Here is a 72,089-nt window from a genome sequence, read left to right on the forward strand (position 1 = left end):
AATACTTACAGACATGCATGGCATATAAACTAAGACCAATGCTAGATATAGTCTCTACTTGAAGGCTGCAATACAAGTCTAGGTAAGTTTATCTTTAAAATTATAAAATTATCTTTTTTAAAATGATATTTTTTTTTTATTTAATAAAGGGTCTGCATATACAGTCTTTAAATGAAGACTGTAAATAGAATTTCACATAAACTAATAAATAGAGTTTTGATTTTAGGGCATACGTATGATGTCTTTTAAAAAATCTTAAATTTTATTACTAATTATAAGAGTGAAAGTGAAAATTTCTTGAGAAAGAAGTAGAAGGCGGCGGTTCTAATTCGCATGTAGTACGTAGTAGAACTGTAGCACCAACCGATCGATGAATCAAATTCAAACAAGTCGGTGTTCGAATCATGACATGCAAATTGAAAAAGAAAGACAGAACAAGAAATTTATAAGGTCTGTGTTTGAATATAATTAATTTTCTTTACATGATGATGATCATGTCCTTTGACACATGAAATATTATATATATATATATATATATATATATGTGTGTGTGTGTGTGTGTATAGACGAGGGTTACAGCTCATTAATTACTGTACGTGTTGAAACACCAAACGCTGTGTATATAAAAATAAGATTTCTTATGGTTTCTATCCGAATTTTAAGACTAAAGTGAGAGCGACAAATATATAAAATGGGTATGAAAACATTCATTATTATTATGTGTATGAGATTATTATAATATATTAATATATTAATTTTTTTTGTACTCGATCGACACAATATTGAATAATGGTACTGAGTGTCGTATGAGAAAGTCAAACAAAGATTTTCATGACAACCACCCTAATAAATTTTTGGTGTTAAAAAGATTTGAGTTGTACGTACGTGGAGGGTATTTCGACTGATCAGCCCTAGCAAGCTATCAACTACCCTGACCTCACGTTCTTTTTTAAAGCGTGAAATATTCATGGAAAGTCAAAAAAGAGGATTGTATTAGGTGATTAATTAATTAAGCCGCTCATCTCAACTAATTTTTTAACTTCTCTAATAAAGAAAACAAAAAATATAAGGAGACTCTTTTTCTTTTTCTTTTTTCTTTTTTTTTTTTAAATTTTTGCATTAAAAGTCCCAAAAGAGCATTGAATTGGACAGCTTAATATACATACATATATATATATATATATATATATGCATGCAGCTTAATATTGTTCGGTTGTAACATCTAAAAATTGCATTTCCCAACAACCCCTAGCCTATCTATATATGAGTTTTGGAAGTCAAATTGTATTAGAGAAAACGTACCTTATAAAATCTTTAGGGATAAACACATGATGTCTAACTTTTTTTCTTGAAACACCACCCAATATTTTATTTTAAATTGAAAGATAATTTTTATAAATTTTAAATAGATAAGTTTATACAAATCTTTCTAAAAAAGCAAACCATACCTAAAAAAAAAGTGTAAAAAAAAATTATTTTTTATTAATGTGATCTATTTTTTTTATAAAAAATTTATATAAAATTTATCTATTTAAAATTTGTACTTAACATTTCTCTTATACTACTATCTATGAAGAGTCGAAGACAAGTTGAAAGCATGAACCATAGTAACCATTTGGTACGTAATTTCTACCTACCATAACTCACCAGTCCAACAATTTTTTACAATTTAATCCTAGGGACGAGAATCACACAAGTTTATCTAAGAACTTGTTTAGATATGAAAATCATCTCATATTATCTCATATCATATTATTATTAAAAAAAAATTTAAATTTTTATATAAAATATAATAAATAATTTAATTTTTTTTTTAAATTTTAAAATAATAATAATATTATTAAAAAAATAATATTTTAAAAATATTTTATCTCATCTTATCATCCAAACTAATTCTTGAAAAAAGTGTGGGAGTCTCGCGACACCGCATTGCATGATCAAGTGTCTCGATTGGTTTTTCTATCCCAAGTAGTAGAGAAGATCTTTTTGAACCGCAACATCTCACGACTGTAGTATGAAACCCTAGACATGATGTCTTTTCGAGAACTGCCAAAACTACCTTCATGATGAGTCTTCTCTTGAATTATATAGCAGTCTATTGGCTAGTAGAACATAAAAATCTCCGCTATTTAATTAGTCCTAGCTAGTTTGTCCTCCTTTTATATTTATATATATATATATATATTGTCACATTTCCTTGATGGACCAACACCTCGATCTAATCATATTAGAACAATTGTAGGCACCTAATTTGAATTGTTATAACAATTTATTTTCCTATAAAGATTATACCTACTCCTTTGCAAATAATTTTTAGCTATCCTATTTACAGATTCAGAGATTTAGAGTTGGTTTGGATTATGAAATGAGATAGTTTTAGATGAAAAATTAAATTTAAGTGTAAAAAAAATATTATTTTTTTTAATATTCTTATTATTTTAAGAGAAAAAAATAAATTATTTATTATATTTTATATACAAATTTAAAAAAATTATAAAATAAAATAAAATACTTTTTAAATCTATATAGAACCTCTTATTCTACTTACCAAGTGATGACTTTATGTTTTTATATATGGAAAAAGCAAAATTGATCTGAAAGTACATGACTTTTGGTACTTCAAACTAGTTCTGATTTTTGTAGGAAAATATATGCAAAATGTGGTTGATAAAGGTGGGCTATGGCCTCCTCAGAGTCAGACCCCAAAGCTTGATAGCCACCACCCCCCACTACTGAGTACTGACATATCTTCCTGTTTCATTTTCATGAAAATCAAACTCAAAGTTCCAATTTACATCATGGTTTGATTAATTAAACTCGAAGCAAAAAGAGAGAATCTTGAATATGGTGGTTCTTATGCAATTATGCTCCCTAGAGTCTTCATTATTAGCATCCATTTACAATCATCGCATGCCACATGGCACATATCATTTTCTACTGCTGAATTTACACAACTTGTGGCCCAAACCCGAAAGTGAATGTGAATCCCCCCTTGCCAGGGCATTTATGGATCCTTTCTTTACACCTTTCTGAGCCAGTACTGCAGTTGTACACAAGTTTCAATCTCATTGGTTACCAATTTAGTCTTAGATCAGCTATAACTGACATTTTTGTTTGAAAGGACACTCTTATTGAGACTGAGACTGATATTTAATTAAAGAAAGTGTAACCATAAATGTATTTTTTTATTTTTTTAATTATTTTTTATATAATTTAAATATGCTTAAAAAATAAAAAAATTATCAGTACATTAATCGAAAATATTTTGAATCTCAAATTTGAGACTCAAAATGTGTCACAAATGTAATTTTTTTTATTAAATTATTAAAAAAATATTTTTTAATCATGTTGTGATTTTTTTATTTTTTTAAAAATATTTATGATGATTAAAAAAATATATAAAATAAATAAATAAAAAACCTATTCGAGACACACTTTGGATTCTAAATTCAAGATCCACATCAGTTTCCATACATTAATATTTAATTCTTTAATTATTAAATAAAAAAAATTAAAAACTCAATCCGTCATTTTTATCAATTACTTTATTTAATCCTTTAATTACTAAATTAAAAAATTAAAAATTAAAATCTCAATCCATGATTTTTATCAATTACTTTTATCAGTTGAATTAATATTTTTATTTTTTAAAATAGTAATAGAAGTGACTGATAAAATTGATTGATTATGATTTTTATTTTTAATTCTTTTAGGATTTGATTAATATTAAATTCTTATTTTTTGTATTTTTAAATATATTTAAATCCGTACAATAGAAGACACCATTCTCCATCTCTTTTTTTCATATGATTTATGAAATTCATCCTAATATAAAATTAATAGATTAAGATTAGTTGTAATCCGATTCATTAAATAGATTAATATATTATTTACTCATTTACTATATAAATCTAACTTAACATTATCTAAATTCTATACGTGATGTTTTATCAACAATTAATTCATATGTAACTTAAATTTTGTTACGTTTGAATATATAAATAATTTTAATTTATTTTATCTTATTTCATATCATCATTATAATTTTTTTAAATTTTTTTATAAAATATAATAAATAATTAAAATTTTTAAAATTTTAAAATAATAATAATAATATTATTATTAAAACATAATATTTTAATAATATTTTATTCAATTCTATCCCAAGAAATATTAACATATATAGTTTTCATTTATATAATTTTGGAGTTTGTTAATTTTAATGGTGTAATATCTGCAATAACGAGCCCAAATATCCTTTTACAAAAGAAATATCGAAACGATCGTTGACCAGCGGTCAAATCGAACGATAAGGTTGGGTGGATAAAGTAATTTTTTTCCTTGAACAAATCCAGTTTTAGTGGTACAGGTTATGAATATTTATGCTCACACAAAATTCATTAGAAGAAAAAAATATTAAAGACATTGATGGGACTAAGAGACCAAAAATGTTTGTTGATAAGGAATAATAAATGCATGAACCAGACATGCTTCCGTTCCCCCATTACTCTCCACGGTTTTTTTTCCTTATAAAATGTGGAAACAAAAATTTAATATGTTTATATATATATATATATATATATATATATATACTGTTTTCATCTAGTTTTGTAGATATTTAGGATTGGTTTAATTATATAAAATTATTTTATTTTATATCATAGAGTTATTATAATATTTTTAAATTTTTATAAAATATAATAAATAATTTAATAAATAAAGTGATGTAAAATATTAAATTTATTAATGTATCGGCATGTTAATTTATAAATTTTTTTTTAAATAAATTTTTTATATTTATAGTATTTTTTTAAAATCAATTATTAAAAGTTAAGGGTGAGTTTGGATATTAAAGTGAGTTGAGTTGAGTTGAGTTGATAAAATATTGTTAGAATATTAGTTTTTAATATTATTATTATTTTGATATTTGAAAAAGTTGAATTGTTTATTATATTTTGTGTTGGGATTTGAAAAAATTGTAATGATGAGTTGAGATGAGTTGAGAGTAGTTGATGATCCAAACGAAGCCTAAAGTCTAATTTATTATTTAAAAATAATCACCAGCCAAAGAAAAGGTGAATAAAAACTGGGCCCATTGCTTCCTTGTTGTGTCAGCTCTTATTTAACGAGTAGTGGTCTGATTCTTACAAATACTCCTTGGGATTACCCCAAGAAATTTGACCATATCCAGCTTCCAAAATAAGAAACAAATGCCTGCAGATATATATTAAAGTGAAAAATTATTTGTAGTGACGTATAATTATTTAAAAAAAATAAATAAATATATAATTTATATGAAAAAAATTAATTTAAAACGATTACATAATATTTATACATTTTATAATTATATATAATATTACACTATACTAAATTCAAGCATCCCTCTCTCTTTCACAGGATCACAGTGATCAGAAAATGAATCCTCCCAAGCTATAACCAAAACAAGGGTGGATGTCTAATGCAGTAATGGTTAGAACATGCTACCAGACACTGTACACCAGATCAAGAATAATATCTGAATCTCTCTCTTTCTATCTCTGAAATCGGTCAATTTGATAATTAGACTAACAAGTTGAACAGAAGAGGCCGATTTCGTCAGGGCTGAGGTAGTATTAATACCTTTTTTGGGACATTTGAACCAAACCCATATGGAGGACTGAACTTTCAGTCAAGAAAGATAGCAGAAGAAGCCATCTCATTGTACGTACAATCCCTCCACAGCATGATCTTTTGTTGGCTTTTTGTCCATGTGGAGTGGTTGGAACTTGGAAGTTTAAACTGGAGGAGAAGGCTAAACTTGAGTCTTGGTGTTTGCCAAAATTGAAATAAATAGAACTAGCAAAAAAAATCAATGAATCTTACGTAGGCTTTGACATCTTAAAACAGAAAGCAAAAGAAAAAGGGACCAAAAAAAAGATCCTTTTTTACCTTTCGGCTTTTTAAATGGATATAACACAGCTTGTGCATCCAGCGTGCACGAAAGTAGAATTTATATATATATATATATATATATATATATATATTTCCTTTTACCAAGAAACTAGCCCCACCCACCACCATCATTTTCATGTGCTATGGGTAAAAAATTAAAAATATTGACAAATCGATCTCAAACATATCTTGCACGAAGAAGGCATGCACATGGCTTCTTAGCTTTTGGGAGCGTTTGTTTTTGATAAGATCAAATAAATTGAGATAAAAATTAAAAATTAAAAATTAAAAGAATATTATTAAAATATTTATTTTAATATTATTTTTATTTTGAGATTTAAAAAAATAGAATTATTTATTTTATTTTATTTAAAAATTTAAAAAAATTATAATGATTAGATAAAATAAGATAAAAAATTTTATAAAAATGAACGATGCCTTAGTTTAATGTAAACTTGGCATCGATGTAAACTATATCAATTAGGTAGTGTTTGCCAATTATGACTATTGTTATAGATAGTATCTATTAGCCGTCCTATATAATATATATATATACACACACATACTCATAGTCAAATAGAAGGATATATCCTTTAAAGTATAGATTTTTAATAGTATCTAGTATAGAATAGAAATAGATACAAAATATAATTAACCCTATATCGCATTATGATGAAGATATCCATGTATAGTAAATATGATAGGACTTGCTTGAAGAAGTGTTACGCGACTCGTATAATTGTGTTGGGAAAAAACACTAAAACATGGTGATAAAGTTGGGAAATATCCTTTTGGGATCCAAAATAAAAAAATAAAAAATAAAAAATTAAAGATATTGGTTTTAGTGGTAGCTATTTGGACTTTATGTTGGAGTGTGTATGGTGGTTGCCTTCTCACGTTGCTCATGTCGACAGCTCGTGCATGGGCATGGATTGGGACCTCGTGAAGGGGTTCTTTGTACAGATATGGTAAAAGCAAGCACTATGATAGGCATCTGGCCACATATCACAAACTAGGATCCTCCCAGCCTATACATTAGGATGGTGTCATGGATTGGTAGTTGCCCTTTTTCAAATGTTTTACGGTCACGACAAAATTCTATAAAAATAAATTACATAATATTTTATATGATATGTTAATTTTTTATAATAATAATTCACATCAAACACGTTAATTTCGATAGAATCACAAAAGCATTTTACTTTTTAAGATAAAAAATTTACTTGCAAGGATAGTGTCAACACGCCACATGTTACGAGATCTACTGTATGTATAAAAACAATGTCAGTACTTTTTTAATCGATCTATTTCAATACGTGTTTAAAAATACTGGTTTACTAATAATTTATTTATTTTTCCTTATGGTACATGGTGATCAAAGGCTCAAAATATATTCAGATAAGGCTCTCGTGTCGTCGTCCTGGATCGTTATGATGATGCTAGACAAGCTGGCAATATACCTACGATTCATCATTGCAGTTTCAAACACAATAATGGAGCTTCATGCATGAGATGCCCCACAAGAAACCACTCAATTTAGTACCACTCGAAAAAGAGAAGAAAACAATACCAGAGTAGAAAGAAGCATTTGATCTTCAAAACTCATCTTCCATTGATTTACATGGGGTGGTATATACAAGTTGCAGTGTGATAGAGAAAACCTCTAACATACTCTCTCCCTCAACCTCCGATGAGCTTTTGCTCACTGGGGTTACAACTGATATCCCAAACGTTAACAATTAGTGAAATTTACGCTTCTCAAACAAAGCCAGACTCAGAGACATTAGTGTCGCAAAATTTCCCATCCATTCGGTTCTGAACAGCTTTCACAGCAGCAACTCTAGCAGCAGTGGCTGCTCTATTTGCAGCCATGACTGCCTTGTTCACCTGCTCATCCACTCGGGTAAGGTTAATAGCATTCTCTGCTGTTTTTCTAGCAGCCTGCAATTTCATGAAACAAAAAGAGGTAAAGAAGTTTTGCTTTGTTAAGAATGAACATGAGTGAATTGGGATGTCAATGGCAATAATTAGTAGGTACCTGAACAGCTCGAAGGACCGCATCGGTTAGTTGGGGAAGAGGGTGCTTAAGGGAACCGGCATCCCATTCACCACATCTTGTCTCTGCACTTCGGAAGGTATACATTCCATAGCCTTGTTTACGACCTTCATGCCACGACCCCTCGTAACAGTGACCATTTGCAAAGTGATACACCCCAAATCCATGAATTTTGTCTCCAAAATATTCTCCCGCATATCTATCTCCATTTCTGCAACACAATCACATTCACTGTTAAAAGAAAATCAAAAGGACAGTAGTAGTATTAACAACATCAAAGTTTGGAGAAAAAAAAGGAAAATTGATGGATCGATTTTTTTTTATTTTTGTTGCCGACCAATTCAGCACCAATGCAAAATTACGTATCAATCTCGAGCAACCTTAACGCATGATAAAAAAGAGGAGTAAAACCGAGCTCGCGGTTACCCCAATAGTTCAAAAGATTGAAACTTTCAAAAGCTAAGAAGAAACACCATAAATTTCAAATAAACATCGATTCAAAGTCAATGCCGGGCATATATTTCCATAGTAGTCAGATCTATCAGGTCGTTTCCAAACCCAAGAACCATGAGCCAAATTCAGGGAAAATAACCCATTGGACGTCTTCATATCTTCGAGACAACCATGATTACCAATACAAATCAATTAAAAGATCCGATCTTTCATAAAAACGGACATCGAAGAAACCAATCAGAATTTCACTGTTCTATTAATCATGAAACGCTTCAAATATGGTAACTCCCACGAAGATAACGTCAAAAACTATCAATCACAAAAAACCAAGAATTGAGCAAAAACAAAATCAAATTCAGTAATTTCGCACATATTTAGAAAAACAAAGGACTCCCAGAAACCTGAAATTAGATTTAGGAATTCACCTGAAGTGGTAGCAGCCGAGACCGTGCTTAACCGCAAACTTGAACTCCCCGATATAGCAGCTCCCATCGGAGCAGGTTTGGACTCCGACCCCATGGCTCTGCCCATTGAACCATTCCCCTGCATAAGAGTCCCCAGTATAGAACCTGTAAACCCCGTAGCCATGCCTCAGGCCCTGCCTATACTGCCCCTTGTACCTGCTTCCTCTTGCCCAGCTCTCAATCCCGTACCCATCGTACTTCCCGTCGATCCAGTCCCCCTCGTACCTCCCATTCACGAAGTAATTGTACACCCCACTTCCATTACACCTACCCTTGTGGAACTCCCCCTCGTAGAAGTCGCCATTGCTGTAGAACTCCACGCCTTCCCGTATGATCTTCTTGTTCCTCGTCGCTTTTTGGACGGTCGGGTCGCCGATGAACCACTGGACCGGCTTCGAGTTGGTCCTCGATAGCCCAAGTCTCTTCGCGTTTTCGTCCCACGAGTGTTTGAGGACCAGTATGGTCTGGTGGATCAGACCCTTGTTCTTGGACGCGAAGAAGAGCGTCACCGCGATGAAAATCAGAGCCAAGAGGAGGTTCTCAGAAGTGTATATCTCTTCCTTTCTCAGGTAAAACAAGTAGAGGAAGAACAAAAACGACAAGATTGTGAAGAAAGAGAACGAGGCCATGGCCAGGACTGGGTTGACGAACCGGGTTGACCCGGCTCTGGGGGTAGAACCGGATTTCCTGGGTTTCTTCAACTTCTCCTCCTCCTCGTCTTCTTGGTAGGGTGCGATGGCGTCCTCCTCGGTGACCGAAGAGAGACTTTGAATGGACGATCTGATGGTCGGAGAGGACCGGAGCAGTGAGGACTGTGTTCTCGTGAGCTTCGCCTGGCTCTTCTGGCCGTCCATTCCTCTCCTCAAAGTGGGTCCCGAGAAGATTCGTCCCTTCGATCCCCGCCGTCCGATAGCAATTCTTTTTTCTCTTTCTTATCCCTAGTGGGCCCTCCTATACCTCGAGATTCTAATCACCAAGGTCGTTCCAGATGCCGCCGGCGACATCTCAGGGAAAGCAGCACACGATAATACAGTATCAATCCCGGTGGCGCACGCTAGCAGAGCAACTGAATACGAGCAGTCAGTAACTTTCAGAGAGGGAGGGAGAGAGAGAGAGACACACACAGAGATAGAGAGGTCAGAGTCTCGAGGGAGAGTGAAAATGGAAGTTAGGACCTGGTTTTCCTACCGATATATAGTTGAGTAATGGGCAGAGGGAGGCAGGTTCAACATGGACCGTTGGATGGGGATCTACAGGGTGGGATTTCCGGGAGCGTGTATAGCCGTTGGATTGGATTTGGGATTTCCCGGTCCAAACGACGAAAGATTTGTTGTGGTCGTCGGATCTGGATTCCCCCGCTTTTCGCTTTAGTGTGTGGCAGGCCTGCACGTGCCGCTACAGCTCCTAAATTATCACCTTTTCCACTATGGATTGGACAAAAAGCATTGAATAATAAATATTTATCTTAAGTTAAAGGACAATTGTATATTTCTAACGTCCCGTTTGGTTACGCAAGATGAAGTAAGATATTTTATTAAAAATAAAATAAAATATTATTATAAAATAATTTTTTATTTTTTATTTTAAAATTTAAAAAAATTAAATTATTTATTTATTATATTTTATATAAAAATTAAAAAAATTATAATGATTATATGAGATTGATGAAAAAATTTGAATTTAAAACATGTGAAATTTTTTTATTAAAATATGTAAGATAAAATTTAAATATTTAAAATTTTTATTAACGAATATAAAAAAGGTGAATTATTTATCATCTTCGATAAGAATTTAATTTGAATTTAAATAATTTTCAGAAGATTGTACCAAAAATATTTTATCAGAATTTTAAATATTTTTATTTACGAAGAAGATAAATATGCCTTAAATTAAAAAGTCATGATAATTACAGTATTTTGTTTGTAGTCACATATATTTAATATAAAATAACCATTCTATCTTATAATTTTTTTTTTCTCTTCAACCAGATAAAATAAAGATATCTATATATAGTTTATCTTTTAAATTTTGGTATCATTTTTTTTTTTTTTTGTTGAAAAATTTTGGTATCATTAATGCTCAACACAAGAATGAAATTGTTAATTATCTTAATATAACATGTTCAGTTTTATCATATTTTCCATTTTTAAATTAAACATTATTTTGAATTGGTTTGAATAATTTTGAATGATCTGTTTGTTGAATTAATTAGTTTAGCGAGTAAATCGAAATATGCATTGAAATCGATCTGAATCGAATTTTTTTACAAACCATAAATATGTAAGTTATAAAGAAGTTTATTTAGATTTTCATGGATTAGTCTCTATTAGTCTGCCTTTTATCTGGAAAGGACGTTTTGCTATTAATTCTGGGATAAGATTGTAGAGTGGGAAAAGAAAGAAAACCAAAGTAGGGCCAATAATTGTTGAGTGAAATCATTTGGTGACCCCCCTTGGAAATTTCCTCAAGTCCGTAGTAGTGTTTTATGTATTGATCAGAAGGAAACTGATTTTAAATTGTATTATATTGTTTTAAAGTAAAATACAATTACAAGAGATGAATATTGTTAACGTACGCACGCCTTTGGGCCGGGTTTTAACAATTCAAGTTTTTGGATTTTCACCAACACACTTAAGTAAACATGAATAATGAGGGGTCGTACCTGGGGATCGACTCTTATACTAGGCTTCTGGTGGGGACAGCTCAACCCTGACTTTGAGGGACCCATGTCCTTTCCACTATTCATTTAGTCAAAATCCTTTAATGCAATATGGAGTCCAGGGAGTAGCGTCATTAATGTGGCGTGGCTCCCTGACACACTTTATCCAGAAGTGTTGCCTATTGAACCATCCACTTTCTCTGTGCGTTGATTACCTTAGGGGTGGGTTTTGCTCGTGGGCCAAGTACTCTGCAGAGACCCACTGACTTCTTCAGAGGAGGGTTGTAGGTCTCGATTGGGCTCGGGCAGGCTCTCTGACTTACTTCTACAATAACCCCTCAAGGGCTTGATTTAAGGGCCACTAGAGGAAAAAAACCCCTGTCTGCCAATTCTTATCGGACTAGTCCGATGGGAATTCCTTTTTGCCTTGGTCTTCATGCTATGTACTTTCCCGTTGTCTTTGTCGTTGAGATCATTTTCCCTAGAAATGGGCAGTCATTGCTCTCCCGACTCTTCTACTAGTGAAATTACCCAAGTACCCATGTATTGTATTACCATGTTTTACCAATTCAATCGACAAATTAGTTAGTGATTAATAATGAAATAATTTCATAATCAATCAAATACATAAAGTAGATAAAGTGCGCAACACCAAATTTGGTTACGAAGGGAAACCCTTTGAAGAACTCCTAAAAGGTAAAACGCTACAAGACAACCAAATCCAGAAAAATCGATTTTATTATTTAAAGATTAGTTACGAGTAATTCTCAATTACAAAACTTTTTTTAATTGACTCTCTTACTTGACCCCACAAACGACCCGTTTGTGTCTACTGCAGTAGCAGTCAAAACCTCTAACGATCTTCAAATATTGACTTCTCTACTAGAACTTCAGCGGCTAAACTCGATCAGTCAATTTCCAACATGGAGTAAGCATGCACTTAATGAGAGAATGAGGAATAAGGAACTAGAAAATTTCTCACACTCAAGCACTTGGATCACTCTTCAATCTCTCCAAATTCTGAGAATAATCATAAAAAAGTAATCTTCCATTCAGAGTCTCAATCATAAATATTCTGACCAGTATGTGATCTGCAATAGGACTCTATTGACAGAATGAGTCTGATAGGAATTTGATCTGTAGTAAGATTTTGCTAACGGAAGGACTCTACTGCGAAAATTTTTGATAATGCGTCTGTTGACACCTGGAGCTAAGTTTTCTCAACAAATGTAATTTCCATTCAAATTCTTCACAGGAATCTAGGATCAGGCTTTTAATTGGGGAAAAATCAAGGAAATGGGTTTGACAAAAAATTAGGAAATGGGTTTGGCAAAAATCTAGAAAATGAGTTTGGGAGAAATACGTTAATGATGAAATCTAAGAGATGAGATTTTTTTTTTCTTGATGGAGAAATGCTTCAACGTACGAGGGAATTTTGGTTGTGCTCTGATTTGCTACTCGCCTGAAAAAGAAGAAGAAAATCTCATTTTTCATCTTTTTGCTTTGCTTCTGATTTCTTCTTTCATTTTTTCTTTCTTTGCTTTTTATGTTATCTAAAATATTATCTAATAATTTCTAGATATACTACAACTTTTTATAGATAAAATCAAGGTGTTTTACATTCACCCAACTTTACACAAACATCAAATCATCTTTATCTATCTAGTCACCTAGTCCTAGCCAAAATCTTGCATTTACAATCTTCCACTTTGACAAATTGGTGATAAAAATTAGTTTGATAAATGTAGTATGTATTTGAAACAAAACATCTTAGTATAAAGAAAATGACATAGAACATTGATTTAAATTTGTCTTCACAAAACAAGATGTTAGACACACTTTAACACTAATTTGAATTTCTATTCTAGCATCCATCAACCATCAAGTTCCAACCATTGTTTAGTTACATGCCAAAATAAGTAGAATTATCACTGACAAATATAAAAAACATGTATATTTTTCAAAAAAAAAAAAAAAAGAATTATGTTACTGCTCCGCTGCTGCTGCTCCCCCTTATTGTGCTACTGGTCCACTGCTATTCCCCCTTTTTGTTAGCAATTTGACAAGGAGCTGTTACTCTATATTCAAGTCCATCACACTTTCTAGCACTTGCTGCACATCCAAGGATAGATGGACCAATCTTTCATTTGTTTGTATGCCATTAGAGTGTACTGCAGCGATTTGTTGTTCCAGCTTAGATTGACTCGCTTCCCAGTTGGTATCAAGGTTATCAATTTTTCGTATGTTCTAGCACTTGTGATATGGGAACAGTTGGCTCAGGAGGAGAAGAAGCAGATTCAGTGTTGTGGGATCGTTTCTTAGTCAGAATTGCCTCTGACTTAATCACAGTGAGAGCTGATATCGAACCATCTATCTTCATTGTTGGTTTTCCCTATGGGGAAACTTTGGCTATATAACCAGTTTTGTGATTAAGCCTCCAAAAGGCAAGGTCAGCTCCTTCTCAACATAGGAAAGATGAAAGATATAAATGACATGCCTAGGAAAGTCTATGGAGACTCCAGTGGCCAATGCATACATGAAATGGGAACACTCTAGGGAAAGCTCAGTGTGGCAACTAATAGGCCACAAATTGGTCAGAACAATCTTGGCCAACAAATGATATTAAGGGAGCATAACATGAAGTGAAAATCGATGCACTTTGGGGTTCCACTTTGGACCTCGAGGGCTAGCAAAAAGGTTGCGGATGGCTACCTTAGTTGGTGCTCCCATGCCTTTGTATGGATACACTGGTGCATCCACTTCCGATAAGTCATATAGCTCTCTAAAAATGGCTGGAGAGATTTCAATCCTAGTTCCTCTAACTGTGTAGGTGATGTGATCATTTAGAATAAAGTGAGCAATATTGGAATAAAACTCACGCACCACCTCAACATACGGAGTGGGTGAGGGGTGTGTAAGTTTTTCCCAATGTCGCTCTACAAAGATACGACGGATGATTTCAAAGTCAACTAAAGGAAAATCATTTATACTTACCTCTCTCTCACCTAATACAGGTCTGTGAAAGAAAATATTCCTATAAGTAGCTTCTACTTCAGGTGAAGTAAAGCACTCATATGAGGTGGTGGACCTCAGTGTCTCAGATGGAAGGGCATGAGTATTCTCAGCACATGCAGTTTCCATCGGTGGTTCCACCTCACTTGAGGAATCCTGCGAGCTCATCTTTCTTTTTGCATGTTCCTTCAACCTCATTTGAAAGAATACATCCAGGTAGACATAGAGTAAAGATATAGAGATGCCGTGACACAAACCTTAGACTTGACACTACTACATCTCCTTCTAGACATAGCACAGTCATGCACATTTAAACTTCTAACATATGTGTGTGAGTGTGTGTCAAATAGCTGTCTAACGATTGAGAAAACTGGTTGAGACATGAGGTCAAACACTTGGTGGGCATAAAACAAAGACATAAATACATAATACATAAACCCACCAACCTCCATCCTAAATACATTGACAAATCAAACCCACTTCAGCGACTACACTTCTTCACGTCCCAAACATTAGGCCTCCAAGCCCTAAATCACAATGCAAACCAAATCTTAGAAAAAAATCCCAAATGGGTGTTCATCGAGCCCTAGAAATAGGAAATGGATGAGGATAATCGGAGAGAACATTTACCTTGACCAACAAACTTGTAAAGGACAAGTTCTCCTCGAGTCTAAACTCCTAATCAAATCAAAATTGTGAGAGATGAGTGAACTAGTGTTTGGCTAGGGCATGAGCCTTGCTAGTGCTGTGAGAGTGGGTATCGGAGGTTTGGGTGCCTATCATGGGAACTAAGTGACCCAAGTCACTTAAAGATCTAACATGTCGCGCACGAGCCTCTATCTCAAAATCCCACTGGGACTCAAAAACTAAGGTCACACTCCTATTGAAACCAAAACACACCTCCCAGACCTGTGCACCATAATGAAAAGGAAAAAAAACACGAAAGGAATATGCCAAATAACCCAACGAGCCAAAGATTTTAAAAAATCAAAAAATAAAAACTGATTCTCGAGTCTAAACTCCTAATCAAATCAAAATCGTGAGAGATGAGTGAAGTAGTGTTCGGCTAGGGCATGAGCCTTGCTAGTGCTGTGAGAGTGGGTATCGGAGGTTTGGGTGCCTATCGTGGGAACTAAGTGACCCAAGTCACTTAAAGATCTAACATGTCGCGCACAGCCTCTATCTCAAAATCCCACTGGGACTCAAACACTAAGGCAACACTCCTACTGAAACCAAAACACACCTCTCAGACTTATGCACCAGAATGCAAAGGGAAAAAAAAAAACACAAAAGGAATATGCCAAACAACCCAACGAGCCAAAGATTTTAAAAAATCAAAAAATAAAAACTGATTGACCAGATAATATTTTCGAAAACTCTTTTTCCTTTTTTTGTTTGCTTAAATAATACAAAACAAAAATATAGCATGAGAGAAGTTGAAAATGGAGGATAAAACACTGATTTTCTCGCAGAAAATTTGACATAGTCTTTTAATTAATTTAATCAATGCGCATCCCTCAAGTGAGGCACTTGTCCAAACACTCTATATCACTCACACTGTCCACACACAAAAACTGCATTCTGCCCTTTCTTTTGTGTGTGGATTACCTCGGGGTGAGTTTTGCTCGTAGGCTGAGTACTCTACAGAGACCCATTGACTCTTTCGGAGGATGGTTGTAGGCCTCAATTGAACTCGGCCAAGCTCTCTGATTTATTTCCACAGTGGCCCCCTCATGGACTTGCTTTAAGGGCCAATAGGGGAGAAACACCCCTTACATTTGAGCTCGACACATGAATAAATAATCAAAATACTTAATAACTTCCCTATGTTGCCTATTAAAGTATTTTTTAATATAATCATAGAAGACTCAAATTGATCAATTGCTCTTTAGTTAACAAGCACAAAAATTACATGACTAGATTCTAACAGGTGGTGAATAAGGTTTCGTATTGTTTAATGGAAAAATTTTCCCGAAATTTATTATAATTTGAAAGGATTTCAATCATAATTTTAACTAATTTAAATTCAAATGTGACTTAGATTTCTTTTGGGATGAACCACATCTAAATGGTTCAAAAATTTTAGAGGTGAGAATTATGATACGTACCCTAGATTTAATATAAGTGGGTGGTGAATAAGGAGTCACCTTAATGAAGATATAAGTTGGTGGTGAATATGGTTTCATGGATCAGTTAGATATATTTTATAAAAATCTAACATGTCATATCAAGTCACATCAATTTTTGAGTTTACTTTTATATAATTATTTTTTATCTAAAGTATTTTCCTTTTAGAATTAAGTTTTTGTTTAAAATTGTAAAGATTTATGCAGCATCGACTCATGTATATGAGTCGTGCTAGCATGCCGCCCAGTGTTGACCGCTGGGTGTGCCCGCTAGCACAAAGTTACTTTTTTGTTTTTATATTCTTTTCTTTTTTACATTTTTTAATATTTTTAAAAAATAAAAATATATGTCAATATACTAAAAATCACTTTCTTAATCATTAAGTAAAAAAAATTAAAAAAATAAATAAATATATAAACAATCAAAATAAGAAGACAAACTCAGACGACATACTAATATTTTTCTATTAATATATCCCGCTACTTGCTGTCTGTCAAATGTTGGTCACTCTCACTCAGGCTCAACCTCAACTATAGCGTCTAGTCAATTTTTAGCCAATAGCCCACCACTTAGAGCATTGGCGGTTGGGTGTTCCCCAAATTTTAGCCAACCTCCCTTTTGTTTTGTTAAAATTTGGATGGTAGCTATAAAAACTTCATTTCACGTGGAAGACTTTCATAATACAAACAAAAACAAGGAAAGGAAAACACTTGTAAGACGTTCTTTGATGTCAAAAAGAGTTTTTGACTACCCAACAGCCAACGCTCCAAGTGGTATTGATTATTTTAAAATTTGTTTGAAATTTATTTATTTAAGATTTTCTATCTAATATTTTTTTTATATAAGTAATTTTCTATCTAGTAGTATTAAAGTGAGATCCACTTTAATAATATATCTCACTTTTTTAAAAGGTAGTGTATGAACTTGCAAACATAAAATTGTATCTAGCATTATTTATTGAATAATGTTATTATGTTGTCTCATTTTATCTTTTCATTTTGACCGTTTATCTATTTAATTTTTATTTTTACATTTTTTTTCTTTTATTTATTGATTAAATAAGCAACTATTAGTGTATTGATATTTTTTTTTATATTTTTAAAAGATTTAAAAATACTAAAAGAATATTAATATAAAAAACGAAAAAATGGTACATCTTTCGTCAAGTTGTGGTGTAAAAGTGCCTAAAAACAAAAAACAAAAAAAAAAAAAAAAAGTTGTGGTGTAAAAGTAGCTTTTACAGCCTCCAATCACAAACCACCACCTCGTGATTTTACAAATTCTACAATAAACTAAATCACACAAAATTAAATCGTTTTTTCTTTAAAAATGTTAAAATCTAAACATATGAACCCTAAACTTTTAAAAACCTTAATGCTAATTCTTTTTAAGAGCCTTTTAGGATTTGTTTAGAAATAGATCTTATCTTAAAATTTGTCTCATCTTATCACATCTACTTCTTAAATATAATTTAAATATGAATAATTTTAAACTAATTATTATAATTTTTTTAAACTAATCATTACAATTTTTTTAAATTTTACAATAAAAAATAATTCAATTTTTTTAAATATCTAAACAAAAACAATATTTTAAACAATATTTTAATAATATTTTAATTTTATAATATTTTTTATTAAACCTTTTATCTCTTCTTTTCTAAAACTCAAAAAATACTCAACTCAAACTATTTCATTATTATTCACAAACTATTTTATTACTATTCATAATATTTTCATCTCATCTCACTCCTCAGACTAGCTCTTCACTATTTTAGTAATCACTTAGAGGCGATCGCCACCAGAAGAGGTCGTCGAAGTTGGCCGGAATCTGGCTGCGGATCGACATAATCCAATAGCCGGCAGACACTAGCTACTAATATTTAAATATATATATATATATATATATATATGAGTGGTGTTACTCATAAGTCTCACACAATGTACACTTATCTAAAACTATGTCATTTTATCTTTTTATCCTATTTTACTTATATATATGTCTGGAATCATTTTCATTACGTGGATAAAAAAATAAAATGACATATTTTTAAGTGTGTGTACAGGATGTGAGGCTTATGTCTGAAATTTATATATATATATATATATATATATATATTATAAGCTTTGAGTGTATTCATATGGTCTTATTTTTTGGATATTCAATAAAAAAGTAGTTGATAATTATTCCGTCATATTAAAACAAAGCTCTTAGTTATCATAAGCTTTATCTAAGTCAATTATTTTTGGGCCAAGTGGCACCGACCTCAATATCTCCAGATGGGTTTCGGGATTTGAAATAATCCACAATCTCATTGTCCAGATATTTTAAAAAATATTATATTCTAAATTAGCTTATCGATGATATATAATAAAGTATTACTTTCAGATTGATAACAGAAGATAATTTGATTCCGATGCATCAAAAGATCATGATTGAATTTTAAGATTTAAAATAAGATAGAAATAAATATATAAGATGGATTTATTTCATTCGAAACTCATATAGCATGAAATGCATATCTTATTTAATGTATCTCTTTTGAAAAATACTTTTAAGACCTAGTACTTGTAAATAGTTTTAAAATAGTTTGAGTTAGATGTATTATTGAATTTTAAGAAATGTGAGAGGAAAAGTTAAATAAAAATATTATAAAATTAAAAAATCATTTTTAATATCATTTTTTAATATTATTTTTGTTTTAAAATTTTAAAAAATATATTATTTTTTGTATTTTGTTTGGAAGTTTGGTAAAGGTTTAATTATTAGATGAAAAAAATTAAAAATTAAAATTTTTTTCTGTTTGAGTGATTTTTAGAAAGAAAATATTTTTAAATACCTAAGAAAATCTGAGAATACCTTATACAGAATTGATTTGAAGTGGTGGGGCTGGTATTGAGCCAATAATAGACACCAATGACATTTTGACACATCACATATTTCATATTAAGCCAAAAGAGGTGCATCACACTGGATTATTGATTTGCATGACCACTAAGCCCCAGACCCCTCACGTTCGAAAAGTTGTGAATCACCTATTCTTTTGCTGTCGTCGCCCACCATCTCCGCTGTCGCCCGTCTCCATCTCCGTCACCCTCCCGCCGTCGTTTGCTGGCTTAATTTGTTTTATCAGATAACATTCCAAGAGCTTTTAGATGGGGTTCCTTAGAAGGAATTCTAAGTGGATTTGGTTCTTATTTGCGTGGTTGATTATGAAGATCGGGTTCGTTTCATTGAAGATTACAAAGAGACAGTTGAGAATTTCAAGTTCAGAGGTCTCCACTTCGAAGCAGACTTTGATTTCTTCTTGTTTTCATGGGATTTATCATTTGAGACGCTATTTGTTTGTGTTCAATTTCTGTTTTGCATATATATTTCGGATATATCTCTGGCTTGTCGAATCCCACCCAGTTCGAAGCTTTGTCGAAATCCCATCCACCACTATCCCTTGCTTTCACATGAAACTGCCTCAAATATATATGTGGTGAAAAATAGTAACAATTAGAAGGTAATGTAACTGAGAACTGTAGATAGTGGAGGGTCATAATTCATGACATTGACGAGGGACCTACCCAGCTAGCTACTTCATTTCTAGAACACCCTTGAAATCACTCACAGCTAAAGAGGATCTAAGAAGAGATATGATTCTGTTAAAAAAAAAAATAGAAAAAAGAGGCCAGCCTAGTGAATCACGATAAAGAATGAAGAGCTTCTCTCTCTCTCTCTCTCTCTCTCTCTCTCTCTCTCTGCGACTATCAGATTGCATTTGGGTTATTTTTTCTCTGAAAAAAATTCCGAATTGAAGACTTTTCCTCCATCTATGGCCTTTTGCAGAAATTTCAATGAGGAGGTTTTTGGAGAGGGAGTTTCCATGCTAGAATCAGCAAAGAGGGAGGGGAGAGTGGCAGAAAGGGGGGCCGTTGTCAGTCGTGGCGAAGAGGGGGAGAAGAAAAAATGGTGGAGAGGGAGGGCTTTTTCATCTGAGTTACGTGGAAGAGAATGGAGAGGGTTATTGTGCGTGATCTCATGCAGTGGGGGCACATGATAGATAAAGTGAGGAGTTTACGTGGAACTCACCCATTGGAGGGCTGCTATATGGAAAAAAATAGATGGACCGGTTATACGATTTAACTCTACTTTATAAAAATTTCCAAACGGACCCTAATCACATCTATTTTGTTTCTTTTTCAAAACAAAAAGATTGATGAGTGAGAATTACCTGCCATATTCCTCGCAACTTAATTTAATCACTAATTAACTACAAAACTATTGAATGATGCATGTAATAGTAATACAAAATGAGAAATTTTATATAGAAGTATTACACCACTCACATCCACCTAACCAATATGCGATTTTTCATTTTTTCCATTGTATATTAATGTTTAAATATGTGTGTTTAAATAAAATGACCAAAAATAAAAAATTACATGTTGGTTAGAAGAAGGTATATGGTAATTGTAAAGCTTAATTCCTTATAGCATTTCTTGTAAAAAGGAAAAAGGGAAAAAAGTAGAAAAATATATGAATAGAGATCCTTCAAAGTTTTTTACCAAGCTTTACAACTTAAAATGGGAGAGAGATATAAACATGAAGTGAGTCCTACATGTGTTATCCCTCTCCCACTATAGTTATTCCCTAGAATTCTGTAAACAAATATAGGGAATCCAAAGAGTATAATATATATATATATAAAATATATTGGAGTAATGCTAAAAACCACACTACTATTCCACCTTCATTCTATTTTATAATGTGAGACTTTCCATTACCATTGTATTATTTTTTTATAAAAGAAATTCAAAGGTTGATGGACAGTATCACTTCATCATAATAGAATAAGAATGCGATGATAATGTAATTTAATGCTAAAGAAAAATTCTATTCGTAAGTCGGTGTGTATAACACACCAATTAAAATGCTTATATTACATAATTTGATTTGAAAGATAAATTTTAAAATTTAAATCTTACAAATCAAATCTTACTTATATTTAAGTTACGTGGATGATATGTTTTACGCATCAGCTTGAGAATAGAATAATTCTATTTTTTAGACTAGAAATCTAAAAGTTGATGGATAATATTACCACCTCATTATATTGAGATAAGAGTAAGATAATTGTGTAATATGTAAAACTTTACCGTATATTGAAACTTTAAACTTTCAAAGATTCTGAAATTTACACCCAAAATTATTAATAGAATTGACAGATTATATCTTCAAGCTAGCATTACCAATTTGCATAACTATCACGATAAATGAAATAAAGACACAAAACTTGGTATATGATATTTATAGTAAGATCTTAATAAAGTAGGGTGTAAAGTATAAAATTTATAAATTTTCTAGAGTGTGAGGTACTGTATTTATCCTTGGTTTAGATAACACAAAACATCTCATCTCATTTCATCATTACAATTTTTTTAAATTCTCATACAAAAATATAATAAACAATTCAACTTTTTCAAATTTAAAAATAAAAATAATACTAAAAAATTATATTCTAATAATATTTTACTCAATTTTCAATAAAATATCTCATCTCATCTAAACGGTCTATCCAAACCCACCTTAAATATAACAAAAAGAAACTGTCACGCAAAACATTCTTCATCATCAGATAGAAACTACGAAGTTTATATGGACATGGTTTTCTTAAGGATATAGGGATCAGAGCTGGAAATCAGCTTCAACATGGACAGTTTGATGGAGCTATAAACAGGAAAGATGCATTCTGGTTCTTGGATCGGATTTACATAATTGTATTTATGACTATCTAATAATTGTCTTTGATTTCTCTAAAAATTATATTTATTAATTAATATTTAGTTTAAAATCTAACTTGTCAAGAGCTTGATCGCCTGATGATGTATGATTCAGTTCTTCAAATAAAAAATTTGGATTCAAAACCCGTCATTCTTTATATATATAAAAAAAAACTCACTAGCCAAAAAAAAAATATAAAAATTAAGAAAAAATATGAAGATTAATATTGGCTTGGATCGATCATTGTTGACCTTGGCATCTTGATGGGGTGGCTAAGGCGCGGTTTGGATTCGAAGGTGACTTGAGGAAATTTGAACTCATTTCGTATGAAGAAGTCTTTTTTGTTTTGATGTGTTTTCATATAAGACAAAATGCTTACTGATTGTTGCTTTTTACTTTTCTTCTAAGGACTGTTTCCATTACATGGGTGTAATGAATGCTCCGAAGGCCCTCACCCACCCCTTCACCCAGCCTCTTCACGCACCCCTCATCGAGATGCAGAGCTCAAAGGGCCTTACCCACCCATTCACGCACCCCTCATCTCGTTGCAGAGCTCATCACTGTGGGCTGACCCATCTCCTGCCATCATCGATGCCAGAACTCACGAGTTTAGCCCACTTATGGCATGGGCGAGGGGGCATCTCATCTGCAATCTAGGAAACGCACGAATTGGAAGGCGGCTCGAGGTATTGGAAATATCTCATGACCCACAGCGAAGGCAACCCAGGTTCGTTGATCGCGTGAGAGATACCATCCCCACCAATCGAGCTGGGTTTCATCTACTTCTTGGTAACCGTAGCACATCACGTCCCCCTTCCTTTTACAGAGTTTCCCCTGCCCCCTGACCCAAAGGCTGCGAACACACGTCTACGGTTTTGACAGTAGATTCGCGTTTAACAGTGTAGAAATATTCCCTTTTCATAGCCCCTTACATGACAAATTCACAAATCGCCAACAAAAATGAAACCCACCATTCCAAAAATATGCAAACACCGCACCTCAAGAAGTTGATCCTACCATAAACACCCACTCCGTATTTCTATCACCACCACGGCTCCAATAACACGGTCCTTCCAAGTATGTGAATCTAACTCATTTCAAATCATTTTTAGCTGTTATTTATGCAATGCAAAAATTTCAGTTGGCGTGACTCTAGTTGGGAGATAAATTTCACCTAAAATTTTTATTATAGTGGTTATTGACCGAGATAAACGTGTATCCATGTTATGCAAGCTGTGCTCATGAGCATGACAGTGCTAAGTTTCATGTTATTTTAATTTTCATTTGTAATGGTCAACTGTTTAGAAAATATTTATGTTGTTTATCCATTTCATTTATTTAGATGTTATGGTTTGAAATTGCATAACGATGATGCATAATGAGATTATTTAACAATGCATAATCCTGTGATCTTTATGGTTTGCCGTGCATGTGGTTTTGTTTTTTGGGTTTGCATACTTGAATGTGGTAGTTTGCTTGGGGTCTCAGTTCATTGTTTCAAAAATGAAATTCTTGTTCTGTGTTTTGTTTTTCTTTTTGGTATGCATACTTGAATGTGGTAGTGGGGTGTTTTTATTTATGTTTTTTGTGTAGGCTACTGCCGTGCATGTGGTTTTTGTTTTGGGCTTGCATACTTGAATGTGGTAGTTTGCTTGAGAGTTCATTTCGAGTCACTTAAATAAGATGGCATTGTGGTGTGTTTTGTTTTTTTTTTTTTTGGTATGCATACGTGAATGTGGTAGTGGGGTGTTTTGATTTTTATTTTTTGTTCTGCTACTGCCGTGCATGTGGTTTTATTTTTGGGATTGCATACTTGAATGTGGTAGTTTGCTTGGAGCCTTATTTCATAGCACTTAAAAAAATTATTATTGTTCTGTTTTTGGCATTTGTTTTTGGTATGCATGCTTGAATGTGGTAGTGAGGTGTTTTGAGGTTTGTTTTTTGTTCTGCTACTACCGTGCATGTGGTTTTATTTTTGGTTTGCATACTTGAATGTGGTAGTTTGCTTGGGGCCTCATTTCATAGGACTTAAAAAAAATTATTATTATTCTGTTTTTGGCATTTGTTTTTGGTATGCATACTTGAATGTGGTAGTGGGGTGTTTTGATTTTTTTTTTCTTTTTTTTTTTTCTTTCTGCTACTGCCGTGCATGTGGTTTTATTTTTGGGTTTACATACTTGAATGTGGTAGTTTGTTTGGGGCCTCATTTCATAGGCGAGTTGAAAAAATTATGAGTAATGCTACATACAGTCGTGGAATGTGTTAACGCCGTGCAGTCGCTTTGAAAAAGAGTGGAGTCCACTATTAAAAAATTAATTTCTTTTCATGTGGGTCTCATATTTATTCACTTTTTTCAAAGCGACTGTACGGCTCTTGTACACTCGCGACTGCAAATATAATTTTTCAAAAATTATTATTGTTCTATTTTTGGCATTTGTTTTTGGTATGCATGCTTGAATGTGGTAATGGGCTGTTTTTATTTTTTATTTTTTTTTCTGCTACTGTCGTACATGTGGCTTTATTGGGTTCGCATACTTGAATGTGGTAGTTTGTTTGGGGTCTCATTTCATAGGCGAGTTGAAAAAATTATTATTGTTCTGTTTTTGGCATTTGTTTTTGGTATGCATGCTTGAATGTCGTAGTTGGGTGTTTTGATTTTTGTTTTTTTTTTTGCTACTGCCGTGCATGTGGTTTTCTTTTTGGGTTTGCATACTTAAATGCGAAAGTTTGCTTGGGGCCTCATTTCATAGGCGAGTTGAGAAAATTATTATTGTTTTGTTTTTGACATTTGTTTTTGGTATGCATGCTTGAATGTGGTAGTGGGGTGTTTTGATTTTTGTTTTTGTTTTTTTTTTTCTAGCTAGTACTGTTGTGCATGTGGTTTTATTTTTGGGTTTGCATACTTGAATGTGGTAGTTTGCTTGGGGCCTCATTTCATAGGCGAGTTGAAAAAATTATTATTGTTCTATTTTTGGCATTTTGTTTTTAGTATGCATGCTTGAATGTGGTAGTGGGTTGTTTTGATTTTTGTTTTCGTTTTTTTTTTCTGCTATTGCCGTGCATGTGGTTTTATTTTTGGGTTTGCATACTTGAACGTGGTAGTTTGCTTGGAGCCTCATTTCATAGGACTTAAATTATTATTGTTCTGTTTTTGGCGTTTTGTTTTTGGTTTGTATTCTTGAATGTGGTAGTAGGGTCTTTTGATTTTTGTTTTTTGTTCTTCTACTGTAGTGTATTTATATATAACAAAGTTTCATTTTGTTAATAAACTTCCGTCATCCATGTTCTTCTAGCGATACTCCTTACGCTCATCTGCTAGACATCATCCATGTCAACATGTATGAGTCATATTTTAATTCCAGCTCATTACTCATATTAAGACATATTGCCTGTAACATTGCATATTTGACAAACAATATATTTTTCTGTGTTATATTACCAATTTTAGCTATTCCAAATGGATGATTCAGAAAACACGAGCCGGGATCATGCGATTTGGGGCGATGTCATGGAGGAGATATTCATTGACATGCTCTATCAGGATGCCCTTCACGGTAGATTAAAGGGTGGAAATATCACGTTTAGAGAGCATGGAATTTATGCTCAGCGACTCACCGCTATTGGTGTAAAAGTGTTTGATGCAAACCAGGTTCATGGAAAACTTACGAGGTTGAAAGGTTTACAATGTTTGTTTACCGATTTATTGAGCCAAACCGGAATGGGTTGGGATCCCGACACGAAGACAATAGTCGCCAGCGAAGATTGTTGAGAAAATGCCATCAGGGTAAAAATAAACTTATTAAGCATCTTTATTGCACCAAAAAGCAAGTTTGTTCACTACTCATCTGATTACTAACATGTATGTATACTCTGTAATTGTTAGGTTAAATCGAAATGAGGGAGGTTTCGTACTTTCGGCTGCCCAAAGTACGAGGAGATGTGCACTATATTTGGCACTTCTGTTGCATACCGGACTGTACAACACGCAACAACACAGCTTCCCGCAGATAGCGACGAGGAGCGGCGCCTTGATGAGGAGATGCGAGCTCGGCGCCCTCCTGCATTTGGCAATCGACAGGGATTGCCCATTGACATTGATGACTTTATTGACTTGATGGGGATCGGGTCACCTTCAGTCGATGCAGGGACACAATCATCACGTAGGTCGAAGAAGAAAAAGAGCAAGTTTGAGGTACAACTTTCTAAAGCCGTGGAGGAGGTGAAACACATGCAGATGGTGCGGCGTAAGCGGTATGAGGATCGGGAAGCTGTGGATTCATCAAAGTGCAGCAAAGGCTCACAGCCAAGTGATGCTACCAATGGCGGTTACGATCCGATTAGTTATTGTGCGACATTGCTCAGCAAGCTTTCCCCGAGGCTGGATCCTCAACAACTTGTTTGTGCAATTAAGGAATTACTAAACGCAGATATGCGTTAGTTCTTCTTGTCATTGGATGCCGTCGGGAGGGACGATTGGGTCCGTAATTGTTAAAGTAGCATGCATGAGTTGTATTTTATTTTTTAGGCATTATGACTATTTATTGTCTCATACCTTTCATGAGATGATTTAAATGGTTTGATAAGTTTATGTACCGCTACTTTTTCAACCATCGTTGTCTGGACCATTAATTTAGATGAAGTAGATGAAGGCCTGATTTTAAGGGTTAAGGCCCTGTTTGGATTATGCATGATTATTCACCTTAATGCATAATAGTTATATAGTTATAATAATGCATGATTATTTTGTTAACTTGGGAGATTACTTACAACTGTTGTCAAGATAAAAGTGCGAATTAACCCACTGTGCACAGTGCGAATTGGTTAGTAGGAAGCCCTTCAATGAACGTGAATCTTGATATAGATGACATCTTTCCTGATGGGGGTTTGACTGATAGTCATAGAGAAGAATTTGCAATTGATGATCTTGAGACACTTGCATTTCTTGAGTGGGTTGGTAGACAAGCGCAACAGAATCTTAGACAGCCACAACATAATATCGTCTTGTAGGGACATCATTATATTTTGGAAGTTTTGAATGGGAATCCAAGGAATTCTCGCAAGTTATTCCGAATGGAGGTTGATGCCTTCCGCGCATTATGCAGCTTGTTACGTTCAAATAGATTTTTGAATGATACTAGAAAAGGGGTGACCGTCGAAGAACAATTAGGCATGTTCACATTGGTAGTGGCAACTGGAGACGAACAACGGATTGTGGGGCATCGATTTCAACATTCAACGGAAACTATTAAGTCCCATGTAAGGAAAGTTATGCAGGCCCTGTGTAGGCTTGGGACACATCTTATTTACCCAACCCACACATTCGGGGTGCACCCAACAATTGTAGGCAATTCGAGAAATTATCCTTGGTTTGAGGTAAGTTGTTTATGGTACATAATAAATTATAATTCTGATTATGTTGGGTCATTGTTTAATAAATTACTTGAACGTACGCAACCATAATAAGATGGGTTCTTCGTTTGCAGGGATGCATTGGAGCAATTGATGGGACCATGATCGACGCCATTGTACCTGTAGAGGTGCGTGAGGCATGTCGCAACCGGCATGAGTGAGTTGCCCAAAACGTCTTGTGTGTATGTGACTCGGACATGAAGTTCACATTACTGTACACTGGTTGGGAGGGAAGTTCGCGTGATGCACGAGTATTCATCAATGCATTGAGTAAGGGCCGCAACCAATTTCCAATGCCTCTCGACGATAAATATTTAATATTATTTAATTATTTTTGTCTTCAAATTCTCTCTTTATATGTATTTTGTTACATCTGTGGGAATGGTTGGCAGGGGCCTGATTTTTTTCCTGTTAATGGGTAACAGGTCATTATTATATAGTCGATTCGGCGTACCCATGTACTCGGGGATTTATGCCCCCTATCCTAGAGAGAGATATCATAGAAGTGACCATCAGGGTCAGCGGGGATTTAGGGGGTATAAGGATTATTTTAATCATCGTTATTCATGCATTCGTAACGTAATAGAACGTACATTTGGAGACTTGAAATCACGATTTAGAATTTTAAGACTCATGCCTGCGTATAAAGTTGGGAGGCAAGGTGATCTGATCATTGCATGTTGTACATTACACAATTTTATTAGAATGATGACATCGAATGGCTGGTTGTTCGAGAACTGGAGAAATATGGAGCTCAATCCAAGCGGTCGTGCATGTAGTGATGTCGCAGCTTCAGCACGTCATCCTGACATGACCGTCGAATCAGCCCGGGTTATGGCTGCAATTAGGAATGACATTGCCATTCGTATGTGGGAAGCTAGGGGTGGTCATTGATATGTATATAATAAATATTGGGATTATAAGGGTGTAGTTAGATATTCAAATGTATTTCAAATTTGATTTTGGTGTGGCAATAGATTACTTATTTACATACATGGGGAAGTTTGTAGCAAATTTCTTTGGAAAATATGGTTGCTAATTTTATGAGCTCTATATGTAAATTGAGTTTAATAAATGATTGGTCGATATGTAATTTTTATACTACTAAAATTAGAAAATAAAGTGATTTTATAATTTAATGACGTTATTTTTCTAATTTATTATCATTGACCATAATTGAAACTAACTAGAGCTAGGCAAAATGATCATTTGTACTTGAATATGGAAAAAAATTTTAAGCACAATTGTTTATAAAAAAATATTTTATATATATTAGTATTATTTAACGATTTTGGAAATAATTAAAAAATTATTTTTAAAACAATTTTTATTAATCAATTTTTATTTGATATTTTACAAAAGAAATTTCGTTAGAAAAAAATATTGTAATCTGAAAAATATTATTATTCACTATATTTAAAAAAATAAAAATTAAGTAGGTAATTTATAATTTATTATTATTTATTTATAAATAACATCTATATGATTTCAAAAAAGTTAAAACCATATCAACTCACTCCTAATCCAAACACATAATATTTTTAAAAACTATCTCATTTTAACTCATCTTATTACTCATCTCAACTCATATTCAAATTTAAAGGACACCTAATTGTTGTGAAGATGGATATTTTCATGTGGTTTAGTCTCTAATCCGTCTTTTTAAGGAAAGGTTATGCTATTTATGCCATAATATTCTTGAGTTGACATATAACAGACATGGTGAGACATGAGTACGTAGGTAGTAGGGCCAATAACGTTTTTGAGTGAAATGATTTTTGTCACGCCGTTGGAATTAAATTTCCTCAAATAATTACTACTGTTCTACGTGTACGGTGGGTTATCATCGGAATTTAACTGATTTTATTTGAAATTTTCTATTTTTTGAGTTTTTGTATTTGCATCAATATGAACTATAGAGAAGTGATATAGTCATAAAAAAATCTCATAAAAATAAATTTATAAATTAACATATATTTAACAAATTAAATACTATTTGAAGGTGATTCTTTATCTGTGATAAAGGATATTCGGAAGTAGAGATAAATAATTCATGGTATAGATAGATTATTGAAGATGTTACAACTATTTTTAGAGACAGAACAAACTAGAAATTGCAATACACTCAAAGAGAGAGCAATAATGTAACCCATCAAGTTGCCAACCTTGCATTACAATGGGAAGATGAGGTACTTGTATGGGTAGAATTAGAGGGAACTACTGTTATTGAGAGTTACATACAGTTTGATAAGCATTGTAAAGAGTAATGTTATTGATGAATGAAAGGCAAAGTAGTTATTTCAAAAAAAAAAAAAAAAAACAACAATTGACTTAAAACTCATGAATATAAGTGACCAAAGGGTAATAGCTTGTGAGATAGAAGCATTCTTATTTTATTTTCTTAATTAGCTTGTCATCTTCTTTGGCTCACAATATTTAGATAGAAAACTTCTACTTGTTTTTTTTTTTTTTTTTTTTTTTCAGATGAGATGAGTTGAGATAAAAGTTAAAAGTTGAATAAAATATTATTAAAATATATTTTTTTAATATTATTTTTATTTTTAAACTTAAAAAAATGTAATTATTTATTTTATTTTATATGAAAATTTTAAAAAATTATAATAATAAAATAAAATAAAATGAAATGAATTATGTAATCAAATCAGCCCTTACCCTTTTGGAATTGTAAAGAATTCTACTGCACAGCTTGGGGGCTGTATCCCACCCCTTCTTTGTGAATTGTTTGTCACTTCACTCTTACCCACGCCAATGGAAGATGACAAAGTTACAAGTCAATTTCTTACCTATAGCCCACCACTTGGAGACTTGGGTATTAACCCTCAAACGAAGTTATTGAAAAAGTCAGAAGACTTTCATTACACTCCCAAAAAACGATCCAGCTTGCCTCCTGTTGGAAAAATAACAATACATCTCCTGTTATGAAATCTAATGGTTCCTCTCTTATATATGCATCCAACACATTTCATCAACTATAATTTTTTTAACAAAAAATAAAAAATAAAATCATGTATTGACCTATTAATTTTGTAAGTAATTAAAAAAACCGTCTATTAATCCAATAAACATAGTAATTAGTATCGATATTTTATATATTTTATTTTAATATTTATAATAAATAATATATTTATAAATAATAGTTTTTGTTTTTTTCCAAATTCCTTAATTTTTTCTCTTTTATTTTCCTCCATTGTGGCACTCATTTTGATCAAACCAAACCACAATTCTTTGTCTCAAAGTCCAACCATGTAATTTGTAAAATTATAAACTCCCACCTTAATTTAGAGAGCCCACATGTTGTTTTATTCTTTTGTTAAATTTTGTTAGAAGTTTACTAAAAATAAATTTAAAGAGACCAACAAGAATGTCTTGCAATTGTTATATTATCTACGTATTTATATATAAATATATTATTTATTATAAGTATTAAAAAAAACATATAAATATCTTTGATACTAGTTACTATGTTTATTGGGTGAATAGAGGGTTTTTTTAATTACTAGCATGTTTATGTGTTATTTTGAATAATTCTACATACAATCGTGAAGTGCGTAAATGATGCGCGTAATCGCTTTGAAAAAGAGTGGAGTCCATTATTAAAAAATTAATTTTTCTCACGTGGATCTCATGGTTTATTCATTTTTTTCAAAATAATTACGCGACGGTTGTACAATTCACAGTTGCAAATATCTTTTCTCATTTTCTTATTGAGTAATTCTAACAAGTGAACCAAAATGAAAGGAAAAATCCTTTTCCTTTTTTTTTTTCACCTGTTTTTTTGACATTTTTAGCCCTATATATAGAGTATATATAGACTACTACAAATGATGCCATAATTTCTGTTCATTAAACATAATCCTAATAGAAAAAAAAATGAAACAAATATTAACCCAAGAATAGATTTAATTTTTAAACAAATTTTATTTTGGACATTATTATAGCAATGTGAGGGTTACAAGCTTTCCATTTAAAAAAGTACAACATGATCATACTTTAAAAAAACCAACATTCTTGAGTGCTACGAACATGCTTAACTTTTTCTTATGTACTTTTTGGGGGGATGATATTATATTGTTGTCAGCATCTGCAGGCCCCCACGTTTGAGAATCAAGTTGAACTTAGTAGATTGATTTTTCTCATGTATATAAATCATCACAAAAGTATTTTTTCAATATGTTTATTTTCAAAAATATAAACGAATTATTTATTATTTAAAATGTCTCGTTTATATATCTTAGCAAAATTCTATTTGCCAGTCTTAATGCACAGGCATTGAGTTCACAATGTCTTGACAATAAACATTAGGATCCAACGATATAATATTTAAAAAAAGAGTAATATGAGATACAAGTTTAAAGTGTTCAAATCTCGTATAATCTATTTGTCTATAATGAACCTATCCAATGAGCATCAGTTTTACGAGTCTCTCTCAAATCTTGAATTATTATGAGATTTGGATTGAAGTGAGAGAAAAATGTTGCAAAAATGTGTAGGGGAAAAGAGCTACAAACTAGGACATAAGACTGAGAACTTGCAAACGGATGAAACAACGAGAGGGTAGGGGGGAGAGAGGGCATATCCAAGCCCTTTTTGTACTTTTTCTTTTTTAAATTGGTGAATAGACCCGGTTGGACACGTACTAAACCGGTTTGTGGTGTACTGTTGGTCAGGTCTCGAGGTTGTTAGATCTCGTTTGGCCAGAACCTATTTTACTGTAGCATCTGATACGGATTTGGGGATCGATTACAATCAGTTATCAATGATGCATCTGCACAGATTAATAAATAATGATACAGGTAAACTCTTTTCTCAACTATTTAGGGTATTTCTATAGATGGATATTAGTTTTATAAGCTATTTTATATAAATGTCTCATTATTTAAAATATAATTATATAAATGATTGAGAATAGAATAATTTAATAAAATTATATTGAGTTTGGTTATCATAACTTGAAAACACTCTTGAGAGGTTCGAGGATCGAGCCATAATTATATTCTCGATTAATATTTTATAAAAGAAAAAAAAAACATTTCTTGTGATTCGGTGAAAACCAAAACAACATTAATTTTTCAAAGACAAAACAAAAACTTATTTTTGTCCCTAACAGAAAAAGGAATTACATCGAAAAAAGCAATATTTTTTAAGTGATTTTATATAGAGTAATATTGAAATTTTATGTACTTTTTTTTTTAAAAAATAAAATTTATCATTAAAAAATTAATTTTTTCATGTGTCTTATATTTATTTATTATTTTCAAATTGAGTGTGTCAATCAGTTTGCATAATCTATAGGACCGCAAATATTCAAATGAATTTATCATCCAATACTAAACATTCAATAAATTCAAGCATGCTGTTCTTAATTATGATCAGTTGATCAGCATGCTGTTCTTATGTTAACAACTTAACATATATATTAATAAATCATGCACATATCACACATTCCTAAATTAATCCATGGTAGCTAGAAACAAAAATGAACTAATTAAACAAAAATTGAGTCGAAGTTACAGACAGATCATAAACAGAGGCCGAAAATCAAACCAAACTATTGAAGTATTAGAGATAAGCCAACAAAAAAAAAAAAAAAACTCTACAGTAAGGCAAATTAATTAAGCCGTTTCAACCACTTTCCTGTTGGATTGCTCTTGATCATCTCCTTCATCCTCCCTCGACATTTCCTCCAGAGATTTTCCCTTGGACTCCGGCACCAAAAATGTGAAGAAGAACCCGACCACATTGACCACTGCGAGCACAAGGAGAGAATTTCTCATTCCAATTCCGGCTGGGTATCCCGGATCAGCCTTTGACTGGTCTTGGTTTTGCGACGCATACAAGAACCCAAAAGATCCCACTATTGCACCTGCTTTCCCTGCAGCTGCTGAAATACCATGGCATGTTGATCGAAGCCTCGCCGGGAAAATCTCCGCCGGCACAATGAATGTAGTGCTATTTGGCCCGAAATTGGCGAAGAAGAAGGTGAGGGCATACATGACAGCGAAGCCTATGTGGTTGGATTTTTCTGTCCAGTGGTGGTAAGGAATTGCGAGAGCAAACATGAAAACTGACATGAAGAAAAACCCAATTATCTGAATGGCAAACCTTCCAATGTAGTCGATGAGAAGAACCGTTGCCCAGTACCCAGGAACTGTGCCACACAGAGCAATCAGGGTTTGAGCCCTTGCAATCTTGTAGAGCTCCTCAAGGGCGCTCATGGTTTTTGGCTTAGGGATCCAACCAACTGCACTGAAGATGTCTTTCTGGAAAAGATTCTGGCTATAATAAGCAATGTCTACTAAGAACCACGTTGTTGTCGTCCCCAACAAGTGAAGCCCATGCCGAGAGAGAAATTCTGAAGAGAACAACCCGAAAGAGTTTCTTTTTTCAACCACTTGGACCTCCGCTTTGATCACGGCCTCCTTCCCTGATTCAATATCGACTTTCAAAACCTTGGCCATGTCTTCGCGAGCTTTCTGTTGATTCTTGGCAACTAAGGCAGTGTATCGAGGGGTTTCCGGCATTTTCATGCGCCAATAATAAGTCATTGCAGCAGGAACTGCACCGAACATGAGAATGATCCGCCATACATAGTCCGCCTGAGGGACAGTCGATCCAGTTGGATCCTCGGAGTAAGCCCTGGCAGGGAAGAGAACCTGAAAGATGGAGGAGACAACTATAGCCACAGCGCCGCCACCCAGAATGCCAAACCCTTGCATGGCGAAAACTGCAGCAATAAAAGCCCCCCGAGTTTTCTTGTTAGCATACTCGGCCATGATAGTTGCAGACAGTGGGTAATCTCCGCCAATTCCAAACCCAAGCCAGAACCTGAAAAAACACAGAGTCGCAATAACCGAGTTTGGCGTGCTCCCAAAGGAAAGCCCGGAACCGATGGAGCAGAAAACCATAAGCATGAGCGTGATGCCGTAGACGCGCTTCCGACCTAACTTGTCGCCAAGCCACCCAAAGAAAAGTTGTCCCGTTAGTGTTCCGCAGAAAGCGACTCCATTAACCGCTGCGGCTACGTTAGGCGGCAGACTACCGGGCTTCGACGATCCCTCGACGTGATAATATATGCGACCGAGAAGCTTCGTGACCAGGGAAATAGAGAAAAGATCGTAGGAATCGGTGAAGAACCCCATGCCGGCGATCACCACTGCAGTAAAGTGGTAAAGCTGAGTCTTGGCTTTGTCCAGCACGTCCAGGACCTTAAGCTGGTCTGAGGCCATGGTGGAAATCCTTAGTTAGATTTCGATCTATACCCTAAACTTCTTCTTCTTCTTTGTACGCTCTCCTGCAAAAAGTGAGACCGATGGAGGATATTAGATCTTTGATTTATAGGTAATCCACAGAAACGGCGTCTCTAAGAAGTGTCGAACCCTAGCTGGTGCTCTTCTTTCGGAAGAAGGAATCCTACGTCGAATTTCTGTTGCGGTTTTCTCCGAGATATTTGGGAAAAAGTAAGTGCCGTATAGATATTTTAAAAAATAGTGATTCTACCATTAAATCACACCAAATTAAATCGTTTTAAAAGATAAATGTTAAAATCTAAACATATGTACCCTAGACTCTTAAAAACCTTAATGCTAATTCCTTTTAAAAGCCTAAAGGTTTGTTTAGAAATATACCTCATATTAAAATTTTCATCTTATTTCATCACATTTTCATTTCAAATATAATTTAAATATAAATATTTTCTAACTAATCATTATAACTTTTTCAAATAAAAAATAAGTCAACTTTTATAAATATCTAAACAAAAATAATATTATAAAACTATATTTTAACAATATTTTAATTTTATAATATTTTTATTTAATTTTTTCTCTTTTATTTTTTAAAATTTAAAAAATACTAAATCAAATTATCTTATTACTATTCACAAATTATTTTATTATTATTTATATAGTTTTATTTTTTTAGATATTCATTAAAAAGTAGTTGATAATTATTCCGTCATATTAAAACAAATCTCTTGGTTAACATAAGCTTTATCTAAAGTCAATTATCTTTGGGCCAAGTGGCACCGACCTCAACTATCTACAGATGGGTTTCGGGATTTGAAATAATCCACAATCTCATCGTCCAGATATTTAAAAAAATATTATATTCTAAATTATCTTATCGATGATATATAATAAAGTATTACTTTCAGATTGATAACAGAAAATAATTTGATTCTGATGCATCAAATTAAAGATCATAATTGAATTTTAAGATTTAAAATAGGATAGAAATACATATATAAGATGGATTTATTTCATTCGAAACTCATATAGCACGAAATGTATATATCTTATTTAATGTATTTATATCTTTTTAAAAACACTTTTAAGCTCCGTTTGAATATTTAAAACATCTCATAGTACTTGTAATTTTGAAATAGTTTGAGTTAGATTTATTATTGAATTTTAAGAAATGTGAGAGAAAAAATTAAATAAAAATATTATAAAGTTACAAAATTATTTTCAATCTCATTTTTGTTTTAAAATTTAAAAAATTGTATTATTTTTTATGTTTTGTTTGGAAGTTTGGTAAATGTTTAATTATTAGATGAAAAAAATAAAATATAAAAAAATTCTTTATTTGAGTGATGTTTAGAAAACAAATATTTAAAAATACCTAAGAAAATCTTAGAATACTTTATACAAAACCGATTTGGAGCAGTCGGGTTGGTATTGAACCAATAACAGACACCAATGACATTTTGGCACATCACATATTCCATATTAAACAAAAAGAGGTGCATCAAACTAGATTATTGATCTGCATGACCACTAAGCCCCAGACCCCTCATGTTCGAAAAGTTCTGAATCACCTATGCATATGCCGCCGTCGCCCACCTTATCCATTGTCGCCCATCTTTGCCACCCTCACATCATCGTTTGCTGGGTTAATTTGTTTTATCAGATAACATTTGAGGAGCTTTTGGACGGGGTTCCTTAGAAGGAATTATAAGTGGATTTGGTTCTTATTTACGTGGCTGATTGCGAAGATCGAGTTCGTTTCGTTGAAGATTACAGAGAGATAGTTGAGAATTTCGAGTTCAGAGGTCTCCACTTCAAAGCAGACGTTGATTTCCTCTTTGTTTTCATGGGGTTTATCATCTGAGACGTTATTTGTTTGTGTTCAATTTCTGTTTTGTAGATACATTTCGAATATATCTCTGGCTTGTCGAATCCTACCCTATTCCAAACCTTCTCGAACTCCCATCCGCTTCTATCTCTGGCTTTCACGTGAAACTGCCTCAAATATAATGTGGTGAAAAATAGTAACAATTAGAAGGTAATGTGGAGGGTCATAATTCACGACATTGACAAGGAACCTACCTAGCTGGCTACTTGCATTTGTAGAACACTATTGAAATCGCTCACAACTAAAGAAGATCTAAGAAGAGATATGCATCTGTAAAAGAAAAAGGAAAAAAAAAAGGTTAGCTGAGTGAATCACAATAAAGAATGAGGAGGTTCTCTCTCTCTCTCTCTCTCTCTCTCTCTCTCTCTCTCTCTCTCTCTACGCGCGACTATCGGATTGCATTTGGGTCCTTTTCTCTTTGAAAAAATCCCGAATTGAAGACTTTTCCTCCATCTATGGCCTCTTGCAGAAAATTCAGTGAGGAGGTTTCTGGAGAGGGGGTTTCCATGTAAGAATCAGCAAAGGGGGAGGGGAGAGTGGCAGAAAAGGGGGAAAAGACAAAATGGTGGAGTGGGAGGGGTTTTTCATCTAGGTTTCGTGGGAGAGAATGGAGAGGGTCAGCGTGCATGATCTCATGCAATGAGGGCACATGATGGATAAAGTGAGGAGCCTACGTGGAACTCACTCATTGGAGTGATGCTGTTTGAAAAAAAACAAATGGACCGGTTATAAGATTAATTCTACTTTATAATAATTTCCAAATGGCCCTAATTACATCTATTTTGTTTCTTTTTCAAAACAAAAAGATTGATGAGTGAGAATTATTTGCCATATTCCTCGCAACTTAATCTAATCACTAATTAACTACAAAACTATTGAATGATGCATGCAAAAGTAATAAAAAAGGAGAAATTCTACAAAGAAGTATTACACCACTCACATCCGCCTAATTAATATGCGATTTTTCATTTTTACCATTCTATATTAATGTTTAAATATGTGTGTTTAAATAAAATGACCAAAAATAACAAATTACATGTTAGTTAGAAGAAGGTATATGGTAATTGTAAAGCTTAATTTCTTATAGCATTTCTTGTAAAAAAGAAAAAGAGAAAAAAGTAGAAAAATCTACGAATAGAGATCCTACAAAGTTTTTTACCAAGCTCTACAACTTAAAATGGGAGAGAGACATAAACATGAAGTGAGTCCTACATGTGTTATCCCTCTCCCACTATAGTTATGCCCTAGAATTCTGTAAAAAATATAGGGAATCCAAAGTGTATATATATATATATTGGAGTAATGCTAAAAACCACACTACTAGTCCACCTTCATTCTATTTTATAATGTGACACTTTCCATTACCATTGTATTATTTTTTTATAAAAGAAATTCAAATGTTGATGGATAGTATTAGTTCATCATAGTAGGATAAGAATGAGATGATGCTGTAATTTAATGCTAAAGAAAAATTTTATTCGTAAGTCGGTGTGGATAATACGCCTATTAAAATGCTTAGAAGACATAATTTGATTTAGAAGATAAATTTTAAAATTTAAATCTTACAAATCAAATTTTACTATTTAAGTTAATTGGATGATATGCTTTACGCATCAGCTTGAAAAGAGAATAATTCTATTTTTTAGACTAGAAATCTAAAAGTTGATGGATAATATTACCACCTCATTATATTGAGATAAGAGTAAGATAATTGTGCAATATGTAAAACTTTACCATATATTGAAACTTTAAACTTTCAAAGATTCTGTAATTCACACCCAAAATTATTAGTAGAACTGACATATTACATCTTCAAGCTACCATTACCAATTTGCATAACTTTTACGATAAATGAAATAAAAACACATAACTTAGTATTTGATGTTTATAGTAAGATCTTAATAAAGTAGGGTGTAAAGTATAAAATTTATAAATTTTCTAGAGTGAGGTACTGTATTTATCCTTGGTTTTGATAACATAAAACATCTAATCTCATTTCATCATTATAGTTTTTTCAAATTGTCATACAAAAATATAATAAACAATTTAATTTTTTCAAATACCAAGATAAAAATAATGTTAAAAAATAATATTTTAATAATATTTTATTCAATTTTCAATAAAATCTCTCATCTCATCTGAACGGTCTATCCCAACCCACCTAAAACATAATAAAAAGAAACTGTCACGCAAAAAATTCTTCATCATCTGATAGAAACCACATAGTTTATGTTGACAGGGTTTTCTTAGAGAGATAGGGATCAGAGCTGGAAGTTAGCTTCAACATGGACCGTTTGATAGACCTGTAAATGGGAAAGATGCATTTTGGTTCTCGGATCGGATTTAAATAATTGTATTTATGTCTATCTGATAATTGTCTTTGATTTCTCTAAAAGTTATATTCATTAATTATTATTTAGTTTAAAATCTAACTTTTCAAGAGCTTGATCGCCTGATGACGTATGACTCAGCTCTTTAAATAAAAGATTTGGATTCAAAACCCACCATTCCTTATATATATCACTTGCCAAAAAAGTACGAAAAAAATTGTAAGAATTAAGAAAAAATATGAAGATTAATATTGGCTTGGATCGATCATCGTTGACCTTGGCATCATGATGGGGTGGCTAATTGTTGTGAAGGTGGGTATTTTCATGTGGATTAGTCTCTAATCCGTCTTTTTCAGGGAAGGTTATGCTATTTATGCCATAATATTCTTGAGTTGACATATAATAGACATGGTCAGATATGAGTACGTAGGTAGTAGGGCCAATAACTTTTTTGAGTGAAATGATTTTTGTCACGCCGTTGGAATTAAATTTCCTCAAATAATTACTACTGTTCTACGTGTATGGTGGGTTATCATGGGAATTCAACTGATTTTATTTGAAACTTTCTATTTTTTGGGTCGTGTTACAGTCATAAAGAGATTTCATAAAAGTAAATTTATAAATTGACATGCATTTAACAAATTATATACTATTTGAGAGTGATTCTTTATCTGTGATAAATGATATTTAGAGGTCGGAGATAAACAACTCATTGTATAGATAGATTATTTAAGATATTAAAACTATTTTTAGAGACAGAACAAACTAGAAATTGCAATACACTCCAAGAGAGAGCAATAATGTAACCCATCAAGTCGCCAAACTTGCATTACAATGTGAAGATGAGGTACTTGTATGGTTAGAATTAGAGGGAACTACTGTTATTGAGAGTTACATACAGTTTGATAAGCATTGTAAAGAGTAATGTTATTGAAGGATGAAAAGCAGTAGTTATTTAAAAAAAAAAATTTTGATGTTTAAAAAAAAAAAAACAATTGAGTTAGAACTCATGAATATAAGTGACCAAAGGATAGTAGTTTGTGAGATAGGAGCATTCTTAATTTATTTTCTTAATTAGCTTGTCATCTTCTTTGGCCAACAATATTTAGATAGAAAATTTTTACAGTTTGTTTTCGCAGATGAGATAAATTGAAATAAAAGTTAAAATTTGAATAAAATATTATTAGAATATATATTTTTAATATTATTTTTATTTTGAAATTTAAAAAATTTGAATTATTTATTTTATTTTGTGTGAAAACTTAAAAAAATTGTAATAATTAAATAATATAAGATGAAATAAATTGAGAAGAGTTGTAAAAAAAACTAGACTTATTTTAAAATTGTAAAGAGTTCTACTACACAACTTGGGGGCTGTATCCAGGGCCGACTGTTCCATAAAGCAAATTAGGCGGTTGCCTAAAGTCCCGCAGTGAAAGAAGACCCAAAAATTACTAAAAGTTAATTATTAATTTTTTTTAAAAAATATTATCTAAACTAAACGATATTAACCTAGAAAATTGAAAATTGAAAAATTATAGACTCTGCAACTTCACTTAGAAAAGTCAAAAGTCACAATAAAATCTCAAAAATGATGTTCCAATCTATCTGTGAAAAAAATTTCAAAACATCTCAAGAACTCTCATTTTATACTTGAAATTTACAAATTTTATTTCATCTCTCTTGTACTCTAGACTCCAGTCTACAGTCTCTAATCTCTAACTCTCTTACATCCTTCTTGCTCGTATTTGGCACTAGCAACCTCTCCTATCGTTGCATCGCACTTGCAGACGTTGAGCGGCATATCTGTTGTGCTACGGTCGATGAGGATAAAGGTAAAGCTGAAAAAATGTGTTATATATAGAGTAAAATTTTGTGGCAATAAAACAGCCACGTGACTTGTTTTCTAATCTTTAGAACATCCTTTGTTTTTTTTTCCTTCTTTTTCAAGACTTCCACCGACCATTGCGACCAAAGGTTTCACAATTGAATTCACATGGCCCATGGGCCACGTATTCATTGACTTTTTTTTTTTTTTTCAAATTTTGTATTTTTTTCAACTTCTATAATGTATAATCTATTTCTTGATTTTGAATATTAATATTAATATATTTTATTTTATTGTGCAAATTAATGGTGCTCATCTGTTATATAAAAGTGAATCTCATTTGCTAAACCAAGTTTTGTTGTTTCAGAGTAATGCTACATACAATTGTAGAATGTGCAAGCGTCATGCAGTCGTTTTGAAAACGAGTGAGGTCTATTATTAAAAAATTAATTTTTTTCATGTGGATCTCGTATTTATTTATTTTTGTTAAAAGTGATTGCGCAGCGCTTACACATTCGCGACTGCAACTATTATTTCTCATTTTTTTATGTTAATATTTATTTTATTCTAGAATATTCATAAGCATCATAGTAAGAATGTTCTAGCCATATTATCAATTGAGAATGAAATATTAGAAGAACTTGAATATAAAAATTTAATTAGCCATTGTGCATCTCAAAAAAGAAGAAGAATAATTTGTAAATAAAAATATACTTTGATACAAGAAAAATGTCAAATTTTAGCTGTCTAAGAGCATCCTTAAGGGATTAGCTAAAAGTTAAATTCATTCAGTATTTTGCTATTAGAAAGCAAAATATGCCCACAATGGATTAGCCACTACAAGAAATAAGGTTTTTTGCGGTGATTTTATGTCTATTGGAAATAAAATCGCCACAATAAGCCTTTAATTGTAGTGATTTTTGTATCTTCATAATTTCTTTTCATCTAGTTTTTGAAGATGGTCTTTTTGTGGCGATGTTAATAGTTTTTGCGACAATGAGAAAGTGCCAGAACAAATTTTTGTCAGCGATTTACTTAGCCCGTCGAAATAGATTGTTTTATTTGGGGCTATTTTTTTTTATTTTTGCAATGCCCAAAATTTGCGGTAAATATGTTTTCCCAATTATTTAATAGTCAAATCGAATGGGCATTTGTGACGTTTGAGTTTATATTTACGACGAAAAAATTCGCCAGGAAAAGTAAAGTATTTGCGGCGATTTTTTCAGATCACTGGTTTAACTTATAATTGAGCAGACAATTACGACGAATATGCAGTGTAGTGAAAATCACCGAGAAAGAGCATTTGCAGCAAATTTAGGGGTTATTTGTGATAATTTTGGACTCCGGAAAATGTCTTGTTTCTTGTAGTGAGTTCAATCCCAATTTTTTGGAATTTAACTACAGTGATTTTATTTTTTTATTTTTTAATTTGAAGGTTACTGTACATACATCAAATACATGTTTTATCAATTATATATCTCTCCCTTATTTTCTATCACATATTTTATCACAATTGATATATTAATTTGAGTTAGTGATATATTAATTTAATTAGAATATAATTATTAATTAATATATAATAGGTAGAATAGTAAAAAATAATAAAATTAAATAAATTAATAATTAAAAAAATAAATATTTTTTAAATTATTAGTTACTCATTACTATATAATGAATAAATATATAATCCAATATGGAGATTTGATGTAAATAACCAAAACTAAATTCATCTTACATTATTTTATGATTATATAATGAAAAAATAGCTATTCCAATGTAGAGATTTATGTAAATTGAATAGCTAAAAGTCAAATTTCTCTTACATTCATAAAAAAATGTCTTTTAATTTTGGTTAATCCATTGAGGATGCTGAGCATTAGAATTGAATTGACCATCCTATTCTTCAAATTTTGACTAATATGTAGCTTTTTCACTTTTAGCTAATCATTTAAAATTTGAAGTCTACATTGGATAAGTCATCACACTCTCTATAATAATAAAATATTATTATTTTTTTAATTACTTGTTTATTTTATTTTCATAATTTTCAATAATCTCGGACAATCATATTCATTTTCATTTTTACAATACAATAATCTATAATATAATAATCTCATATGTATATAGATGGTAAAATCTCATATGTTAATAAAAATCTTATATCTATAATATAATAATATCAAAAAATACTTTTAGGCTTGCTATAGTTTCTTTTCATATTTGAAAAAAAAAATGAATTTATTGTAACTTATATTTTAGATGAAAATAATTTAATTAATTCAATATAAAATAAATATAGATGATATTTAATAAATTTAAAAATAAAAATACATTTTACTAATCCAATAACAATATTCCACAAAAGCTATTCAGCCGGCCCTGGCTGTATCCCACGCCTTCTTTGTGAATTGTTTGTCACCTCACTCTTACCCACGCCAATGGAAAATGATAAAGTGACAAGTCAATTTCTTACCTATGGCCCACCACTTGGAGACTTGGGCATTACCTTCAAACGAAGTAATTGAAAAGGTCAGAAGACTTTCATTACACCCCAAAAAAACGATCCGGCTTGCCTCCTGTTGGAAAAATAACAAGACATCTCCTGTTATGAAATCTAATGGTCACTCTCTTATATATGTGTCTAACACATTTCATCAACTATAATTTTTTCCACACAAAATAAAAAATAAAATCATTTATTGACCTATTAATTTTGTAAGTAATTAAAAAAACCGTCTATTTATCCAATAAACCGTCTATTTATATATTTTATTTTAAAATTTATAATAAATAATATATTTATAAATAATATATCCTTAATTTTTCCTCTTTTGATCTTTTCCTCCATTGTGGCAAGCTGTGGCACTCATTTTGATCAAACCAAACCACATGATCAATTCTTTGTCTCAAAGTCCAACCATGTAAATAATAAAGTCCCACCTTAATTTGTAGAGCCACATGTTGTTTTATTCTTTTGTTTATTTTTGTTAGAAGTTTACTAAAAATAAATTTAAAAGAGACCAACAAGAATGTCTTGCAATTGTTATGTTATTTACGTATTTATATATAAATATATATTATCTATTATAAATATTAAAAAAAAAACATATAAATATCTTTTTCTCATTTTCTTATTGTTTCATTTCAATTCCTTTGTACTAACAAGTGAACCAAAATGAAAGGACAAATCATTTTCCTTTTTTTTTCCCCTTGTTTTTTTGACATTTTTAGTCCTATATATAGAGTATATATATATAGACTACTACAAATGATGCCATAATATCTGTTCATTAAACATAATCCTAATAGAAAAAAAATGAAACAAATATTAACCCAAGAATAGATTTAATTTTTAAACAAATTTTATTTTGGACATTATTATAGCAATGTGAGGGTTACAAGCTTTCCATTTAAAAAAGTATAACATGATCATACTTTAAACAAAACCAACATCCTTGGGTGCTACGAACATGCTTAACTTTTTCTTATGTACCTTTTTGGAGGGATGGTATATATTATATTGTTGTCTGCATCTGCAGGCCCCCACGTTTGAGAATCAAGTTGAACTTAGTAGAGTGATTTTTCTCATGTATATATATAAAATTATAAATCATCATATAAGTATTTTTCCAAGAAGCTTATATTCAAAAATATAAATGAATCATTTAATAGCTAAAATGTCTCGTTCAGATATCTTAACAAAACTCTATTATTTGCAAGCCATAGTGCGCTGGCGCCGTTGAGGCCACAATGTCTTGGTGATAGACATTAGGACACATCGATATAATATTTAAAAAAAGAGTAATACGAGATATAAGTTTAGAAAGTTTATAAATCTTTTATAGTTTATTTAAAAGAGATGATATCCACTGTAAAAAATTGAATTTTTTAGATAGTATGTATAAGTCTAGCTTATACGCTTTACATCTGCACAAATTATTTTCCTTAATTTGAAAAATAGAGAGGGCAATAGATCAATGAAATAAGGGCAAAATCAACCTCCCATGCACTTTTGACCGCAAAACACCAGCAATATGCGTGGCAAAAAAATGGGAAATGTTGGACAGTACAACATTTCCAATTTTGATAGATCTATATATAATATATCTCATTCAAGCTCACTATCAGTAACTACGTACTATCTCACTCAACCTCATTGTGGGTATCCACTATTGAGCCACACACAACCTAACTGCATTATAAGAAAACTGTTTATTTATAACGACCAATTAATTCTAGTGAAATGGTTATTTACAATTAAAATTAGTTGCGAATAGTCTTTTGGTTGCAATAAATTGGTTACAATAGCACGTTTTTCTTGTAGTGCTGGCAACTAACATACACCTCCACATCCCAAGAAAGCTTTATTCTTGATCTCAATACGAAATTCATTCAAGATGATTTTGCCTAGCTAGAATGAACCTATCAAATGAGCATCAGCCTCACGAGTCTCTCTCAACTCTCAAATCTTGAGTTATTACTTGATTGGAAAGCAAAAAAGTTGAGCCACTCTGATGAGATTTGGATAGAAGTGAGAGAAAAACATTGCAAAAATGTGTAGGGGAAAGAGCTTTAAACTAAGACCTGAGGCTGAGAGCTTGCAAACGGATGGAAGAACTAGAGGGGAAGGGGGAGAGAACAACCTTGAGAGAGGGAGTATCCAAGCCCTTTTTGTACTTTTTCTTGTTTTGGCTTTTATTCTTTTTAAAACGATTGAATTCTTGTTTTGTTATTGGAGTCCAGTGGGCATGCGAGCCCAGTTGCAGTTGTTATTGGTTGCATGTCTTTTCGTTACATTGTAGTGGCCTGGAGGTCGTTAGATTCCCTTCGGCCAGAACCTATTTTACTGTAGCATCTAATACGGATTTGGGAGGCAAAAATCTCAATACAATTATGATATTTTCTCTCTATCTATCCATCTCTATTTCTGGAAGAACTCACTGATCTCGAAGTGAGCTTATACCCATTTTATGAAGCTTTCCATAATAGTTTAATATTGCTTGCCCAGGGTGTACAGGGGGCAAAGGCACTGAGAGATCCGAGAGGCGGTGACTTACTATAGAGGTGTTGGAGGAAGGAGATGATCATCATGGCAATGGCCAAAATGGGTGAAGCCATGAAGGCGTGTCGCTCTCTCCCCCCGGTGCTTGAAATGGCCTGAAACAAAATCTCCTTCGACTATTTGTCTTATTTTATGATTTTTTGTTTTAAATGTGTGTATGCAGTGGTACTGGTGTGCACCAGGGGCCCATATATAGAACAACTCAATCTTATTAGATATCATTTCTTCATCCGTTTGAAGATCATCTTAATTTGAGTCTTAATTCATCCCTAGCTTGCTCTTGATTTATGAGAAAAACAAGCTGCTTTCGAGACCTTTCCAAACATTGTTAGAGATGCATGTATGGCTTCTTCATCAGAAGGAGAAAACGTACTTGATATATATAAATTTGCTAGTATTATTTTCAACAATGGTAACTATATATAAGGATTGCGGTAGGAGTAGATATTTTTATAGTAGTGCTTCTAATTATAGAGCTTTACTATCATTAAATAAAGATGTTTATCGTTTTGTAAACATTTATTTAAAGCACTTTTAAACTTAGTTACGATAGTATTTTAAAAAGTTATCTACGAGATCATGATCCTTTCATCAATAAACAGTTTCAATTTGGTGTTTTTAAAAAAAAGGACTTTTAACCTTTTTTAAGTTCTTTAAACACTCTTTATAAATAGAAAATACACTAGCCACAAATGGATTACATAAAAATAATCTCACAAACTGATGTGGCATGATGTGCTTTGTCAGATTGTACTTTTATTATAAAATAGATCTAACGGATTACATTAAGAGGATTAAGGTTGTTAAAAACATTTTTTAAGCTTCTAATTAACTCAAACTAAAAGTATTAATTGGCTGAATGTAACCATATATATTGTAGCCAATTAAATCTTTTGTGGGAAAGGAGAAGAAGAAATTAACATCTCCAATCGAGATAATTATTTGAAGTCAATTTCACATATAACATATGATCAACTATATATACATATATAGTGTCGAAAGAGATCAGAAGATATATTGGAGAATGCTCTGATATTTACATCATACAATCACAATTAATATTTGAGAAAAGAATTTTCACAGCTCAACCTATAGCTAATTGTGGTATATATGTTGCATATTATACAGACGTGAAAATTCGGGATCGATCGATTACAATCAATTATCAATGATGCATCTGCACAAATTAATAAATAATGATACACGTACAACTCTTTTTACAATTATTTATACAACCATATTTTCAATTGAGGGTATTACTATAGATCGATATTATTTTTATAAGTTATTTTATAAAAATGCCCCAATATTATTTAAAATATAATTATATAAAGGGTTGAGAATAGAATAATTCAATAAAATTATATTGAGTTTGGTTATCATAACTTGAAAACACTCTTTAGAGGTTTGAGGATCGAGCCATTATATTCTCGATCAATATTTAATAAAAGAAAAAAAAAACATTTCTTCTGATTCGGTAAAAACCAAAACAACATTAATTTCTCAAAGACAAAACAAACACTTATTTTTGTCCCTAACCAAAAAAGGAATTAGATCCAAAAAAACAATATTTTTCAAGTGATTTTATATAGAGTAATATTGAATACATTCTTAGATTGTGTAAAACTATGTGTACTTCCGTTAAAAAAGAATAAAATTTATTATTAAAAAATTAATTTTTTATTTGTGTCTTATATTTATTTATTATTTTTAAATTGAGTGTGCGAATCAGCTAGCATAATCTATAGGACCGCAAATATCATTTTTCATGGTATGATTAAGTTATAAATAAGGAATAACACTCCCTTTTGTCAAGAAGATCTAGGTTCGAAGCACCAATATATATTGGATGCAATGGCGCCATTCAACACGAAAAGAGTGAAGCAATAAATTAGTTCCCGGCCATGTAGTACGCCATTGCTATCAAACTGCATTTTTCTCTCAACAGCATAGTTCCAACTCTTCCTCTAAACTTCGGCAGAGTTTCAACAAATATTTCCACTGCTAAAATATTTATAATTTATTCAAATGAATTTATCATCCAATATTAAACATTCAATAAATTCAGGCATGCTGTTCTTAATTATGATCAGTTGATCAGCATGCTGTTACTAGTACTTAACATATATATTAATTAATCACAGATCAGACATTCCTTAATTAATCCAAGGTAGCTAGAAACAAAATGAACTAATTAAACAAAAATTGAGTCGAAGTTACAGACAGATCATAAACAGAGGCCGAAAATCAAACCAAACAATTGAAGTACTAGAGATAAGCCAAAAAACAAAACTCTACAGTAAGGCAAATTAAATATTAAGCCGTTTCAACCACTTTCCTGTTGGATTGCTCTTGATCATCTCCTTCATCTTCCCTCGACATTTCCTCCAGAGATTTTCCCTTGGACTCCGGCACCAAAAATGTGAAGAAGAACCCGACCACATTGACCACTGCGAGCACAAGGAGAGAATTTCTCATTCCAATTCCGGCTGGGTATCCCGGATCAGCCTTTGACTGGTCATGGTTTTGCGATGCATACAAGAACCCAAAAGATCCCACTATTGCACCTGCTTTCCCTGCAGCTGCTGAAATACCATGGCATGTTGATCGAAGCCTCGCCGGGAAAATCTCCGCCGGCACAATGAATGTAGTGCTATTTGGCCCGAAATTGGCGAAGAAGAAGGTGAGGGCATACATGACAACGAAGCCTATGTGGTTGGATTTTTCTGTCCAGTGGTGGTAAGGAATTGCTAGAGCAAACATGAAAACTGACATGAAGAAAAACCCAATTATCTGAATGGCAAACCTTCCAATATAGTCGATGAGAAGGACCGTTGCCCAGTACCCAGGAACTGTGCCACACAGGGCAATCAGGGTTTGAGCCCTTGCAATCTTGTAGAGCTCCTCAAGGGCGCTCATGGTTTTTGGCTTAGGGATCCAACCAACTGCACTGAAGATGTCTTTCTGGAAAAGATTCTGGCTATAATAAGCAATGTCTACTAAGAACCACGTTGTTGTCGTCCCCAACAAGTGCAGCCCATGCCGAGAGAGAAATTCTGAAGAGAACAACCCGAAAGAGTTTCTTTTCTCAACCACTTGGACCTCCTCTTTGATCACGGCCTCCTTCCCTGATTCAATATCGACTTTCAAAACCTTGGCCATGTCTTCGCGAGCTTTCTGTTGATTCTTGGTAACTAAGGCAGTGTATCGAGGGGTTTCCGGCATTTTCATGCGCCAATAATAAGTCATTGCAGCAGGAACTGCACCGAACATGAGAATGATCCGCCATACATAGTCCGCCTGAGGGACAGTCGATCCAGTTGGATCCTCGGAGTAAGCCCTGGCAGGGAAGAGAACCTGAAAGATGGAGGAGACAACTATAGCCACAGCGCCGCCACCCAGAATGCCAAACCCTTGCATGGCGAAAACTGCAGCAATAAAAGCCCCCCGAGTTTTCTTGTTAGCATACTCGGCCATGATAGTTGCAGACAGTGGGTAATCTCCGCCAATTCCAAACCCAAGCCAGAACCTGAAAAAACACAGAGTCGCAATAACCGAGTTTGGGGTGCTCCCAAAGGAAAGCCCGGAACCGATGGAGCATAAAACCATAAGCATGAGAGTGATGCCATAGACGCGCTTCCGACCCAACCTGTCGCCAAGCCAACCAAAGAAAAGCTGTCCCGTTAGTGTTCCGCAGAAAGCGACTCCATTAACCGCTGCGGCTACGTTAGGCGGCAGACTACCAGGCTTCGACGATCCCTCGACGTGATAATATATGCGACCGAGAAGCTTCGTGACCAGGGAAATAGAGAAAAGATCGTAGGAATCGGTGAAGAACCCCATGCCGGCGATCACCACTGCAGTGAAGTGGTAAAGCTGAGTCTTGGCTTTATCCAGCACGTCCAGGACCTTAAGCTGGTCTGAGGCCATGGTGGAAATCCTTAATTAGATTTCGATCTAGACCCTAAACTTCTTCTTCTTCTTTGTACACTCTCCTATAAAAAGTGAGACCGATGGAGGAGGAGATCTTTGATTTATAGGTAATTTGATTCCGATGCATCAAAAGATCATGATTGAATTTTAAGATTTAAAATAAGATAAAGACAGATATATAAGATGGATTTATTTCATTAGATTTATTTCATTAGAAACCACGTAATGTATATCTTATTTATTATGTTTATCTCTTTTTAAAAATACTTTTAAGCCCCGTTTGAATATTTAAAACATCTGATAGTACTTGTAAATGGTTTTAAAATAGTTTGTGTTAGATGTATTATTGAATTTTAAGAAATGTGAGAGAAAAAGTTAAATAAAAATATTATAAATTAATATCATTTTTGATATTATTTTTGTTTTAAAATTTAAATAATTGTATTATTTTTTGTGTTTTGTTTGGGAGTTTGGTAAATATTTAATTATTAGATGAAAAAACTAAAAATTAAAAATTAAAAATATTCTTTGTTTGAGTGATGTTTAGAAAGAAAATATTTAAAAATACCTAAGAAAATCTAAGAATACTTTATACAAAACCGATTTGGAGCGGTCGGGTTGGTATTGAGCTAATATCAGATACCAATGACATTTTGACACATCACATATTCCATATTAAACCAAAAGAGGTGCATCACACTGGATTATTGATCTGCATGACCACTAAGCCCTAGACCCCTCACATTCGAAAAGTTCTGAATCACCTATTCTTCTGCCGTCGTCGCCTGCCATCTCCATCTCTGTCGCCCTCACATTCTCGTTTGCTGGGTTAATTTGTTTTGTCAGATAACATTTGAAGAGCTTTTAGACGGGGTTCCTTAGAAGGATTTCTAAATGGATTTGGTTCTTATTTGCGTGGTTGATTGCGAGGATCGGGTTCGTTTCGTGGAAGATTACAGAGAGACAGTTGAGAATTTCGAGTTCAGAGGTCTCCACTTTGAAGTAGACTTTGATTTCTTCTTGTTTTCATGGGATTTATCATCTGAGATGTTATTTGATTGTGTTCAACTTCTGTTTTGCATATACATTTCGAATATATCTCTGGCTTGTCGAATCCCACCCTATTCCAAGCCTTCTCGAAGTCCCATCCGCCTCTATCTCTGGCTTTCACGTCAAACTGCCTCATATATATATGTGGTCAAAATAATAAGAATTAGAAGGTAATGTGGAGGGTCATAATTCATGACATTGACGAGGGACCTACCTCGCTAGCTACTTGCATTTCTAGAACACTATTGAAATCGCTCACAGCTAAAGAAGATCTAAGAAGAGATATGATTCTATAAATGAAAAAGGAAAAAAGAGGCCAGCTGAGTGAATCACAATAAAGAATGAGGAGGTTCTCTCTCTCTCTCTCTCTCTCTCCGACTATCGGATTGCATTTGGGTCATTTTCTCACTGAAAAAATCTCGAATTGAAGACTTTTCCTCCATCTATGGCCTTTTGCAGAAATTTCATTAAGGAGGTTTCTGGAGAGGGGGCTTCCATGCTAGAATCAACAAAGAGGGAGGGCAGTGTGGCAGAAAGGGGGGCTGCCTTCGGTCGTGGTGGAGAGGGGGAAAAGTCAAAATGGTGGAGAGGTAGGGGTTTTTCATCTGGGTTCCATGGGAGAGAACGGAGTAGGTCAATGTGCGTGATCTCATGCAGTGGAGGAACATGATAGATAAAGTGAGGAGCTTACGTGGAACTCACCCATTGAAGGGCTGCTGTTTGGAAAAAAAAAAAAAGATGGACCGATTATAAGATTAACTCTACTTTATAATAATTTCCAAATGGACCCTAATTACATCTATTTTGTTTCTTTTTCAAAACAAAAAGATTGTTGAGTGAGAATTTTCTGCCATATTCCTCGCAACTTAATTTAATCACTAATTAACTACAAAACTATTGAATGATGCATGTAATAGTAACAAAAATGGAGAAATTCTACATAGAAGTATTACACCACTCACATCCACCTAATCAATATGCGATTTTTCATTTTTACCATTCTATATTAATTTTTAAAAATGTGTGTGTTTAAATAAAATGATAAAAAATAATAAATTACATGTTGGTTAGCAGAAGGTATATGGTTGTAAAGCTTAATTCCTAATAGCATTTCTCGTAAAAAAAAGAAAAAGGTAAAAAAGTAGAAAAATATATGAATAGAGATCCTTCAAAGTTTTTTACCAAGCTCTACAACTTAAAATGGGAGAGAGATATAAACATGAAGTGAGTCCTACATGTGTTATCCCTCTCCCACTATAGTTATGCCCTAGAATTCTGTAAAAAATATAGGGAATCCAAATCAGAGTATATATAAATTGGAGTAATGCTAAAAACCACACTACTATTCCACCTTCGTTCTATTTTATAATATGACACTTTCCATTACCATTGTATTATTATTTTTGTTTATAAAAGAAATTCAAAGGTTGATGGACAATATCACTTCATCATGGTAGGATAAGAATGAGATGATGATGTAATTTAATGCTAAAGAAAAATTATGTTTGTAAGCCAGAGTGGATAACACAACTATTAAAATGCTTACATGATATAATTTGACTTGGAAGATCAACTTTAAAATTTAAATATCACAAATCAAATCTTACTATTTAAGTTACATGGATGGTATGCTTTAGGCATCAGTTTGAGAATATAATAATTCTGTTTTTTAGACTAGGAATCTAAAAGTTGATGGATAATATTACCACTTCATTATATTGAGATAAGAGTAAGATAATTGTGTAATATGTAAAACTTTCCCGTATATTGAAACTTTAAACTTTCAAAGATTCTGTAATTTACACCCAAAATTATTAATAGAACAGACGGATTATATCTTCAAGCTACCATTACCAATTTGCATAACTATTACGATAAATGAATAAAAATACATAACTTGGTATATGATATTTATAGTAAGATCTTAAAGTTGGGTGTAAAGTATAAAATTTATAAATTTTCTAGAGTGTGAGGTACTGTATTTATTCTTTAAACATAACAAAAAGAAACTATCACACAAAAAGATTCTTCATCATCAGTAAAAACTATGGAGTTTATAAGGACTGTTTTCTTAGGTATATAGGGATCAGAGCCGAAAGTTAGCTTCAACATGGACCGTTTGATGGAGCTGTAAACAGGAAAGATACATTCTAGTTCTCGGATCTGATTTACATAATTGTATTTATGATCTCTATCTAATAATTGTCTTTGATTTCTCTAAAAATTATATTCATTAATTAATATTTAGTTCAAAATCTAACTTGTCAAGAGCTTGATGGCCTACACTAAAAAAATTTGACTTTTAAGGATGAAGTTTGTTAGGGACAAATTAAATTTCATCCCTAAAAGTAATTTTTGATTTTGTCTCCAAAAATGCCTGAGCTACGAAATTCGTTAGAAAGGAAAATTATCCATTCGAACAATATATTTTGTGACGAACAAAATCGTCTCAAAAAAAGAAAACCATTCGAATGGAACTAAGTAGATTCAAACATGGAATTAATGTCTGTTCGAATAGTATTTAATCTGTTCGAATAATAATATTGGCCGGGAAATTGATTTATTTTTTGCGGGGAAAGTTAATAACCGTTCGAACTTAAATTTATTTCTTCAAATGGAAATTTTTTCAATTAATTTTTTTATTAGTATGGATTTGTGCATATATTTTTTCCATTAAAGTAATAAATAATTTTCTCATTAATTTGTTATCATTTTCAAAAATATAAAAATGTGTATATATTATATATTATGATTTGCAGTGAGTTAAAATATTTATAAATTCATAAATTAATTTTATGTAATTAACTTCAAAACTTTACAGTGATTTCTTTTTTGTTAAATTTATATAAATATAACTTTAAAGATAGTATCATTTTCTATATTATCATAAGCAGCAAGTAGAATGAAAAAAAATAAACAAAGTAGTAAACACGAAAAATAAAAACTATACATTAATTACATCTCAAATATATAATGTTTAATACAACATAAACAAGAAAAATAATAACTAAAACGATCATTGGGTCCTTAGTAGATCAACATCCTCTTGTAACATTTTAATAGATCATTCCAGATCCCTAAATTTCTTCATGATGGGCTCAATGAACTCCACAAACAGAGCTCATATCTGATCCAAAGTAGCCCCAGGAGGCTGTCTCTCAATAGCAGCAACACGACTCGAAGCTGGATCTGTGGGAGGATCACTAGGCTGTTTTGTTGCAGTCTTTCGCAAGTGCTCATTGCTCTTGCTGAATGTGATCTCGTTAAGGGGTCTCATCTATGGTGATCTGCGTTCAGTGGCCGACATTGTAACCCCAGATCGGAGTAGGAGGTTAGATATCAGCAGTACAAATAGTAGACTACCTCTACTGGAAAATCGTGACTCCCATCGAATGAGGAGGAATAAATATAATGTCAGATCAATGGGATCCCCCCGTACTATCCGCAACAAAAATCTGTCTCAATCGATCTCGAAATCAGTCTTGTGTTTTTTCAGATCGATTTTATAGCCAACAATCAAATTAAGCATTCTAAAAAATGCTATACAATTGGCCTGTCGGATCACCTTGCTCCCATCATATGGAGGAGCCGATGGGTCTCGCATTAGCTGACGCACCTGATCGTCTGTGAGACCATCATCAGGTAGATCTGCATCCTCACTAGCATTTGAATCTACATTCGAGACTAGCGTGGAGGATGCGACCGGTGCGTTGGAATCAGATGGTGTAGCCGCTGGTCCCCGTGTAGCCACTGCAAGATATGCATTGGCCATGTGCGGGATGTCAAGGAACTCAGCAATAATGCGGGGAGAGAAATTAATACTCACTCCTCGGATCGATAGGGTGTAGAACAAAGCATCAGCGCTAAGTTCTCCCATAGCACGGTAGAACTCACCGACCATCTCAGATATGCAGTCCCCCGCTGCTCACAGATCGGTATCCATCTCTGCTCGGTGAAAATGGACTGTATGTTCCGTCCCTCCCATGAAAGATCGGAGAAGTCAGACAAAATGATTGAACACTCGACAAGTATCGGCCTCGTCTCCTGAGCATGAGCTGTTCCACTACCTTGGCTGGGTTGATCTCTGGCACATTTTCTTCTGTTGGATGCCATTGATATACTGTTTAACGATAAACAAATTAAGAATATAATTAATCATAATATTTAAATTATATTATTGAAGAATTATAGTATATTGAAATAATTCATTCAAACGGAACATATTCTGTTCGAACTAGTCAAATTTATTCGAATGGACTGTTCTATTCATTCGAATCGGAAAACTTTGTTCATTCGAAAGGATTTATTTTGTTCGAACAGAAATAATGTTGTTTTGCAACTAGCGTTCGAACGGACTAGAGTTAGTTCGAACGGGAAGAAGCCAAACAGCCATGGCTGAGTCGACTCAGTTCCAAACTGAAAAACTTCCTATCTAGATGTTATCCTTTGTTTTAATCGGTAGAAATGATTGGGCTTGAAGCCCAATCATTTCTACCTATTATTTTCATGTTATTTTTACTGAATACACCAAAATGGGTGGATTTCGGATTCGAAATCTATTCCCCCCGAACACAACCCATTCGTGCAAAAAACTAAATAATAGAGTGGAGAGTTGACCCATACCTCTTAGAAGTTCAAATGTGGAGTTGCTACGGCGGTTGAGTGGTGGTTTTCGTGGCGGAGATAAGGGGCAAACTCGGAGGCTCTCGGTGGTTGCTGGTTCGAATGAGGGAGTTTTGTGGAATTGTATTCGAACTATGTCTATAATGACCGTAGCGTCTCGTTCGAACTGGATAAATATCCGTTCGAATGGTTATTATATTAATATATTTTTAATTATATTACTAATAGTAGTATATAATAATACTAATATTACAAAGTACAAAAGTATAAAAATAAAACTAATAATAGTATTATAATACTTTTAATTAATATATTTAGTATATTATTTGTAAATATATTTATTCTATTATACTAAGTTTATACTAAGTACTTAGTATAATTACAATGGCTTAATTATATAGCTACTATATATAAGTTATGATAACTATACTCGTATAGTTTATATAATATTATAACACTAACTATAGTTACTAGTTATATAGCTGCAGTGTAAGTATTATATATTGTTACTATATAGTTACTATATAGTTATATCTATTATAAGTTGTGATAACTATACAAGTTAATATAATTAATATAAATATAGATATAATAGTTATTAGTTATATAGCTACTATAGTGTAAGTATTATATATATAGTTACTATATAGCTATAGCTATTATAAGTTATGATAACTATACAAGTTAATATAGTTAATATATATATATATATAGTAGCCATTAGTTATTTAGCTACTACAATGTAAGTATTATAAGTTATGATAACTATACAAGTTAATATAATTAATATAAATATAAATATAGTAGTTATTAGTTATATAGTTACTATAGTGTAAGTATTATATATATAGTTACTATATAGCTATAGCTATTATAAGTTATGATAACTATACAAGTTAATATAGTTAATATATATATATATATAGTAGCGATTAGTTATTTAGCTACTACAATGTAAGTATTATTAGTTATGATAACTATACAAGTTAATATAATTAATATAAATATAGATATAGTAGTTATTAGTTATATAGCTACTATTGTGTAAGTATTATATATATAGTTACTATATAGCTATAGCTATTATAAGTTATGATAATTATACAAGTTAATATAGTTAATATATATATATATATATATATATATATAGTATCTATTAGTTATATAGATACTACAATGTAAGTATTATAAGTTATGATAAATATACAAGTTATCATAAGTATAGTTACAAGTTGCTATAGTTACCATAGTTACTAGCTACTATTATAAATTACTTATATAACCATACTTATTATATTTTATATTACAAGGTAGTAAGTTATATAATATATAGTGCAAAATTAGAAGACCAAAAATATATATATATATTTATATTAATAGTTAGTATATAATATAAGTATTATATTAACTATTAGACTTGTAGTACATTATATATTATCAATTATAATATAAAATAGCTGCTATAATATATAGTTATTATATACTATATAATATTAAAATATTTTGTGATTGGTTCAAACCCAATAACGTCCCGTTCGAATGGTTTTATCTCATGGAATGTGTTTGGAGGGAAACTTCGCACCAAATATTTTGAATGTTTGTTTATTTGAACGTGAAAATTCGTTATTCGAACGCACTGATCGAATAGTGTTACGAAAATACCCTTTGAGCTTGTCTACATTTGAAGAATATGCCAAGGAATATTCTGATTTGTTAGTTCGAACAACAAAATTACACGTTCGAACGTGAAATAAATCGCAGCAGGTTTGGCGCTTATTCAAAATTTTCTCGTTCGAATGCGTAAATGTCCAGTTCGAACGAGACTTCACAGATTCAAATACCTCAACCTCCAGTTCATTTTCACAGTTGATGAAAATTTATTTGGAGGAAAGCGATTTTGTGTGTGTGAAAGAGTGTTGTGGAGAGAGAGAGAGAGAGAGAGAGAGAGAGAGAGAGAACATACTTAGTGAGAGAAGGGATTCTTGAGAGAGAGATGAGAGGTTTATAAAATGTATTATTTTTTTCGTTCTATGTTTTTTTATATTTCGAGTTTCATCAATGTTAGTTTATTGCACATGATTTAGATTTTCTCAAAATGTGTTTTATGCTTATGTAGATATTGTGGATTGATACTTTTGTTTGTATTACTTAAATTCGAGATAATATTTATAATTTTTAGTTTTTAGTTAATTATGTTAATATTTTTGGTATATTTATGTTTGTGCAATCCCATTTAAAATGGCCCTCTGCCAATATACATCTTATGTGATTGTGAAAATTGTGTTTTGTGGTAAATGTTTTATCTCTATTTCGTGTTTGGAATCTGGATTTGTCCTGTTCGAACGCTATAATGTTAGTTCGAACGGGACCCTGTACGATAAGAATATTGTTCAAACAGCATCCTAGTAATTGCTTAAATTATAATATAATATAACTATATAATATAGTAATTGCTTAAAAAATAATATAATATAATTAGAATATATACTTATAATATATTTAATTCAAATAGAAACTTAAAATATAGATATAACATAGTTACTAATTGTTCATAGTTAAATTAATGTGATTTGGAATGTGATTTTATTGTATAATTGTATTAGGAGTTGGATAGTTTTAAATTTTAGGGTTATTTTTATATGTACTTAAACTTTTGACTCGTTCGAGAGTTGTGGCCAAATATTCTCTTAAAGAATGTTTGGGTACAACTCTTGAATTGTCCAAAGTGGACAGTTTGAGTTTCTATTATCTATACGGCAGATATATTCAATTTAAACTCTTGTGTTAGTCAATTAAAATTTTAGTTCAGCGATTCCTTACATTCTTCGGGTATGTGATCTGTAAGTTTCTCGGTCCATTAATAAGGTTGACGACTTATCGTGACTAGCATACTTGGAGAATTGTAGGAAATGCTGTCGAAATTTGTACTAACATTAGAGTTTAGGACTGAGTATATATGCAATATAGGTGATAGTCTCTTGCATGAGATATGATCAACTACCTTATAAAAATTGGATTTTTTTTATAGTGTTTATCCCATGAATTAGGTGTTTCTTGATAGACATCCGACAAGTAACGGAAATACAATGAATAAAAGTTGGATGCTACTGGGAGATAAACTTAGGCGAGACTATAAGGAGTATGTGCAAGGGGTGAAGTTTTTTATAGAGTTTGCTTGTATAAGTGATGACAGTCGAAAATTTATAAGATGTCCATGCAAGAAGTGCAAAAATCTTAGTTCTTATAATTTGGTGGTAGTGGAGGATCATTTATTTGTAAATAAAATTGATCATAAATACTCACCTTGGATCTTACATGGAGAACCATTTTTCAAAGGAGTTAGATTTAGTAGTCAGACCAATCAAATGGAGGAGGGTAATAACATCGACAAATATGACATTAATGTGGATGATCATGATGACAGTGATGATAATAGAGAGGAAATGACTAAGATGTTAGACAATCTGGAGGCAGAAATATTTGGGATGAGAAATGGAGAAGGAACATCTGCACAATCATTTGAGGGAAATGATAATTTTGCAAGATTGTGGGAGGATGCACAAAGAGAGTTATATGAGGGGTGCACTCGTCATAGCAAGTTGTCTTTCGCGCTAAGGTTGCTTCAAATTAAGTCTATTTTTCATATTTCTTCCAAGGCCATCGACATGTTGCTAGAATTATTTAAAGAGGCTATTTCTCAGGATAATGTAGTACCCTGTAATTTTTATGAAGCGAAGCAATTGAAGCGAGGTTTAAGATTTGATTATAATATCGTCCACACTTGTAAAAATAATTGTGTTCTCTATTGGCAGCAATATGCAGAGTTTGACTCTTGCCCAGTGTGTCATGAGTCAAGATGGACATCCGATAAACGTAATGTACTCTAAAAAGTGTTAAGACATTTTCTGTTGATTCCTCGACTTCAAAGATTGTTTACATCCCGGTTGACTGCCAAAGATATGTCTTGGCATCACACAGAAAGAGTCAAAAATGAAAACTTCCTCTTGCATATTGCAGATTCCTTACAATGGAAGAAATTTAATGTCGAATATCCATAGTTTGCTGAAGAAACTCGCAATGTACGTCTTGATTTAGCAACAAATGGTTTTAATCTATTTGGCAACATGAACATTTCTCATAGTACTTGGTCTGTCATATTAATGTCCTATAACTTGCCACATTGGAAGTGTATGAATGATCCATATTTTATGATGACTCTACTGATACCAGGGTCAAGGTCACCAAGGAATGAATTAGATGTATATATGCAACTATTGATTACAGAGTTGTGGGATCAGGGTGTCAGTAGATATGATGCGGCCTCGTCGAGGGAGTTCAAGATGCATGTTGCAGTGATGTGGACAATAAATGATTTTCCAGCATATGAAAATCTGTTTGGGTGGAGCACAAAAGATAAAATAACTTGTCCTGTTTGCAATAAAGATACACAATCTCAGTGGTTGAGTCATGGTAGGAAATTATGCTTTATGGGATATTGTCGTTATTTACTACATGATCATAAAAGGCGTTCAAATAGAGCGATGTTTTATGGAAGGGTTGAGCATAGGGCACCACCGCCAGAGTTGTCTGGGAATGATATTATCGCTCAGTTGGGAGATATTTTAGAAAACAGATTTGGGAAAGATACAATGGTTCGAAAGAGAAAACGACAAGTAGTAGAGTTGAATTGGACAAAAAATAGCAGTGTGGCAAAAAAATAGGAAATGTTGGACACTACAACATTTTCCATTTTGGATAGATCTATATATATATATATATATATCTCACTCAACCTCACTATCGACAGCTACGTACTATCTCACTCAAACTCACTACGGGCATCCACTATTGAGCCACACACAGCCTAACTGGCAACTAACGTACACCTACATGTACATCTCAACAAAGCTTTATTCTTGATCTCAACACGGAATTCATTCAAGATGATTTTGCCTGGCTAGAATGAACCTATCGAATGAGCATCGGCCTCATGAGTCTCTCTCAAATCTTGAGTTATTACTTGACTGAAAGCAAAAAAGTCGAGCCACTCTAATGAGATTTGGATTGAAGTGAGAGAAAAACGTTGCAAAAATGTGTAGGGGGAAAGAACTTTAAGCTAGGACCTGAGGCTGAGAGCTTGCAAACGGATGAAAGAACGAGAGGTTTAGGGGGAGAGAACAACCTTGAGAGAGGGAGTATCCAAGGCATAATCTATAGGACTGCAAATATCATTTCTCATGGTATGATTAAGTTATAAATAAGGAATAACTCAAACTTTTATCAAGAAGAGGTTCGAAGCACCAAAATATATATTGGATGCAATGGCATTCAACACGGAAAGAGTGAAGCAATAAATTAGTTCCCGTCCTTGTAGTACGCCATTGCTATCAAACTTCATTTTTCTCTCAACAGCATAGTTCCAACTCTTCCTCTAAACTTCGGCAGAGTTTCATCAAATATTTCCACAGCTAAAATATTTATAATTGATTCAAATGAATTTATCATCCAATATTAAACATTCAATAAATTCAGGCATGCTGTTCTTAATTATGATCAGTTGATCAGCATGCTGTTACTAGTACTTAACATATATATTAATAATTAATCACAGATCACACATTCCTTAACTAATCAAAGGTGGCTAGAAACAAAAATGAACTAAACAAAAATCGAGTCGAAGTTACAGACAGATCATAAACAGAGGCTGAACATCAAACCAAATTATTGAAGTACAAGAGATAAGCAAAAAAATAAAAAAAAAAACTCTACAGTAAGACTAATTAATTAAGCCGTTTCAACCACTTTCCTGTTGGATTGCTCTTGATCATCTCCTTCATCCTCCCTAGACATTTCCTCCAGAGATTTTCCCTTGGACTCCGGCACCAAAAATGTGAAGAAGAACCCGACCACATTGACCACTGCGAGCACAAGGAGAGAATTTCTCATTCCAATTCCGGCTGGGTATCCCGGATCAGCCTTTGACTGGTCTTGGTTTTGCGACGCATACAAGAACCCAAAAGATCCCACTATTGCACCTGCTTTCCCTGCAGCTGCTGAAATACCATGGCATGTTGATCGAAGCCTAGCCGGGAAAATCTCCGCCGGTACAATGAACGTAGTGCTATTTGGCCCGAAATTGGCGAAGAAGAAGGTGAGGGCATACATGACAACGAAGCCTATGTGGTTGGATTTTTCTGTCCAGTGGTGGTAAGGAATTGCTAGAGCAAACATGAAAACTGACATGAAGAAAAACCCAATTATCTGAATGGCAAACCTTCCAATATAGTCGATGAGAAGGACCGTTGCCCAGTACCCAGGAACTGTGCCACACAGGGCAATCAGGGTTTGAGCCCTTGCAATCTTGTAGAGCTCCTCAAGGGCGCTCATGGTTTTTGGCTTAGGGATCCAACCAACTGCACTGAAGATGTCTTTCTGGAAAAGATTCTGGCTATAATAAGCAATGTCTACTAAGAACCACGTTGTTGTCGTCCCCAACAAGTGCAGCCCATGCCGAGAGAGAAATTCTGAAGAGAACAACCCGAAAGAGTTTCTTTTTTCAACAACTTCGACCTCCGCTTTGATCACGGCCTCCTTCCCTGATTCAATATCGACTTTCAAAACCTTGGCCATGTCTTCGCGAGCTTTCTGTTGATTCTTGGCAACTAAGGCAGTGTATCGAGGGGTTTCCGGCATTTTCATGCGCCAATAATAAGTCATTGCAGCAGGAACTGCGCCGAACATGAGAATGATCCGCCATGCATAGTCCGCCTGAGGGACAGTCGATCCAGTTGGATCCTCGGAGTAAGCCCTGGCAGGGAAGAGAACCTGAAAGATGGAGGAGACAACTATAGCCACAGCGCCTCCACACAGAATGCCAAACCCTTGCATGGCGAAAACTGCAGCAATAAAAGCCCCCCGAGTTTTCTTGTTAGCATACTCCGCCATGATAGTTGCAGACAGTGGGTAATCTCCGCCAATGCCAAACCCAAGCCAGAACCTGAAAAAACACAGAGTCGCAATAACCGAGTTTGGCGTGCTCCCAAAGGAAAGCCCGGAACCGATGGAGCAGAAAACCATAAGCATGAGCGTGATGCCATAGACGCGCTTCCGACCTAACTTGTCGCCGAGCCACCCAAAGAAAAGCTGTCCCGTTAGTGTTCCGCAGAAAGCGACTCCATTAACCGCTGCGGCTACGTTAGGCGGCAGACTACCGGGCTTCGACGATCCCTCGACGTGATAATATATGCGACCGAGAAGCTTCGTGACCAGGGAAATAGAGAAAAGATCGTAGGAATCGGTGAAGAACCCCATGCCGGCGATCACCACTGCAGTGAAGTGGTAAAGCTGAGTCTTGGCTTTGTCCAGCACGTCCAGGACCTTAAGCTGGTCTGAGGCCATGGTGGAAATCCTTAATTAGATTTCGATCTATACCCTAAACTTCTTCTTCTTCTCTGTACGCTCTCCTGCAAAAAGTGAGACCGATGGAGGAGGAGATCTGTGATTTTTAGGTAATCCACATGAAACAGCGTCTCTAAGAAGTGTCGAACCCTAGCTGCCAGCTGGTGCTCTTCTTTCGGAAGAAGGAATCCTAGGTCGAATTTCTGTTTCGGTTTTCTCCGAGATATTTGGGAAAAATAATCTGTGATATACCTCAGATGGAGGAATAGATCCGCCTTTTTGTCAGCAAAAATTAAAGGTTTTAGAACTAAAACTAAACATAAATGAATTAATAACGTATAATTAATTTATCTATAGAATATGCCGATCGAGCATCTTGATCTTAAAATTCCTATATTATAGTCAGAGATCTATGCGGAAAATTAATGAACACATACATTGAAAAGGTTTGAAGATCAATAATTACCTGTTTAATGATATTATCCAGTTATATTTTAATGATAATTGATATTTACAGTCTTAGGATATACAAATTCCACGTACTTTTTTTGAAAAAATTGTTTAAATTTGAGAACCACATGAAAAAATTATTATTTTTTAATTGATAGACTCTATTTTTTTCAAAGGGAGTGCACGGAGCTTGCGCACTATAAGACTGTATCTAGCATTATCCTATTTTAATATACAGAATTGAAGCAGAATTAAAATTATTTATAGAAAAACCAAGTGAATAATTACTTATAAAATTATGTCTATTAATATATATATATATGCCAAGCACCCTATATATTGAATTTTCATAACATATAGTGATGGGCCCTATCATCCAAGTGTGGAGCGAATTATGTGTGGTTCAGGTCACTGCTCTGTGAAGGCCCATGGGCCTCATGGCCATGTGAAGACTGAAAATGCAACGGAAATGCCATCTCGAGACAAGAAAGGAAGGGTCGACCCACACGTGTCCGCATAGCCATTCTAAAAAGATGTGACCTTAATGGAAGGGCCGATAACATGGGAACCTAATGAATCTTAGCAAGATACGTACCCTCTTCATGTGGACGTGATTAAGGGCCGGTTTGAATCCTAATAGCCTACATACCAAAAACAAGAGTGGGAAGCCAAACGGTTTGCCTTTGAAAAAAGTTGAAGGATGAGTAAGTCTCATGCACTATTTTTGAAAAAAATTGATAAATATGAGATTTATATGAAAAATTATTTTTTTAAAGAGTAATTTTACATATAACCGTAAAGTACGTAAACGCCGTATAATTGTTTTAAAAAAAGTGGGGTCTACTATTAAATAATTAATTTTTTTCATGTGAGTCACATATTTTATTCACTTTTTTCAAAACGATTACGTGGCAGTTGCACAATTCACTGTTTTAAATATCTTTTCTCTTTTTTAATAGTGAACCCTATTTTTTTTCAAAAAGAGTGCACGAAGTTTCTTAGGACTGTATCTAGCATTACTTATAGACTTATAGATTGGACCCTACAATGTTTATTATTGTCCATGTGAGTTTTTTTACCAACATTAAATGCCTAATAAATGTTATTGAATCTATGTCATGTTTATTTCTGTCACATATGCTTAAGGGCAGGAAGTTGAAGGGGAGAAGGGTTGTGATGTTGTGATGAGGAAGAACTTGTAACAGGAGTGAAGAGAAAGAGATTGAAGAAGGTTAACGGCTTTAACTGTCACATTAATAAAACCGGGAGTTTTGGGTAGTGTGTGACTTGTAGCATATGGTTAGTTTGTTGTTGTTTGTAAGTGTCGTTTAGTGTATTTCTATTTTGAGCAATTTAGTTAAACGGTGCGTTTGAGTTATTAGATGTATAAACTGCATTTAATGTTTGTAGTTTTGCATTTTGGAATTCTTCATGTTTTGCAATTATAAAAACAGTTGCATGGCCTGTGTAAAGTCCGTCTTGGATCATTGAAGTTTCAATCGTTGAAGGTTGAGAATTCCTCGAAAATTCCCTATCAAGGTTCATCAATGGAATCTTGCGTTTAATCACTTTGTGTTTGTGTTCTTGCATTATTTCTTAATTGTTCTTGCAATTCTTGGGGATTGAAGTTTAGTTCAAGCAATGCGGTAGTGTTCTTGTTATCAAGAACGTTACAATTTCTCTCGTACTTGAGACTCAAGTTCTCATTTGGATTTAGAGATGAGTTGAGATGGTTTTAGATAAGTTGAATAAAATATTGTTAGAATATTATTTTTAATATTATTATTATTTTGAGATTTGAAAAAGTTGAATTGTTTATTATATTTTGTGTGAAAATTTGGTAAAGTTGTAATGATGAGATGAGATGAGTTGAGATGAATTCTGAATCCAAACAAGTCATTGAAAGAAAAAGCTTGAGCCCAAAATCACCTGCATAATGCTTTGTTATGCCAATGCAAGGATATAGACTACCAAGATAGATGGTGCGGGTGGCCTTGTGCGTTAAAATAAAATTTAAATGAGTAAATTTATCGTTTTTTAGATAATTAATGATTTACATACTATTGGAGTAAACATTTAAGCTTAAAATTTGACTATACATTTACTCAAATTTTGATTAAATATTCTACGAATTGGAGCTAGCATATAATTGAATATGAATTAATGATTAAATTTGCATTCTCTCAAGGAGCTCAACTTATGATACAAAGTGTTACAAAGGCCAATGGCAATGTCAAGGATTGTAGGATGAGTCGATGAGAACGCATTTTGTGGGTTGCCAAGGCCCAGGGGCATAATTGCATGTTGCAATTATGGATGGGGTCGCGATCGCTTTGTCAGATGTGGGCTGAATGAAGTCAACAACTGCAAGGCCAGTTAATAAGCCGACATTACTTAGCTATTTTTACAAGGCTTGAGGAGACTGAAGTGGTTCAAGTGTTAAAGGCATGTGGTCCAATTGCTTTGTTATTTGTTATTTGCACCGAAGTGACATTAGGCCCACTAGTATCCCATGTCTTGTATGCTTTCTGTTATTTTTTTGCATTCTAATTAGTTTAAGTCATAGGGAGAGTCAGTGTGTGGAATCCTTGGCTGTTATTAGTGGCCAGGTTGGCCATAGTCAGTATCTTGAATAATATTCAAGAAACTCAATTAACTTTCTCTATCTTTCCACACTATTGTGGAGGTACTCACCCACAAAGTGAGATTACAAACAATCAATTTTGTGCTATCAAATTTGTGTGTGACAATCTTGGTACTAGAGATTGGATCCTGAAATTTGTTCATGGCTGAAGGAACACTCATGAGTCAATTATAGGATGGATTGGCTTCTCTAAAAAAATCCACTAATTCTCAGTAAGACCATAGAAATTGAGATGCTTGCTCTGAAACTCCTATCCCATTCTATCATTCAATAGTTGGTTGCCTTGACATTGGAGATGCTGAAGAAGAACCAGAATTCATCCCATGGAGAGTCTTATGCTTCTCACCTGCACAAAGAGGAACACTTGGAGTCAGAAGGGGAGTCATTTCTTAGGTCAGTGCGTATTGAATTCCCTAGCTTATGAGGGAAGACCCAAGTGGGTGGTTGTATAAGGCCAACCATTTTTTTGCTTTTTTATAACACTCTGCCTTAACAAAAATTGAGATTAGCCTCTTTTAATATGGATGGACAAGCTTTAATTTAATTCCAGGACTTAGAAGAAACTGGAAATCTTAGCAGTTGGGAGGACTTTAGAAATGCCATTTTGACTCGACTTGGTCCTTGCTCCTATGATGACCCTATGGAGTCCTTTACTAGACTCAAACAAAATGGCACTGTGAAAGAATACAAGTCTAAATGCGAGGCACTATCTAATAGATTAAGGGGTTTGTCTGAATCTTATAAGTTGAATTATTTTTTAAGTGGGTTGAGGGATGACATCCGAGTGCCAATGAGGATGTTTAGTCCAAACAACCTACTCACTAGTTACAGCTTGGCTAAGATCTAGGAGGAGCACATGAGGATTATGAAAAGAAGTCCTAGAGGGTTACACCCTGACTCTGAGCCAGTGTTATCGAAATACCCTAGTACATCCACTGTGACTACCCAGAAAGGGGGACCCCAGGCTCTAGTCCTTGTCCAAAAGATAAATCCATAACAAATAAAGGAGAGCAATGAGAGATGTCTCTACTATTATTGTGATTCAAGAGGAATTCGGGCCATAAGTGCCCAAATCCTAAGTTGTTTCTAATTGAAGATGTGGAGGAAGAAATTAGTGATAACCCTTACATTGAGAAAGAAGATGAACCCATAATAGAAGAAGACTTTGAATTAAAACTTAAGAACTGCTAGCCAGAGATTTCTCTACATGCTCTTATTGGATCCCAAAGCCCTAAAATCATGAGAGTTAGGAAAGAATGGGCAGTCAAGAAATTACACTCATAATTTTCTTGATCTGTCAGTTATTAGAGGGGGAAATATCCCAATCAATGGTGCTGAGAAGGTTAAGATTAAGGTTGCTAATGTGGAGTAGATTACCAGTGAGGGAAAGTGTCATAAATTGGGGTTTAAGGTGAATGACACTCATTTCACCATAGATGTCCATGTTTTGGTGCTTGCAGGGTGTGACATGGTGTTAGGGGTCCAATGGCTAAGGGAATTGGATTTTTTAGAATTTTGAGAACCTTTCAATGGAGTTTTAGCAAAATGAAAAAATTGTTCATTTAAAGAGGCTGAGCCTTTCAGCTTGCATTAGGAATGGGGTATTAACAAACACAACAAACTGAAGAAAAGGAGATTGTAGCTCCAATTAATTGAGGACGAAAATCTACCTCAGTCTAGGGTTATTCATGAGCCTATCCAAAGCCTCATTAACCAGTATTCTAATGTATTCGGGGAGCCAAAGGGCCTGCCTCCTCATAGAACTTATGACCTTTAACATTCTCCCTAATACCCCCTATTTATGTGCAACCCTATAGATATCCTTACTTTCAAAATGATGAAATAGAAAACATTGTGAAAAAGTTGTTAACCACATGAGTGATTCAGTCAAGCCAAGCCCCTTATTCCGCTCGTGTTTTGCTAGTAAGAAAGGCTTATGGCTCTTGGAAGATGTGTGTGGATTGTAGGGTATTAAACAAGGTGACTATCAAAGATAAATACTCTATTTCTGTGGTTGAGGAGCAGTTAGATGAGTTGAGTGGAGCCCAGTTATTCTTAAAGTTGGACTTGCGTTCAGGTTATCACCAAATTAGGGTAAGGGCAAAAGATATTCCTAAAACTGTTCTCAGGACACATGGAAGCCACTACAAGCTCTTGGTCATGCCATTTGGGTTGACCAATGCCTCCTCAACATTTCAAAGTCTAATAAATGAGGTTTGTAAACACTCCGTAAGGAGATTTGTCTTAGTTTTATTTGATGACATCCTAATATACAGTAGTATAGCAGAAGAGTACGTTAAGCATTTACAGTTAATTCTAGAAATTCTAAGGAGTCGCGGCTTGATGGCCAAGCCCTCAAAATGCACGTTTGCAAGTTTTGAGGTGGCTTATCTAGGCCACTTAATATCAGTAGATGGGGAAAGAGTGAACCCCAATAAAATCAAGGCCACCACACAACCCTGGACACATATTACTATGGACTTTGTAGAAGGTCTGCCTCTCTCAGGGTTTTGATAGCTTGTGGGTGATAGTTGATCGACTGACCAAATACTCCAATTTTATTCCCTTGACCCACCCATTCTTAGCCAAAACCCTAGCCCAATTGTTTGTTAAACACATCCTCAAACTTCATTGACATGCCTCAATCTATCATTTTGGATAGAGGAAGTACTTTTACTAGCTTCTTTTGGTAGGATTTATTTTGGTCAGAAGGGATACAATTGGTCTTCAGTACCTCATACATCCTAGAATGATGGCCAAACCGAAGTGGTGAATAAATGCTTAGAGAATTATCTAAGGTACTTTGTGGGAGATAAACCTAAAGGGTGGGCTCAGTGGGTACCCTTAGAAGAGTGGTGATATAATACCACTCAATATTCTTCTATTTGCCTTACTCCATTTGAAGCCCTCTACGACTACCCACCCCCAAAATTACTACCCTATGTTCCTGGAACAACTAAAGTGGAGGCAGTGGATGAGAATCTGAAGTCTAGGTACCAAATCATTCAATTACTAAGGCATAATCTCAAAAGAGCTCAAGAAAGGATGAGAAAAATATGCAGATTTGAGGCGAAAATAACATATTTTGAAGTTCGGGGGGTGTTCAAGTGGGTCTACCTTAGGCTTCAACCCTATCGAGAAACAATTTGAAACTGATGCCCAGATTTTATGGCCCTTTCCAGGTTACTGAGAGGGTGGGAAAGGTGGCTTAACAACTCTAGTTGCCACCTTCATCCTTCATCCTCCATTCACCTTGCCTTCCACATTTCCTAACTCAAGAGAAAACTTGGACAGCAGGCGGTGGCATACCAAACCCTACCTCCAGTGACTCAAAAATGCATCTTTAAGCCTGAACTAGAGGAGATCCTAGCACGACGACTAAAAAAAGTGACGAATCAACCCTTGGTGGACCTGTTCACTCGCTGGGAAGGACAACACTCCGATGATGCTACTTGGGAACCCTACCATGTGTTGAAGGAACACTACCCCTACCCTGCAGGCGGATATGGGGTGGTTTGTCACACATGGGCTGAATGAAGTCAACAATTGTTGGGCCAGTTAATGGGCTGACGTTACTTAGCTTATTTTACAAGGCTTGAGGGGACTAAAGTGATTTAAGTGTTAAGGGCCTATGGCCCAATTGCTTTGTTATTTTGTTACTTAAGAGACATTAGGCCCACTAGTAGCCCATGTCTTGGTTTTATGCCTTCTGTTATTTCCTTTACATTTTGATTAGTTAAGTCACGAGGGAGAGTTTGGTGTGTGGAATCCTTAGTTGTTATTAATGGCTAGGTTGGCCATAGTTTGTATCTTGAACAATATTTCAAAAACTCAGTTAATTTTCTCTCTTTTTACACTATTTTGGAGATACTCACCTTCGAAGTGAGATTACAAACAATCAATCTTATGCTATTAATTTTGTGTGTGACATGCTTCTTATAGTTGCCAAACAGGAGTACCCATAACCCCAAACGCTTGAGATCATGCAACTACTCAAGCATATGATCATACTTCAAAATAAAGCTTACTGTGTTATGCAGCAAGAAGCCATTGATTATGAGCATCAAGAAATTTGGGAAATGATCTAAGAGCACTTTCATTGGATTAGCCAAAGTTAAAGAACATTTTTTATGAATGTAAGAGAAATTTGACTTTTGACTATTCCATTCAGATAAATCTCCACATTGAAATAATTATTTTTTCATTATATAACAATAAAATAATATAAGATAAATTTAATTTTGGTTATTCACATCAAATCTCCACATTAGATTATACATTTATTCATTATATAGTAATGAATAACTAATAATTTTAAAAATATTTAATTTTTTTAATTATGAATTTATTTTATTTTATCATATTTTATTATTGTACCTATTATATATTAATTAATAATCATATTCTTATTAAATTAATATATCACTAACTCAAATTAATATATCAATTGTGATAAAATATGTGATAGAAAGAAAGGGAGAGAGAAATAATTAATAAAATATGTATTTGATGTATGTACAGTAACTTTCAAATTTGAAAAAATTTTTGAAAGCCACTATATTTGAAATTTAGTTAATCTATTATGAGCATATTTTGCTCTATAATAGCTAAATATTCAATGAATTTAATTTTTAGCTAATCCAATGAAAGAGCTCTGGATTGTTGTTGAGGTTGTGCCATTAGTACCGGTTTCTATACGTAAAGCTTGGATCTATGTTATCTCGATATTGTCTACTAGTACAATGTGAGATAGAGATCGATCCCCATTCCAAGGAGTACTTTAAGTCGCCACCAAAGATGCTTATCATTCGATGTTTTGATATATTAATAAACTAGAGTAGATGCCGATCATATCAAAGTTGGTTCTCATGACATGAATTGTTTGAGTTCATCTGGGGACCATGATGATAGATGCGAATGGAAACTTTAGCAGCACGGAGACTGTTATATGTTTGAGTTTTAATTGTTTGTTGGCCGAGCAAAATGAGGTGCAATTTGCAGTGCCAGGATGTTTAGCTGTGGTTGCACAACCCTAGACCAGATTCCTGCATGGGGAGGTTGGATCACTGCCCAAAGTGTTAGTTGAAGTAGAGGTGAGCTAGGTGCATCCTAATGAGACGACTTTTGGGTGTTAGCAAAGCGGCACCAAAGGAGGAAGGAAATTAAAGATATCAAACCTAACCAAGCAGATCTTATTTTTTAGCATTTGCTCAATGGCAGCGGGAGCTCAGGTTATGGCAATAAAAAAAACAGGATCATTTGGTAAAAGCTGCAAATCATGGCTCCAGTGTGCACCATTAGAGGGGAGAAAGTTGGGATAGAGCCAAGAACAAGCATTGGCATCCCATAGGCTGGAATCCCCCCTTGATCTTCCACCGACCCCCAAGCTCTTAAATTTCTACATTCAAACGAGGGTGGGGGATGATTTTTAAGAGCAAAGAAGCATCTTTTCCCTTTCCCCTCTCCTTCTGTTTCTCAATGCTGTTTGTTTGGTAATGTCCCCCTTTACCGAGGAAACACGATAAGGGAGCCTAATAATAAACAGCTTGCGTATGAAATTCACAACACACCAATAACCACTGATACAACACAATTAGTGAGTTCTTGTTGTGGCAACTCAAAATACCAAAGTCAAATGTGCTCTATTAGAACATACGACAATATATTAGCAGGAACTGTGTAGTCAGAACACGCGCACACAGAGAGGGCAATGAAAAGAAAGGATACTTGTTGACCCA

The 72,089-nt window shown here is 33.5% G+C and overlaps 5 protein-coding genes across 5 annotated transcripts; 1 reads left to right on the forward strand and 4 right to left on the reverse strand.

Annotated features, from left to right (window-relative positions):
• Positions 1–7,551: 7,551 nt before the first annotated feature.
• On the reverse strand, positions 7,552–10,055 carry LOC108988356. The gene is made up of 3 exons (XM_018961599.2): positions 8,866–10,055; positions 7,970–8,198; positions 7,552–7,872 (listed from the first exon to the last, which is right to left on the reverse strand). The coding sequence occupies exons 1-3, from the start codon at positions 9,756–9,758 to the stop codon at positions 7,690–7,692; spliced, it is 1,305 nt and encodes a 434-aa protein (XP_018817144.1). The 5' UTR covers positions 9,759–10,055; the 3' UTR covers positions 7,552–7,689.
• Positions 10,056–27,310: 17,255 nt separating this feature from the next.
• LOC108981842 lies at positions 27,311–28,774 on the forward strand. The gene is made up of 4 exons (XM_018953094.1): positions 27,311–27,421; positions 27,479–27,844; positions 27,955–28,037; positions 28,585–28,774. Exons 1-4 carry the CDS (start codon positions 27,311–27,313, stop codon positions 28,772–28,774), a joined length of 750 nt encoding a protein of 249 aa, XP_018808639.1.
• A 4,606-nt stretch (positions 28,775–33,380) lies between these two features.
• LOC108981841 (low affinity inorganic phosphate transporter 1-like) lies at positions 33,381–35,180 on the reverse strand. Its single transcript, XM_018953093.2, has one exon. The coding sequence runs from the start codon at positions 35,125–35,127 to the stop codon at positions 33,514–33,516; it is 1,614 nt and encodes a 537-aa protein (XP_018808638.1). The 5' UTR covers positions 35,128–35,180; the 3' UTR covers positions 33,381–33,513.
• A 13,313-nt stretch (positions 35,181–48,493) lies between these two features.
• Positions 48,494–50,209, reverse strand: LOC108988300 (low affinity inorganic phosphate transporter 1-like). Its single transcript, XM_018961529.2, has one exon. The coding sequence runs from the start codon at positions 50,181–50,183 to the stop codon at positions 48,570–48,572; it is 1,614 nt and encodes a 537-aa protein (XP_018817074.2). The 5' UTR covers positions 50,184–50,209; the 3' UTR covers positions 48,494–48,569.
• An 11,250-nt stretch (positions 50,210–61,459) lies between these two features.
• LOC108988295 (low affinity inorganic phosphate transporter 1-like) lies at positions 61,460–63,357 on the reverse strand. The gene has a single exon (XM_018961523.2). It carries the CDS (start codon positions 63,255–63,257, stop codon positions 61,644–61,646), a length of 1,614 nt encoding a protein of 537 aa, XP_018817068.1. The 5' UTR covers positions 63,258–63,357; the 3' UTR covers positions 61,460–61,643.
• Between the last annotated feature and the right edge of the window lie 8,732 nt (positions 63,358–72,089).

This window comes from Juglans regia, chromosome 13, assembly GCF_001411555.2.
Source record: "Juglans regia cultivar Chandler chromosome 13, Walnut 2.0, whole genome shotgun sequence".
NCBI classification, from domain to species: Eukaryota; Viridiplantae; Streptophyta; class Magnoliopsida; order Fagales; family Juglandaceae; genus Juglans; species Juglans regia.

What these genes read in the sequence shown, in the direction of transcription:
- LOC108988356 (XM_018961599.2), bottom strand. Translation starts at nt 9,758, where the DNA reads ATGGACGGCCAGAAGAGCCAGGCGAAGCTCACGAGAACACAGTCCTCA. An exon ending in CTCGGCTGCTACCACTTCAG is followed by an intron (nt 8,199 to 8,865) that starts GTGAATTCCTAA and finishes ATTGTGTTGCAG; the next exon opens with AAATGGAGATAGATATGCGG. An exon ending in CGGTCCTTCGAGCTGTTCAG is followed by an intron (nt 7,873 to 7,969) that starts GTACCTACTAAT and finishes ATGAAATTGCAG; the next exon opens with GCTGCTAGAAAAACAGCAGA.
- LOC108981842 (XM_018953094.1), top strand. Translation starts at nt 27,311, where the DNA reads ATGAACGTGAATCTTGATATAGATGACATCTTTCCTGATGGGGGTTTG. An exon ending in GAAATTATCCTTGGTTTGAG is followed by an intron (nt 27,845 to 27,954) that starts GTAAGTTGTTTA and finishes CTTCGTTTGCAG; the next exon opens with GGATGCATTGGAGCAATTGA. An exon ending in GCATGTCGCAACCGGCATGA is followed by an intron (nt 28,038 to 28,584) that starts GTGAGTTGCCCA and finishes CAATTTTATTAG; the next exon opens with AATGATGACATCGAATGGCT.
- LOC108981841 (XM_018953093.2), bottom strand. Translation starts at nt 35,127, where the DNA reads ATGGCCTCAGACCAGCTTAAGGTCCTGGACGTGCTGGACAAAGCCAAG.
- LOC108988300 (XM_018961529.2), bottom strand. Translation starts at nt 50,183, where the DNA reads ATGGCCTCAGACCAGCTTAAGGTCCTGGACGTGCTGGATAAAGCCAAG.
- LOC108988295 (XM_018961523.2), bottom strand. Translation starts at nt 63,257, where the DNA reads ATGGCCTCAGACCAGCTTAAGGTCCTGGACGTGCTGGACAAAGCCAAG.